This window comes from Peromyscus californicus, unplaced genomic scaffold (genome assembly GCF_007827085.1).
Source record: "Peromyscus californicus insignis strain IS unplaced genomic scaffold, ASM782708v3 Scaffold_4__1_contigs__length_199733344, whole genome shotgun sequence".
Classification (NCBI taxonomy): domain Eukaryota; kingdom Metazoa; phylum Chordata; class Mammalia; order Rodentia; family Cricetidae; genus Peromyscus; species Peromyscus californicus.
Genome location: NW_026294562.1, coordinates 27,845,387 through 27,906,334, shown reverse-complemented (window position 1 = coordinate 27,906,334; position 60,948 = coordinate 27,845,387). Strand labels below are relative to the sequence as shown.

At 43.6% G+C, this 60,948-nt stretch overlaps 4 protein-coding genes across 4 annotated transcripts in view; 3 read left to right on the top strand and 1 right to left on the bottom strand.

The window, feature by feature from the left end:
* Nucleotides 1-642: 642 nt before the first annotated feature.
* On the bottom strand, nucleotides 643-14,517 carry LOC128095160 (interferon-induced protein with tetratricopeptide repeats 1-like). Its single transcript, XM_052713927.1, is given in 3 exon segments — nucleotides 643-2,096; nucleotides 2,099-3,126; nucleotides 14,191-14,517. Coding segments are annotated over 3 exon segments (1,446 nt in total). The 5' UTR covers nucleotides 14,247-14,517; the 3' UTR covers nucleotides 643-1,734.
* Nucleotides 14,518-14,609: 92 nt separating this feature from the next.
* Nucleotides 14,610-23,497, top strand: LOC128125468 (interferon-induced protein with tetratricopeptide repeats 1-like). Its single transcript, XM_052762903.1, has 2 exons — nucleotides 14,610-14,784; nucleotides 21,475-23,497. Exons 1-2 carry the CDS (start codon nucleotides 14,780-14,782, stop codon nucleotides 22,859-22,861), a joined length of 1,392 nt encoding a protein of 463 aa, XP_052618863.1. The 5' UTR covers nucleotides 14,610-14,779; the 3' UTR covers nucleotides 22,862-23,497.
* A 12,434-nt stretch (nucleotides 23,498-35,931) lies between these two features.
* Nucleotides 35,932-38,282, top strand: LOC128095316 (interferon-induced protein with tetratricopeptide repeats 1-like). Its single transcript, XM_052714180.1, is given in 3 exon segments — nucleotides 35,932-36,095; nucleotides 36,900-37,474; nucleotides 37,477-38,282. Coding segments are annotated over 3 exon segments (1,545 nt in total).
* Nucleotides 38,283-46,194: 7,912 nt separating this feature from the next.
* LOC128095115 (interferon-induced protein with tetratricopeptide repeats 1-like) overlaps nucleotides 46,195-60,948 on the top strand; it is a 23,242-nt gene continuing 8,488 nt past the window's right edge. The window contains exon 1 of the mRNA XM_052713830.1: nucleotides 46,195-46,378. Within this exon, the coding sequence (XP_052569790.1) occupies nucleotides 46,374-46,378 (5 nt within the window). The 5' untranslated portion in view covers nucleotides 46,195-46,373. The remainder of the gene's footprint in view (nucleotides 46,379-60,948) is intronic.

The window sequence follows — 60,948 nt, the reverse complement described above, 5'->3', positions numbered from 1 at the left end:
GAGGTATAAATACTCATCATGGGTATTTAGGTGGGTATAGGACAATGTTTTAGGGATTATGCTGGTTTAGTAAAGTGGCAGTTGTAGGCTCTCTTCTAAGATCCACGACTTTACCAGTCCTAGGCAGTTGGCTAGGTTTCCAGAACCAAGCATGATTTCCCTCTTGTTGAGCAAGTCTTCAGTCTAATTAGAGATCTATTGGTTACCACCAAGGTATATGTGTCACTATTACATTCTTAGGACTATCCTAGTGTCGTTCTGATTGTTATTGTGGTTTATAAGTATCATAGCTTGGTAGTACTATTGCTTGCTTCCCTCCTTTGGAAGCTTGCATGGCACCTTCTGATACTACGACAGCCCGTCCGCAGATAGGAGGCTTTAAGGGCAGATCTACCTGGGGTCTGCTGGGCCCTAAGTCCAAAGTGCATAGTGTCTTCAGCAATATAGATTTACCTTTCACCTTCAGGGGGCAACCAAGAGCAACTCTGACCAGCAACTCAAAAGGGGGCTTCTCATGTCTGGTATTGGGATTTTTGTTAGTCTATGGCTCTTGCAGGGGGCTGGGGGGAAGGAACGGGACATCAGCCCAAATGGGAAATTTTCATTTAAACTCTACAGGTTACATTGATTTACATGTACTATAGGCATTGTAGGTAGATAGTTAATAGCATGATTCTTTATGAGTTTTTAAGACATTCTCCTGATATTTTGCCCTGCTTCTCCCAGGTATTCTTTAAGATTCCATAGTATCTATATTCTCAAGGCCTGTTTGCTTTGTCCCTTTTAACCCTGTGTAGATTGGTTCTGCTGTGTTCTGATTCCATACAAACATAGAATGTGGATTTCACAAACAAAATACACTCAAAATTCTGTGATATTCATAGATTTTTATTGAATACTATAGGGTTAAAAAATAGCAAGATAATATCACACAACTCTCAATAATCTAAGCAGTGTCATGAAATCACTTATGTCATTTTTAGTTTGCACATTGCAAAGAGGCCACCCCTTTACTCTGTCTTCCCAGAATACTTTGAAAGTCTTCTTAGCTGTCATTAAATGTCAGTGTATTTGGAACACATACATCCAACACAATTGTCTGAGGTCAGAAACTTGCTATAAAAAGTTGCATTGATTATAAAGTTGAGCTCATTGACCAGCAGGCTATGGCTATAGTAGGGCCTGTGGGAATGGAACTGTGGACTGGAATACTGTAGGGGAATCCTGAATGCCTCTCCTTTCTAGTGCTCATCCTTGCTCATTTAATTTGCTCTCACATATTGCTGAAGGTCAGAGACTCCTGAAGCATGGAAAAAAATAAGCCTTCTTTGGTGAAGTGTCCTTTGAACAGGGTCCTAGAAGACTGAGGGAGTGGGTCATGCACTCCAAAGGCACTCATAAGGAAAATGGTTCTTGTGGGTTCTGCACCCCACAGGTGTCCAGAAGAGCAGGAAGCAACCATGGTCAATGAACACAGCAAAGCGTGAAAGGAGAATGAATGCTCCTGTCACAGACACACATATTCAAGAAACAAAAAACAACAACCAAAAAACCCTACCAAACAAACAAACAAACTACAAAACAAAAAAAACAGGGCTGCAGAAAGCCGGAAAACAGAGGGAATCATCTCCAACTTGCTTCATCAGGTTCCACATAATTAAAGTAACAACTCCAAAAGAAGAGTAGAATAATGAGCCATGAGAATGCTTTATATGCCACTTGGTGAGCCGTGCTTCAAAACTCGGGGTTCAATGCTTCGGTGAGTCTCAGGGCCCTCTCATAGCATCGCAGAGCCTCACTCATGTCCCCTCTCAGTCTGTAGACAAACCCAAGGAGGCTGATGCTTTCCACAACACGAACATTCTGGCGAATGCGTCTTTCAGCCAGCTTCCGCAAAGCCTCCAGAAGCTTGTCTCTGACGTAGGAAGAAGTTACTCCTATTTTCAGACCCTTTATATAATGGGTGATCGCTTTGTCTTCTGATCGCCTATGAAATTGTTGGAAACGGCCATAGCGGAGATGAATGTCTTGCTGTATAGCAGCATCAAGGTTCCTCATGCTCAACACTTTCTGAAAATTGTCTTCAGCTTCTCCAAATTGCCAGTTTCTATGTACATTTCAGCCAGATTCACGTAAGCTATCTCAAATGTGGGTTTCAGTTCTAAAGTCTTTTGAAAATGCAACATAGCCAAACGGGTGGATTGGTCTGCTCTTTCTCTGTCCTGACCTCTAGGTTGCATGTGTGTAGCTTCCTTTATTTTGAACAGTTGTCTCTTGTAGCATAGTCCAATCTGATGATGCAAGAAGGCAGAGGAAGGTTTTGCCTGCAAGGCTATAGCAAGGAAGTGGAGCGCTTTCTCCAGAAAACCTTCCTTTCGGTAAAATTTGGCCATATATCCGAAGACATAAGTCTGGGAGGAGATGTTAGCCTGAGCTTCTTCAATGTACGTTCTTGCTTCAGCATGTTTTCCCAAGTTCTGAAGCTTTAGGGCAAGGAGAACCTTAATGTATGGATCTTCTGGATTTAACCTGACAGCCTTCCTTAGGGGTTCCAGAGAAAAAACATTGTCACTGAAATCCTGGCGATAGGCTACAATAGCATAGCCAATGTTGTATTCAGGGTTTTCAGGCTCCACTTCCAGAGCCTTTGCAAAGCAGGCCATGGCTCGTTTATAATTCTGTCTTCCACACTTCAGCAAGGCCCAGCCTTGCTCACAGTCTATCTCAGGACACTCCATACTATAGCGGAAGGGACTGCCCAATTCCTTGCAAGTGTTCTCCACCTTGTCCAGGTAGGTCTGGGCTTCTGCTAAGCTGCCCATGTGGTAATGCACCCAGGCACAGTTGCCCCAGGTCACCAGGCTTCTCTTGCCCAACTGCTCTCCCTGGATCAAAGATTCTGCTTCTTTCAGGCTGTGCAGGGCTTCCTTATGCTGGCCTTTCAGGTGTCTCACATACGCCAGGAGGTTGAGCATCCCCATGCTGTGGTTGGTGTCAGGGAACTCAGTATCAAAGATTCTCTTTTCCAAGTCAGGCATGTCCACATCTTCTATAACCAGCTCCCAGGTAAAGTGACATCTCAGCTGAACCAGGCTATCTTGTATGAGATTTCTATGAGATTCTTCACTGTAAAAACAGACCCCAGTTAATGACACCTTTTACACACTCTATGTACTGGAAATCAAACCAGTATTTTAAGTCACTAAACACCCCCCTTCCCAATATCCTTGCTGCCAGTATTTATTCCTTCTCTGTATTTATCTCTCTTACATAACAATTTGAAAAATTCAGCTCACTTAATGATTCTAGTACTTGGTTACAAAAGATCTACAATTCAATCAAAATAATAATTTCATTAATATCAATAGAATTTAACTCCTGTGTTGGTTAGTTTTATGCCATCTTGACCCAAAAACTAGAGTCATTAAGAAAGGGGGGTCCTCCACTGAGAAAATGCTTCTGTTAAGACTGGCCAAGTAGGCAAGCCTGTGAGGCACTTTATTAGTTGGTGATTGATGTGGGAGGGACCAGCCTATTATGGGTAGTGCCATCCCTGGGCAGACAGTCCCGAGTTATATATAAGCAATCAGACTGAGCAAGTCATGAAGGGCAAGCCTGTAAGCAGCACTCCTCCATGGCTTCTGCTTCAGTTCCTGACTCCAAGTTCCTACCTTGATTTCTCCCTCTGACTTACCCTCATGATGGACTACAACTGTAAAATGAAATAAACTCTTTCCCCACTACCAAGTTGGCTTTTTCTTTGTCATAGTCTTTATCACAGCAATAGAAACCCTAACTAAGACACCTATGATACCTAAGGCTTAGAGACTATCAAGAAAGAGTGATCTGAAAGATTATAAGAGCCAGAGGACCAGGAGGTCCGCTGTGAGAGGGGATCTTCTAGTTTTGACAAGGATGCTATGCCCATGAAATCTTGCACAAACAATATGCTTGCATAAACATGACTTGCATAATGACTGCATCCGTTGACATGACTACAGAAATGGGGAAAAAATTTCACAAGGCCCCAGTCCTAGATGAAGAAATACAGGTAGTCAATGGCTGCTGAGGGAGAAAGAAACAGTTTTCTCCAGAAACAAGCCTCTTAATAGGTTATCCAATCCAAAGTGGTCACCAACGCTAAATGGATTCAGTAGTGTGTGCGTATGCGTGTGTGTGTGTGTGTGTGTGTGTGTGTGTGTGTGTGTGTGTGTGTATGTGTGTGTGTGTATGTGTGTGTGTGTATGTGTGTGTGTGAGAGAGAGACAGAGAGAGACAGAGAGAGACAGAGACAGAGAATGTGTGTTTATTGAATTCACCCTACACAAGTTGCCGTAAATTGCCAAATAAAAGGCTATGTGGCAGGAGGGAGACACTGCCCTTCATGCTGTTGGTCAGAGGTGTTTTAGAGGCCCCCAAGATAATACAGGATACTGCCATCATTCTTGATTGTCCACCTTTACTTGATGACAGGACCCTATTGCTGAAGACACCCCACACATCAGTCACAAGACATGGGGAAATCAGGTCAGTACTGACCCGGAGGTTTCTCCCCTGCTGACTAGTTCTCACACTACTGGAAGGTACTGTGCAGGTTACTGGGTGTGAAGGAGTTATCAATAGTCTTACCCAGTTGTGAGGCCTGTGAACTGCAATGCAATAATGACCAGTGTGGCAAGATATGACCATTGATACCACAGTGGCATGAATGCTATGGAAGAAATAACCACTCTCTGACTGGATCTGAGGTCCAGGTCAAGAGGGGAAACACATGTCTGGTACTGCAAGCCTGCCCAGGAATCCATGGTTGGGGAGCTTACAGTTCCCAGGGGTGGCCCTACTACAAGTATTTTGCCAAATGGACATAACATCAAACTGCCCTCTGAGAATTTATTTTATTTTATGCATGTTAGTTTTGCCTGCATGTATCTATGTGTACCACATGCTTGCCTGGTGTTGTGAAGAAGGGGTCAAATTCTTTGGAACTGGAATTACAGACAGTTCTTAGCTGCCATATGGCTGCTCCAACTGCCCTCTGAATTCATATCTCTCTGCCCATAGATTTGTGCAACTCTCAGACCTCATCAGAGTAGTTCCTTTGTGCGGTGGACAGTTACTGACACAGAAATTCACAACTGGTCAAAGTGCAAAGAATGAGTATCAGTGGAATGTTCAGTCATGACTGTGAGATCTATATCACGACCCTCCCCAAAGACTCAGGGGCTATCTCAGAAGAGGGGGTAAAAAGATATGAGCCAATGGATGGGAAGGATTGGAGCAAAGCAGTGTCTGAATATGGCAGGACCACTGCTCTCAAGAACTCAGCTCCAATTGCCCAAACAAGATCTCTACCACATCAAGGCAGTCAACAGTCTAACCTGGAGTGGGAGTGAGGTTCATGAGCTCTCACTCTTGAAGACTGTTGAAGAAGTCAACGGCTTCTGGAGAGCAGTCAATATTTTTACTTCTTTAAGGGTGTGGCTCCTGATAAGCTGACCATGCTCCAGTGGGCGGCCCCATACCCAGAAGTATATGGACAGCACATATTAGAGTTCATGGGTTATTAAATTAAAAAAAAAAATAGGACACAGAGCTGAAGGGTAAGGAAGTGTGGGAGGGATCTGGGAGGAGACAGAAGAGTTGGGTGAATTTGATCAACAACAATCTCAAGTAATTAATAAAATTATAATTTAACTAATATAATTTTAGTTTAACACTATAGACACTCACCCTTTCTGCTTCCTTCAAACTTCATGGTTTAAGCACTGACTCTTTTAGGAAAAAGAAGTTGGGAGGGGGACTCACAGAAGTGGTCTCTTACTCCTTTCTGTATTTATTTCCAACATGTAAGTTCACTTTTATCTCCCACCTCCCAAGAAGGCTTCTGAGTTAACTCTGAGAACCAGAAATGGCTTCAGTGGATGACTTTCCTAAATGCCTAAGCTGGAGTGGAGAAAGTAGTGGGGCGTCCTCCCTCCTGCGTCTGTACGAATAGACCCAACCCCAGAGTAACGTTAACATGGTATAAGGTCAAATGTAGCCCTCACTTTTATAATCCATTTGATTCTGAAGTCAGGTGATTCTGTAGCTAAGTGAAGGATGGGTAATCAAAGTCTCAACAACTATAGTAATTATTTCCCACCACCCAGGGGGAAGCACAATAATTAGGCATCTGTGTGACCTAGAGTTTCTGTTCTAATATTTTTTCTTTCTATGATGTTCTCTCTTTAATTATTATTTCTTTGACAGTTGAAAAAGTTGCCCCTACATCCTAAAGCAGATATCATTAGGGAAACCTTTTGACACAAATGCCTCACTTCTGCTCACCATAGCCCATGATGATGAGAGCAGACACTAACTACCCAGGGAAGACATCTACATAGATGTCTGTTACTCTAGAGCTGCTACAATGTTTGCGGCTGAATCTTCCATGCTCTCTAAATATGTGGCCCAATCTCAGGCACTTGAGCTCTGACCCAGTTAGTACATTAATGAGAAATAGAGACTCCATTCAAGTGATCTTATCAGGGCAGTTTGTAACATGAAAGCTTAGCAGATTTTTGCCCTACTCCAGACTGTGAAACTTGAAGAGCACCATGTGAAGAACCTCTTGGGCTCCTCTGTCTCCTGCTAGAAGGAAATTGCTTTCCTTTCTTACTTTGGTGCTTATCACTGTGGTACCTCTTGCTTTTCTCTTGCCTTTGGCGCTGGGATGACTATGGAGCAGAATGTCATCACAGGGGTCCATACTCTATAGAACAGAAATGCTAAGGAGCCAAGTCCTCTGTTAGCTGGGAGCACACTGTGAGGATTATACCTACTGCTTTGCATGTGGTAGCTGGGGCTTGGCACAATTGTCCGCCTGGCTTCTTTCCCTCAGCTGTTTTGATCAGTGGAAAATGCATGAACAGAGAGCTAGCTCTGCCTCTGTCCCTGCACCATTGGGACCGGGGGGTGGGGGGTGGGTATTTTTTATGTGGCCAATAGTCTTAGACTAAAACTAGTTCCTTTTCTTTGCAGTCACTAATGTTATTTCTTCTCAAGCCAGGTACATACATTTACTGGAGGAGGAATCCTGGTGAGGGGCCCATTTTACTGTTAGTTCTTTCTCCCACCAACTACAACATCAGATAGGTTCAGAAAACTAGCCAGATTGGTTTGGAGTGAAACTATGTCTTGTGGTTTACTCATTCTAACCAAACCAGGAAAGAAAGGGGTGGGTATTTCCTAGACTTGGGGCATCCCAAGCCAAAGGTACTGAATTTTCAGGACTTAGAGTCTGTCAGTTGTAGCACTGAACGTTGCAGACATCCAGATTGCCAAGCGTACTCCAGAGTTTCTGAGTAACCAGTTCTGGGGTGGAATCTGGGAATTTGTGTTTCCAGTAAGTATCCAACTGATACTGACACCGGTAGCCACATAAACTTAATCTGAGCATAGCCGATGTAGTGAGACATAAATTTCAGAGTAATGAGATTTTCATAGTTTTATTGTAATCATGAAACCCTGACGTAGGGGACTAGAAAGATGGTTCAGTAATTAGTAACACTTATTGTTCTTTCTAAGGACCTGGTTCAGTTCCCAGCACCTACATCAGGTGGCTCACAACTGCCTGTAACTCAGTTCCAGGGCTCTGATGCCCTCTGCAGGCCTCCATGGGCACCTGCAGGCATGTGATACATAAACTTATGCAGGCAAACACACATAAATTAAAATAAATAAATATACATTTTAAAAACCTCTGACTGGGCTATCAATAAAAACAACAACAACAAAATGTCCACCTTTAAAATTAGCTTTTTCTTTCCACCAGGAAGGATTCAAATTATCCAACCAAAACCTGCTTCCTCTCCTTTCCCCTCTGCTCCGAAGTCACCACTCTCATATGTCCACTCAGTCTTTGCTCAGGCTCAGACCTCTGTCCTTTCATGGGCAGGCTGTAAGTGCCCCCTTGGGAAATTGTCACCGTGGTAGAAAGTCCTACCAAGCGGTATCTCCTTTGGAATAAAAAAGGCTTTCTTATTTATTTCTGGAAGAGTGATGCCACCTTTACCAGGCAGGCTGCTACAGGAGGGAAACTCATCTCTACAGTTATTCTCGCCTCACCTTTCTGGACCACTTCTTCCCTCCATTCTTATCTCCCACACATGGGAAAGCTGACCGACGGACTTCTTTATCTAGATCTCTTCGATGTTTTCACTGTCTTTTGGTTTCAGTCACTTGATTGCCCCACTCGGATACTATGGTGCCGGGAAAGGAGAAGCTCTTTTGTGAGCTTCCAGCAAGCTGGCCTTTAAATTGATGGCAGCTGAGTTCTCCGCCAAGGCTCCGAGAAAGCTGCTCCTGAGCACTACAGCTAAAGGACCATTCCAGATCTACTGAATCTCCCTCCCACTGCCTCCAAAGACCTATGGTTACCATGCTAACACTGTTGTTAGCCTCCTACCCAAAACTTTCCCCAATGGCCAGACTGAGACCTATCAGCATCAGAACCCTGAGCAGGATGGCTCCATCAGGAGGAAGCATACCTGGGAACCAGTCATTTAAGGCTCCAAGTTTTACAATGTTGACATCTACAGAAATAAGGTGAGCAAAGCAGAGAAAGCCTTTACCTCATTTTGCTGGGAGACAGCTCCTTAGTACTTCGATTCAGGCCAAGAGGCTCTTCCAACTTCAGTGAGGTTCTAGGGATTCTCAGATAAGCAAGGTATTTATACACATGAGGATTACTAGGCAGTTTCCTACACCCCTCGTGGCCTAAGTGAAACTGGCCAGGTTCCAGCTTAGTGAAAACGAAACTTAAGGAGGGTTGTCTCTGCTTTGATAATAAAAACATGCTTGATTTAGGAAGCTAACAAGATTTTTGTAAGAAGCCACGTTCATGTTGGGCTCCATGTAGACTTTGTGTCAGGACATAACTGATGTTTTACACCCAGTGTTGGAGCAAAAAGAGCAGAGGTAAGGCTGAATATTTTTATGGAACATGCCAGACTGTTTGTTACTACCACATACACCCAAAGAGGCATTTCAGAGTCCATGGTTTATGAATGATGGAATGCTGGAGATTGCAGATGGTTGATTTTTCTGTGTGTGTGTGTATGTGTGTGTGTGTGTATTTAAGATATTGGTCTGAAAACAACAAAGCCCATGTCATTTATACCCATGGAATTCCTACCCCTGTCCTCTTAGACTACAGACATGACCTTATCAGGGGTCCAAACAACCTTATTTGAATTGGTCAGTAGAACATGCGCTTAGTAAGTAGTAAGGTGTATAGTAACCAGACTGTGATGGGCAGCTGGAGTCCAGATTATCCAGGGAAGGTGGATGTTAGCAACTAATTCTAAATCCACACAGTTCTTTTGAGTTATCCTCATGGTTTTTAAACTGTTCCACTGTGTCCTGTGAGAGCCAAAGTTACATTTTGAGTTTTAATTACTATGCCTTAGAGATCCATGTAACAAAAGTGTCTGTGATCTACAAGTCCCTTGCCCAAGGACAGATAGTTCCTGAAATATGGAGACTATTTTTTATGGGAGATAACAAGGCACATGTTTTCACTCCCCTAAAAAAGTTTGCTTGACCTATCTGCACCAGATGTGCTTGATGACATGCTAGAAATATGTCAGAATGTATGCTTGCTCCTGATTGGATGTTGCTGGGGATATGCCAGGATATATGCTTGCTTCTGATTGGACCTGATGGGAAATGCAATGAATTTCTGATGGGAAATGTAATGAGTTATGAGTTTTCCTTCTTAAGCCGCTGCAAACTGTGACTTGGGGCCATTTCCTGGGAACCTGGGTCTGGACCAGGCTAGAACCCATCCACCTGATCAGTATTTAATTAAAGCTTAGTTCAAATTTGGCTTTAAACTGTGGTAGTGGTCTTATTCTCAATCAGTGGGATTAACAGTCCCCTGCTATGGAGTCACAACCCCCCACACACACACACACACAGAGTGTCCATCAAACACAACTTACTTGTTTAATCAAAATTTCCTGAGACCAAGGCTGGTGTAATTATCCACCCAACTAATAGAGGAAGAGGAAATGTTGAAAAGCTGTGGTTCTGAAGCTCTCTTGTGCGGTGTTCCTGAGCCGTCTGGTTACTTTCTGTATCTTGCTTTAGTAGGCAACAGCACAGTCAGATAAGCAAAGGGGCAAGGACCAAGAGCAGTTTACAGCTGTGTGTTTCAAGATAAGGTTATTGACTTCCATGTGGTCTACAGTAAACTGCTGTGCACCAATGTGCAGATGCTTCATTGGCCTGGACCTTTAGCTAGACTGTGTTCTCCAGGCTCTCTAGTAGTAAGGTATGGTCATGAACCCGAGTTTGGATCAGTTGGAGACATCTTTTCCTAAGGACTTCCTCTTTACTCCCCAGCTGACACATTTTCCTGTATGCACACCTGACTGAGCAGAGGCAAAGGACCACCTGGAGACACTGGACCCAGGGTCATTACTGAACTTTGCTGCTAATTTAATATGTCATTTTGGCTTCTTTGGTTGACATTTCTAAGCCAGATTTACTCTCCTGTTAATCCGAATAGTAATAGGACTTTCCTTATGAGGTTATGATGAGATCCAGAGGGATTCAGTGCCAGCTGATTAAGAATGTTCAGTAACTGTGAGAATTGTTTTCACCTTAGGACCAGTCTCCCCATCAGTTCAATCTGTGCTGAGCATCAGGTAAAAGCCTTCCTAACTGCAATTGCAGCCCTCTCCCCGCCTCATCAGACATTGAGAAGAGTACCTCAGGTGACATCCCTGCAGATGCTAAACTTCGGTTCTGAGCTTGAAGCTGAGGCAGTGTAGACATTTCCACTTTCTGGCTCATTTAAAAGTCCTAGACACAAGCGACCCTGCATAAGCCCCAGGTTTCAAACAGCCAACTCATGCAATGAGCACAGGACCCGGTCCCACTGCCTGGATGCCTCCCAAACAGATCAAGCCAATCGACTATCTCACCCATTCAGAGGGCCTGATCCAGTTGAGGGCCTCTCAGCCATTGGTTCATAGTTCATATGTTTCCATTTGTTTGGCTATTTGTCCCTGTGCTTTATTCAACCTTGGTCTCAACAATTCTCGCTCATATAAACCCTCCTCTTTCTCGCTAATTGGACTCCCAGAGCTCCACCCGGGGCCTGGCCATGGTCTCTGCATCCAGATCCCTCAGTAGTTGGATGGGGTTTCTAGCACGACAATTAGGGTGTTTGGCCATCCCATCACCAGAGTAGGTCAGTTCGGGCTGTATCTCGACCATTGCCAACAGTCTGTTGTGGGGATATCTTTGTGGATTTCTGTGGGCCTCTCTAGCACTTTGCTTCTTCCTATTCTCATGTGGTCTTCATTTACCATGGTCTCCTATTCCATGTTCTCCCTCTCTGTTGTTGATCCAGCTGGGATCTCCCGCTCCCCCAAGCTCTCTTTCCCTCGACCCTTGCCCTTCACTACCCCCACTCATGTACAGGCTGTTCATGTAGATCTCTTCCATTTCTCCGTCACTGGGCAATCCCCGTGTCTTTCTTGGGGTCCTGTTTTCCAGGTAGCCTCCCTGGTGATGTGAGTAGCAGTCCAGTCATCCTTGTTCCACATCTAGTGTCCTCCTATGAGTGAGTACATACCATGTTTGTCTTTCTTAGTCTGGGTTACCTCACTTAGGATGATTTTTTCTAGATCCATCCATTTGCCTGCAAACCTCATGATGTCATTGTTTTTCTCTGCTGAGTAGTATTCCATTGTGTATATGTACCACATTTTGTTTATCCATTCTTCAGTTGAAGGGCATCTAGATGGTTTCCATGTTCTGGCTATTACAAACAATGCTCACAGCCACCTTTTTAACATGTCTCCATCTGGACAGGCCAGATCTACCTCAGATAAATGTCAACTCCAAAAAATAAAATAATTATGATTCTTTTCTCTCTAAGCTTTTTCTATGTCACCAGTATCTTGTCAGACAAAAGGTTCCCAGCCACACCACGAAGGATGGACAGCTGCAGAACAAGGGATATCAGAACTTCATCCCAGGACTCCCACCATCAACCCAGGACTTCAGAAGCTACCCTTCCCATTTCCCCAAGAGCCAACCGACGCCCACCATTCAGCTGGAAGCAGTCTTTGAGAGAAACGACACCCCATATCCACTCATCTGCCATTTTTTTTCTTTTTTAAAAAAAACAAGAGTCCAGGATGATACGAATTCACAACACACCCCCATGGTTGGGCATAGTTGCCCATGCCCGGCGGACCTAGTCATTTCCATTTAGCCATTTCTGGGTCAAAATGTCTCGCATGACCAGGACCCTGTGGCTTTGTGTGGTTGCGTAAAGCGCACAGCGCAACCATGTGATCTACATGCATGCGTGGAATAGCCACATGGGCCTGTGTGCGCAGGCACAGCCCAGCCTTCATAAGCCTGCGCCATGATTCCCAGCTCCATCTTTACTCATGTATCTTTACACAGGCCTGTGCACCTCTGTCTCTTTACCTTATCTTAATAAAACTCTTGTTAGTGGATTCTGTTGTTTTGTGACATTTCCTCGCAGGGTAAGAGCGCTGCAAATAACCAACACATGATTGAAACTACAGCAAGTTGAGGTGTGCCCTCCATAGCTGTGCAAGGAACAAGCATGGGTGACTCAATACACACACATACACACACACACACACACACACACACACACACACACACACACACACCCCTCTGCTGCGCCACAGCCAAATCTGGACAATTTTAAGTTACATTTTCAGGGCCCTACCCATTCTCAAAACACAAGATAAGTCACATAGCTTCTCTTAGGATAGTAATATCACATTGACCCATACACGCAGCTCTAAGTTTGTGAGGGGTCTCAGACATTAAACCATTGGCTGAAGTCTGTGTGGTCAGGTGACATGAAGAAAGGGAGCCACTACAAGACTATGTCTTGATGTAAACAGCCTGGCCTTGTTTAGCAGTTAACAACACTGGGGATTAATCTTTGTGTATTTTCTGTAGGGGTAGATTAATCTGTTTTGGACGTAGATTAATCTGTTTTGGACTTGTTCTAAGGTCTTCACAAAATGAGTTAAAGGCTGTCATGGATACAGAACACTGTTACTTTCCTGTGTCAGTAAAGAAGAATACTGTGGTAATATTTCTGTTCATCAGAAGTATACAGCTTAAACAGATCCACAGCTAAATGTGTGCCCATAGATGTAAAATACACTACCAAAAGGCTGTAGAAAGCACCCTACAGCTGTTATTATTAGAGGGGACTCCCCATCAGGGAGTTAAACGTCTGGTGGGTCGACTTGTCAAACACTAGTTGTCACCTGTCATATACTGCCATGGACCTGAGCAAATGTGTCATGACATATTGTGAAGGTCACAGTATAACTCTCTGGATTTAATTCTCTCCTCCACCAAGGATTCTGGTGACTGATCCCAGGAGGCAGGCTTTATAAAAAGCATTTAAACTCTGTGACACAAACTTAGCCACCTCACAGACACATACCTCCGGGTTCTTCATAATTAAACTTCATTGGGAAAGTAGCCAAGGAGCCTCCAACTCCTGTTGGTGACAGCTGATTGAGGTTTAGGGATAAAACTCTCTGGTCAAGGAAACTTTCATGAGAGTTTATCATTATATCAAGGAGATGGAGTTAGATATTTAAGTCCTTTTCAATGATTTTTATATTTGGAGGAGTGAAGAAAGAGCTATATTTGGGGACACAGCAATGAATGGCCAGGCTAAGCAACCATTCAATAGGGCTGTGAAAGTAGGTTACCAAGGAACCAAGACAATAGACCAAGGGACTTGACCTCGGCCTGGACCAATCTGAGCCCCACCTTCTGCACTTTCCTACACTGGTCTCACCTTTAGGATAGGATAGCATCAAGGCTGTGAATACAGCATACTCTAGAGATTCTATGCTTGACTCTTGCTTATGTGGCTGTGACTGCTAGCAAGAGCCCTTTAAAAAGAGACACCTCAGGAGCAGGTAACAGAAAGCAAGACTCCATGACTGTAGGCTCTGGGAAATTGGCCTAGCTAATGAAGGCTTAACTCCTAAAGCCTCAGGGAGACTGAGAAGCTCTACAGAGGGAAGGGGACTTGAATAATCACACCTGCAGTAGTTCCTAAGGACAGCCACACAGCAAACCAGCTGGGATGTACCCCTTCCAGACTGCATAAGAACTCACCTGCAGATGGACTTCTCCATCCCCAAACTTCCTCTTTGCCATGCCATCAAATCCATGAGTGTGGTTCAGTTCCAAGGAGACAGTGCAGAACTGCAGTTCTTTTGACTGAGGAACAATGGTGCTTGTGGAGATGCCAGGCTGGGTCTATACGTCCACATCACCTCCATCAACCCCTGCCTAACATCATGTCCTGGTGCCAGGGATCTCTCTCTGGACAGCTGGATGGAACTGACATGTCAGTCTGTTCCAGAGCCTTCTCTCCATTGGTTCAGAGGAGAGAGCAGAAAGAAGGCCAATCCCTGTTTGCTCTCAGTTTCCCCAAGGAGAAATCTGCAGACTCTAGTTTCACTTTCCAGTTTCAGTTTCCCTGAGGAGAACCTGCAGGCATTAGTTTCACTTTCTGTTTCAGGTTCCTACTGTGACTATAAAAGCACACACACACACACCACAGCTCACAGAGCTGTCTCCCAGCCCTTCCCTGAGAGTCCAGTTGGTGTGCAAGTCCACAAGACAGCAGAGAGCAAGGCAGGATTCTGAGGAGCCTGTCCTGGTGAGAACCCAGAGAACTGCTGCCACCTTCACAGCAACCATGGGGTAAGGATTTCCCTGCTCTGCAGTTTGAGTGAACCCAGGACACAGACATTTGCTTGTGACCAGGTGTGACTGAGTCTGCTTCTGTTCCTTTGTTCTGTCTTCTGCCTTCTCTTTCTACTACTGGAAAGGGAAGAAGGATGCTGATTGTCCTGAGTGTCCAGGGACTTTGTGTAATGGGAGTGCTGTTGGCATGGGGCTGAATGGGGGACAGCAAGCTGGCTTTAGTTTTGAAGGCTGTCTCACACATCTAGTTGGAAACACCTGGGAAGATGTTAGCATGCTGATCTCACAGAGACAGTTACCAAGGAGAACTTCCGGAATGGACAAGGTAACCACTTTACACACCACTCAAACTCTAAAAGAGAAGAGACTGCTCCGAGTGTCCTCCTTCCCATCCCCTGACCCCACTCCCTCATTGTCCTTGGGATGTACCCAGCAGACCTCCAAAGGACCTCTTGAGATGAAGTTCAAAGTTTCTGGGCCAGGTGGTTTGTTACCCATCCCCAGCTGATTTAACCAATGGACATCACACTTTTATTTCAACCACCCATGATTAAGAAACAAAAATACAGACATACATGTCCTTCTGACAAGTGGTATTTAAGTTTCCCGCCCTCCCGCAATAAACTCAATATACATGGTCACATATTTATTTGCAACTATGTTACTTATAACATATATATGCAATGCATATGCAATATATATATATATATATATATATTCAAGAAATACTAGACGTCCAGTGAAGTCTTATTTATGTAAATGGCCCCGGTTTTTTATATTTGAAATTGCTGTTCATATTGAAAGTGCCAGTCAGTGGAGGTGTTTGCGCTGACTCTTTTCTACAGTGAGCATCTCTTGACTTGGGGGATTATTCTTCTGTCTTCTACATAGGACCATCTATCGTACGTGAATATGGAGGAGGCTGAGAGCTGTTGGGGAATGATGAAATAGAATACAGAGTTCACACTGGTAGAAAAATATGGAGCCAGAGTAAGTAAAGGGAGAAGGCTGTAGGACCTGTCAGGTGACAGTCATGGTCATAGGGTAAGTGACCAAGCTCTGCCTGGGTCTATAGTTCCTATCATTCTAGCAGGTGCCTAGGGCTATGGTTTGCAAATGACTGCCTACAGTGTGAGAAAGGCTGAAGACTTCTGACTGCACTGGGCATCCTGAGCATCAACAGGGCTTTGGGATCCTGGCTGCTCTCTCTCCAGGTTGCCAACACAAATGACTGTTGCCTCTGTGCTGCTCAGCTTTCCTGCTTCAAGGACTTATGCACAAGTTCATGTGCCTCACCCTCAGGGCACAGGTCCCCAGCAGGATCCTTGTGAGCCTCCCAACTAGGCAGATCTTCCTGGACAGCTGGTGTTCAGATTTTAGGTGATTTTAGCTGCCCTGCCTTTATTTCCCATAAGGTGTGGGCACAATCTCTAATTCAATCTGCACTGCTGTAGTCAGGGAAAGCAAAGCAGGATTGAATCTGATACCCCAGGTCATGATTTATCTGCCTACAGAAATCTGTCCATCATTTGTAAGTGCTCTGTAAAAGAAGAAATAACCATGCATTTGGTTATTTTGGAGATAGACAGAGAGAAACAGGCAGAGACAGAGACTGAGAGGACAGAAACTTCTTCTGCCTTTGTCTCTTTCTAGCCTGGCTCATCAAATATTACAGGTAAAGATATGAGTTCAGGCACAATTACTAAACATTCCCTGGGGCACTTTTGAAATATCCAAATATTTGAATCCAACATCAATGAACTGGACCGGGGCACATGATTAGCAACAGAGAAAGAGACATTTCATTACAAAACAGCACTCTGGAAAATTAGAATTGAGAGCAGAGGGATAAGCCCAAAGAGCACTGGGTCATGAGACTCATGACCATTTACATGGCATGAACAAAGAGCCCTGTCTCTTCTCCAGGTTGGTACATCGAGGGCATTTTGAGCATCCTCTGTCCATTACTTGAAGCCTATGGAAGGAAGGGCTGCAGGAGTTTCTCTGCAAACTGGCTTCCTTCCTGGTCATGCTGCTGCTCTGTCTGTGGTCCCCAATCTCAAGTCACTCTCCACAAGATCTGAAATACCATAAGAAAGGAGGGATTCAGCGTCACAATTGCTTCCCTAGGGTGCTTAAAATGGTGCTGGACAAGTAGCTGAGTGGGTCCAGGGCTTGCCAAGCAAGCATGAGGATTGCAATCTCAGTGTTGCTGCTGAGAGAAGGGAGGGAACCACTTGGCTTTCCTCTCTCAAAACACAAGCAAGTGGAGACCAGTGCCTGACTCTGTCCTCTGACCTTCATAAGCCTGCCTCCATATGACATTAGCACCCCTCCCCCGCACCCCACAATTTAAATACCATGTGAAAAGGAGGAGTGTGCAGACAAGAAGCTTAGAAAAAGTCCCTAGAAGAAATTATTTCCTGATCATGATGACTGCTTTGAAAATTTGGTTTTGCTCCTCCTTAATTTTCGTTAAAGTGTCCTTCCACATGATTTTTAATTTTTGAGATTAGAATCTAATTTACATTTCTCCCTACTCTTCCCTTTCCTTTCCTCTTTCAAACCCCTTTCTGCTCTGCTTCAAATCCATTGTTATTGAATGCGCATATATACACATATATGTGTGTGTGTGTCTGTGTTGGTACGTACACATATATTTCTAAATATAACCTGTCCAGTCCTTATAATGTTTCTCGTATGCATGCTATCAGGGTTGTACACCTGGCACTGGACAACCAATGGCTGTGTTCTTTCCCTGGGGAACACCACCTCCCTACCTCCCTACTAACCAATGAATTGGTTGTTCATTGTTCTTGTATAGTTGAGGTTTCGTGGTCTTTTCCCTATCTGGTTTGGCATGTTTCCTCCTCTGGATATCATCCTTGGTCAGCTCACATTTGGTCACTCATATTGGTGAAGTTGTCAAAAGAGTTGGAGATGAATTCTGTCTCTGGTCTTCCATAGAGAAATGGCATTTAAAACTAATCAAAGGATTGTAAGATTCCCCCAATGGAAGGAACAACTATCCCTCTATCCCCTTAACAAGATATGTACTTCTTTAACCCAAAGCCCCTGTTTCAAAGTAGTCATCTCCATTTTCTCACATCTAAGGCTCCCTACTTTTGCTGAGAAATTGTCACTTTTTCTTTTTTTTTTTTCTACCTCTCTTTTTCAGAAGAAGCCCATGAGAATGCCTTGACGCACGGCTAATATTTTTTTCTGAAAATACTCTAACGTCCAAAGAGACAGAACTTTTGCCAGGCTTGAAACCGAGGCAATAATCTGCCCTGAGAGCATTTAAGGCTATGTATCCATCAGACAAATGACAGGGACAGACTGCTCAAGCACACACCACAGAGAGAACACAGACCAAAACCTCTGGGAAGACTGTAACACAGGGAGATAAGTGGGGAATTCAAAGCAGGGCTTGGTCTTGTCTGAAGGACTCCAGGGAGTAGGCTCTGTTTTCATCCCTTGATGTGACATCAGTGCACTGACACTCTGGGCAGTCTCTCTGTCTCTCTGTCTCTGTCTCTCTCTCTCTCTCTGTGTCTCCCCCCCCCACCCCGCCCACACACACTCTGATTCTCAGAATCCTTCCGCAGCTGATTACAGGATTATCTCTAACTTAGAAAGCATAGCTTTCTGTCTGTTTTGTGCCAAACCGCGGTCTCCTAAACAGATCCTAAGATTTAAACCTTGTGTGCTACATTTTCTTGTGGTTACTTTTTCCAACTTAAAATGTAACTGCACTATCCTAGTGATTTCCTCCTACTCTATTCTTACATCCAGTCATATAAAAGACTTAAAATCTGCCCCAAACCACCTGCTTTCCTCAGATGCCCAACTCAGAGATGCTAAATCACTAAGTCAAGATCATTTGGCTATACTCATGTCCAAACTGTTTCCCTTTCCTAATTAGCCTCAAGAATAGTACTTATACACCCATAAAGGTAGAGGAATGTGATTAAAGTTAGCTGCAGACACAAGGGCAGGCTCTTCTGCTACAGAAGAGGAAGAAAACCAGAGTTCTCAGAGTCCTTGGCACGGACAGGAAAGACTGCATGAAGGTGGAGTGGGAAAGTGGCCCTCTGCAAGTCAGGAAGAAACCACTGCTCAGTGAGATGTTATACAGGCAGGCTATAAGATCTGACATTTGTAAATTGCTAAGTTACAGATAAACAGAGATGTGTTGTGCCAGGGTCTGGGTCCATAGGATGTTCCTATGGCAGCCTAGGCAGAAGGGCTCAGCCATGTGTTCAGTGTTTTGTCTGTGGGGTCTTTTAGTGCCTCTCTCTTCCATGGTTTGGATGTCCTTTCTCTCTTTCAGGGCTATTCATTCTAGCACCACAGTGTATTGATTATTTTAGGTTATAGTTTTTGTGCCCAGATCTCGACCCCCAGAGAGACCACCAAAGACGAGTTTACCAGAATGCAAAAGAAAGGCTTTATTGGGAAGCAATACAGGCCTAGTCAGGGACCCCATCAAGCCTTCCAACACAGTGGAGGCTGGAGAGCTGCCCACCCCTCTGCAAGCTCAGTTTTTAAAGGACAAGATTCAAAGCTGCTTGCTCTGGAGTACCTACCCAAAACCTGTGTGATTACACGTAACATCTTGTTCTCCAAAGTAACAGAAAAGTAGGAAATTCTTATGGAATTTATGCTATATCCATGGATTTTATATTGATAGCCTCACTAATCTCCCGAAAGATGAGGAGTGGGAAATACTAATTTCATTCCCATTTCAGAGATGGGTACAGTGTGATAGTGAGGCATGAAGTGATAGACACTTGCAAGTGCTACTACTTTCTGCAGAGATGAGAAAATGCATTGAGGTTGTATAGGAATCTTTAAAATGCACGGATTCCTTGTAACTGTTGGAGAGGAGTTTAAATGGAGGCTTTTCTACCGCCTCCCTTTTCTCAAATTGTTATGCCCAGGTCTCGAGGACACCCAAAAGACCATCATGGAGACTGAATCAGAATTGTAAAAGCAAAGAGCCTTTATTATCTTCAAGCTGTGAGCTTGATCTCTCTGTCTGTCTGATGCATCAGTGAGTGCAGAGAGCCCAGGTCCCAGGCAGGGTGGGGATTTTATCATGGCAGAGGTTGGTGTGAGGCAATTTCAAGGTTCAGGACCCTGATGGGCTGACATTTGTCTGGGTTATAGGGGATGTTTGGAATGTCAGGTATTTCCTCTTAGATGCAGGCCCCACTGGGTGGCTTCAGCTCATGGCTCTTCCTTTGGTCTAGGTGTTTTCTGCCAGAAGCTGTGTCTGGGCCTCGAAGCCTGTCATGGCAGCTGTGTGGTCAAGCTGTTTTGTGGCACCCCACAAAGTACCCAGCAGCTGCTTCCCAAATTAGTACACAGAGGCTTATATTAATTATAAATGCTTGGCTGAGAGACCAGGCTTATTATAAATTAGTGCTTATATTTAAATTAACCCATTTCTTTTTAATCAATACATTGCCATGAGGCCCATGGCTTACCATTCCTTTAGCATTTTGCTTCTTGGGCAGCTGGCTCACAGATCTCCTGACCCTGCCCTCTTCTTTTCCTTATTTTGGTTTTTCTGCCTAACTTTGCCTGCCTTGCCATACGACAAAACTGCTTTATTATAAGCCAATGAGAGCAACACACATTCACAGTGTACAGAAGGATCATCTCATAGCAGAAGAGAGCTATGTTGAGTCTCTCTCTAGAAGTCCCCACCTGAATCACCCTAAGATATAAGGCCCAGAGAAGAGTCATGTCCCCAGTGTCCCAAGGTTGAGAGCATGTTCTTTGTTCTGAATCAGTCTATTGGAGAACATCATACCAGTTCCTTATCTGTGTCAGATGAGAGGGGCAGACCCTGCAATGACTTTTCCTCAGCAGTTAGTGTTGTGCCCATGGACAAGTCCTATTTGTAGCTAGAGTTTTTCTGCCTGGCCCACAGTCAGGACAAATCTCTCTCACCTGCCAGTCCCACAGCCATTCAGACCCGACCAAATAAACACAGAGACTTATACTGGTTACAAACTGTATGGCCGTGGCAGGCTTCTTGCTAACTGTTCTTACAGCTTAAATTAATCCATTTCTATTAATCTATACCTTGCCACGTGACTTGTGGCTTACCGGTACTTTACATCTTCCTTGTCCTGATGGCGGCTGGCAGTGTCTCCCTCACTCAGCTTCCTGTTCTCTCAATTCTCCTCTCTGTTAGTCCCGCCTATACTTCCTGCCTGGCCACTGCCAATCAGCGATTTATTCATTGACCAATCAGCAACACATTTGACATACAGACCATCCCACAGCACCTATTTATGTCAGCTCATGTGGCATGTACTTCTACACATAGTCCTCGAAGACATAAAAAAAGGGGGAATAGAATTTTAGAGTTCCAAACCTCAGATAAGGACACTGACATGTATGTTTATGTGCCTGTACCTGTGTGGCAATATTCAGTCTTAACTGAAAAGATTAGCTTACAACCTAAGATTGTAAGTACAAGTACAAAGAGTCTCTGGCAGTTCCAATAAATGGAGTTGAGGAGTTGATGTAAAAAACATCAAGAAATTCTAAAGGAACAAGAAGTCAGACTTAAAAGAAATAAGCAAGAATGTTGTAAAAGTGCTTTGAATGGAGTCAATGTCACTTGCTGGCCATTTCTCACTTAACAAATCACCTGCTTCCTTCACACAGAGAGAATGCTGGCAGTGATCAGGTCAAGGAGAATCTGATTGACCTGAGATGTCACTTCACATGGGAGCTGCTGTTGGAAGACATTGACATACCTGATTTGGAAATGAGGATCTCTGAGGACCTTGAGTTCCTAGACGTCAAGGATACAGTGGGAATCCTCAACCTCCAGGCCTATGTGAGACACCTGAAAGGCCAGCATGAGGAAGCCATGCACAGCTTGAAAGAAGCAGAAGCCTTCATCCAGGGAGAACAGTTGGGCAAGAGAAGCCTGGTTACGTGGGGCAACTGTGCCTGGGTGCATTACCACATGGGCAGCTTGGCAGAAGCCCAGACCTACCTGGACAAGGTGGAGAACACATGCAAGGAATTGGGCAGTCCCTACCGCTATAGTATGGAGTGTCCTGAGATGGACTGTGAACAAGGCTGGGCCTTGCTGAAGTGTGGAGGACAGAATTATAAACGAGCCATGGCCTGCTTTGCAAAGGCTCTGGAAGTGGAGCCTGAAAACCCTGAATATAACACTGGCTATGCTATTGTAGCCTATCGTCTAGAATGTGATCACAATAATACTTCTCTAGAACCCCTAAGGAAGGCTGTCAGGTTAAATCCAGAAGATCCATATATTAAAGTTTATCTCGCACTGAAACTTCAGGATGTCGGAGAAGCAGCTGAAGCAGAAACACACATTGAAGAAGCACTCAGTAGCACATCCTGCCAACACTATGTCTTTCGCTATACAGCCAAGTATTACCGAAGGAAAGGCTGCCTAGACAAGGCTCTCCATCTGCTACACAGGGCCTTGCAGGCGTCACCTGCCTCTGGCTACCTGCATTACCAACTAGGGCTCTGCTACAAGCAACAGATGATCCAACTGAAGACATCCAGAAATGACCAGGCCAGAAGGCAGGACAGTGTACAGAAATTGGCACAACAGGCCATTTGTGAATTTCAAGAGGCTGTGAAACTCAGGCCCAGGGTTGGGATGGCTTATGTTTGCATGGCTGAAGTACAGGCAGAAATTGGCCAATATGAAGAAGCAGAGGCAAATTTCCAGAAGGCGCTGAACATGAAGAATCTTGAGTGTCACATAGAGCAGGATATTCATTTCCGCTATGGTCGTTACCAACAATTTCATCAGAAATCAGTTGATAAGGCGATCACCCAGTACTTAAAAGGTTTGAAAATAGAAGAAAAGACCTTTGTCTGGAGGAAACTACTCACAGCTTTGGAGGAAGTGGCCACAAGACATGCTCGCCAGCATGTTCGACTTGTGGAGAGCACCAGCTTGCTTGGGTTAGTCCACAAACTGAACGGGGACAAGGAGGGTGCCCTGCAGTTCTATGAGAGGGCTCTGAGGCTCACTGGGGGAGTGAACCCTGAGTTTTGAATGCAGCTCACCTCTGAGAAGTGAATGTACTCATTACTGAGGGTTCCCGGCCTCCTTCCCAGTTTCTTTCTTCAACTTCATGGCTTGCTGGAATGCCAAGTAGCTCAGTGCATGTGCTGCTGCCACCATTTCTCACCCCTCATTGTCCTGTCCAGAAGAAACTTGCATCCCACTACATCTTCTCACTTACTGACCAGGACTGACCCCTGCTGATCTGCACTCCCTTGAGCCCTGGGAATCTAGGACATCTTTTCCTTATGTCTGTGTCTTGGGAATGAAAGTCTTCTATCCTCTGCCTGCCAGTGTCCTGGACAAAGAGGTCTTCTCCAGGAAGCTTTTACTTTAGGTCAGCAGATACTCTTAATAGAGTGCAATGTCAGAGAAAACCAAGTGAGCAAAGGGGAGAGTTTGTACCTGAGAGGTCTCCCCTTACTGCAGAATCATTCACGGCTAATAAGAGTCTTAAGTTTGGGGAAAGCCAAGCAGAGGAAACCTGCCGGAAACCTTGCAGACAGGACGATATAAGGAGATAGGTCCACTTTTTCGATGCTATTGATAGTGTGTTATATGTGATGTTTTCCCCTCAAATAAAATATATTCAGTAAAATTCCTTGAATCACAAAGTCTTCCCGAGTAATTTGTTGATAGAATGGAAAGGATATTCCCTTCAGTGTCCTTAAGAAGGCTTGGGATAGCAGAATCAACTAACAGAAGTCTAGAGACAGGCAGGAAAGAAAATTCTGCTTATAAACCCTGCAAGGGGTGTGTGAAAGGATGAGGCTATATTTCATTCTCCACATAGTGGTATAGTAAGGGTGACTGATGCTGCCTTGTTACCTGACAGCTGCGGTTTATCATTGTGAATTATGTTGCTAGAGATGGGTTTAGGGTTCATTCACCTGACACTTAGGAACATACAGCTGGTATTTTTAATAGATGTTTCTATTTTTGATAAGCCAAAAACATGTTTATTACATTCAGACAAAGTTAAAGTGTAGTGAAAACTCTCAGGAATCATAATACTGCTCCCTCATAGTCTCAGTCAATGCAGAGGAAGAGTAACTGATTGGAAAGGTAAGCACAGGGGAGAGAGAAAGATTGGGAGACAGCAAGAGGGCATGCAGTTTGATTCACAAGCCAGGGTCTGGGAACTTGGCAGACTCTTTTCTTCCAGGAGAGCATTTTCACACTTGCCCAAGGTAAGACATCTTTATAAGGTTTTTCAAGGGATGATATGTGGGTCAGACACTGGATGTTTCACTGTTGTCACTAAGTTTGGTCCCCTTCCCTTACCTCCATGAGAGTTGTAGTCTGGAGGGTCTAAACTAGAGAACATAAATGCTTAAAATTCTCCCCTTGATTAAAGTACCCTGTGGTTCCTAGGTCCCGGTCTCAGCAAGCCCTGCAAGCACCCATGTGCCCTGTGTCTGCTGACCCACACTCCCATGCTCAGGAGCACTTCCCCATCCTCTGCATCTCCTCTCTCCTTGCTCCTGCTGTTTAGCTGTCCTGTCAGCTCTTTGGGGTTTTCTTTGCTCTTCCTCAGCCCCTCTGAGTATAGTCTCCTGTTGTTATCCTAGTCTTCCCATTCACTCAGCTGCATGGACGAAACCACAGCAAGTGGAGGTGTGCCCTCCACAGCTGTGCAAGGAACAAGCATGGGTGACACAATACACACACACACACACACACACACACACACACACACACACACACACACACACACAGAGAGACAGAGAGAGACAGAGAGAGAGAGAGATACAGAGAGAGAGAGAGAGAGAGAGAGAGAGAGAGAGAGAGAGAGAGAGGAGAGCCCACAAAATAATTACATGTGAAAAACACTAAAAATAAAATTAAGGAAAATCACTGTGCATTATGTTTTTGAGCATCAAGCTACAACTAATAACGTCCCTATTATCAATTAAATGTAGATTGTGTGTACTTAGTTACCACTACTGCTCCAAATGTTCTATGGTGAACTGTAGGTCAAATGTAGGACAAATGTCTACAAACCTGACTTTCCGTGGACTGAAAATGAGAACTCCATAGCAAAGACGGAGAAGCAGGTAAGTGAATGTGGATCAGTGGCCAATTTTGTGCCCACACTTGTTGTGGCCTTAGCAGAAAAGCATCCTGGGATAATCCAAAGTCACTGCCATGCTTTCCTTCAACTATAATTACACCAAAGGCACAGCAATTTCTCCAGTGTGTGCTAATGTGACGGAAGTACCAGAACACTGATATCAAGCTGAGAGTGGAGTGGGCAGTGACCTCCAGCTATTGGATTTGTTCCTAAAGTGACAGGCAGACAGGTCACTAAGACCTACTCTGTGTAGGCTTAAGATAACAGATTTTTAAAGAACAGTGATGGCTTTGAACAAGTCATAGGTATTTTTTATGGAACACCTTCCCTAATGCTGCATATATGTACCATGTCAGGAGACATGTGTTAACATCTGTCTACACCCTACAGTCAATAGAGCATACATAATCACATTCTTTTCCCATGTTTTCTTGTGCATTAGGAAGACACTGGCCATCTTCTTCTCTAGAGAGTCACCAAGAACAATAGGTAAAATGTAAGAAGGATACTGCACCTGGGGCCCCTCACCATACCCCTGAAAGATGAACTGGAATCTCAGCTGATTCCCAGATCAATAGTCAAGCAATTTCAAATTGATAGAGGATGCCTAGGACCATTTTGACCCGTGTTCAAACACAGGTACACATCATAATCACCTGAGAATTCTGAATTGTTTCATTGTTTTTTTTCTCAGACAGCATATCTCTGTGAAGCAGTCCTGGCTGCAACTTACTCTATAGACCTGGCTGGACTCAAACTCACAGAGATCTGCCTGCCTCTGCCTTTTGAGTGCAGTGATCAAAGGCATGTGCCACCATCATCTACCTGATTGATTGTTTTAAACCTGATTTTAAATCTGATTCTGGGGTGTGTTCAGTTGGGCTATCCAAGAGCATGAGCAAAATTCATTTAGATGTTCTCTAATGATTCTAACATGCAGTGAAGATTTAAATCTGCTATCCTATTCCAATCACTCACTAATGAGCCAGGATTATTGCAGCTAGCAGAGGTGACATGGTCTTTCACAAAAGGTGAGTCTCATGCAGTTGCTTTGGATAACTGATAGCCTATACAGACATATCATTTTCTGAAGGTTTCTTTATATTTCTGTTGCCATTTGTCTCTTCTCTGTGCATTCGACAAACACACACACACACACACACACACACACACACACACACACACACACGTAATAAAAATACATAGTTGAAGGCTCATGCACCCACATACAGTTAGCTATTTCTTTCTTCTCTTTTTAACACTGTTTGGCAAGCATCATAAATGGTCCATTTATTACAGAGACAACGGGGGAAAAGTTGAAATATCGGCCTGAGCCTGAACCACACAGAACCAGCACCAATGTCACCTTATAGGAGTAGGGGAAGAATCCCTTTTGGTCCTCTGCTTGCCATGGACTGTATTGACTTGGAAAATGAAACACTCCAATATGTTTTCATGGAAGTATTGTGCTCAATCATGATTGGCTTTCACATACATGTGCACGGAGTGTTGTCTTTTACCCCAAACATGAGTCAATGATGTTTTAGAAGCTGACCTAGTTATTAGGAATGTTTCCCGACAAGCAGCATTCTACCCACTGTGGGATAATTCTGTGGAGCTGAAATGATAACAAGGATAATTAGTAGGAGAGTGTGAGCAGACAACACTCACTCTATGCAGTGAAGGATGGAAAAATGAAAACCTTCCTGTTCTTCTCTGTTTCACCTTTTTGAAGATACAGCACATAAACGCAAAAAATATTAGGTCCAGCCTATATTGTTTGCTCCAGGGTCTGCGGGCGAGTCTACCAACCAGCTGAGGATTGTAATCTGAGGAATAGTCAATGAATCTAAGCACACTGAGTTCTTTTGTCCATTCACTTTATTCTCCTATGGTGATTCTATCTACTCAGTTTCTTTTCTGCTCTCTTATCTCCTCTCGGTCCCTCCTGCTCTCGGTCCCTCCTGCTCTCAGTCCCTTCTGCTCTCGGTCCCTCCTGCTCTCAGTCCCTCCTGCTCTCGGTCCCTCCTGCTCTCAGTCCCTCCTGCTCTCAGTCCCTCCTGCTCTCAGTCCCTTCTGCTCTCAGTCCCTCCTGCTCTCAGTCCCTCCTGCTCTCGGTCCCTCCTGCCCTCAGTCCCTTCTGCTCTCAGTCCCTCCTGCTCTCAGTCCCTCCTGCTCTCAGTCCCTCCTGCTCTCAGTCCCTCCTGCTCTCAGTCCCTCCTGCTCTCAGTCCCTCCTGCTCTCAGTCCCTCCTGCTGTTCTCTCATCATTCTACCTAGTTCTTTCCATCTCCATCCTCATCTTTGTTCTTCTCCATCAATCCTCCTCTCCCAGTGCTCAATTAGGGAACTTGTGTGCTCAAACTATAATCTAGAAATGGCTAGATAAAATGTTAGGGGTCAATATGTCACAAGAAAGTCAACTGTCTTTGGCGCTGCTGTTCCCACTCGTCCTGGCTGCAGCTGCTTTCTGATAGGGAGGGGGACATATGTTAGGTGACTAAGGAACCTATGTCAGAGCTTGTAGTATTTGGTTAGTAAAAGCACTTGCACTCAGAGTAATTGCTGAGGAGAAAATCTAGGAATAGCACCTGGCTGAGGAGGAATACAAACCTAATTTGCACAAGAAAGAAGCTTGGCACCTATTGCCTGCCTGGCCTTGTAGGCAACTCCTTGGGTCAGTGGGAAGTAACTGCTTTAACTCAGTATCTAGCAAGTGGCTAAATCTTCATCCCAGGAATATGAGCAGTAAATCTCTTAAATTAGAGTCTTGTGTAAATAACCTAGGGTGAATGTAAGGGTTTGAGGATTTAATTGTTAGTGGTTCTTTTCTCTATCTGTGAGTGAGATGAGCTAATATTCCTTGCCTCCACACAGTTACAAACCTCCATACAGCCACAGCTGAACATCTCATTTACACAGCTCCCTAACCAGACAGCCCTTTACACAGTTCCTAGGCACAGCTCCTCTACATAGCAGCACCTCTCTCACACAGCTCTCTCTCACACTCACTCACACCCGTACTTCTGCTAGATTATACACTCACTCTTTACTCACTCTTTCGCCCCCTCACTCCGTCACACTTTCCTCATGAGTCTTCTTCACTCTCACTCAGCACACACACACACACACACACACACACACACACACACACACACACACACACTTCACTCACATTCTGCAGCAGCTGTCACATAGCCCTACATGGCCATCTCTCGCCACACGGCCACTGCTGCCCCACAACCAAAATCTGGACAAGTATATGTTACATTTTCAGGGCCCCACCCATTCTCACAACACAGATAAGTCACATAGCTTCTCTTAGGATAGTGTTGTCACATTGACCCATGCACGCAGCTCTAACTTGGTGAGGGGTCTCAGACATTAAAACCTTGGCTGAAGCCTGTGTGGTCAGGGGACATGAACAGAGGGAGCCAATACAAGACTCTGTCTTGATGTAAACAGCCTGGCCTTCATGTAGCAAAAACAACACTGGGAATTAGTCTTTGTTTATTCTCTGTAGGAGCAGATTAATCTGTGTTGGACTTGTTCTAAGGTCTTTGCAAAATGAGTTAAAGGCTGTCATGGGTACAGAACACTTAGTTTCCTGTGTCAGTAAAGAAGAATACTCTGGTAATATTTCTGTTCATCAGAAGTACATAGCTTAAACAGAAATCCACAGCTAAATGTGTGTCTAGAAATGGAAAACATACTACCAAAGCACCATGGAAAGCACTCCACAGCTCTTTTTATTAGGGAGGCATCCAAGCGGTACCTGAGAAAGTTATAGACAGAAAACAACCTGTTTCCACAGCCAGTGACCAATGGCTTTGCCAGGTGAGACTCCCCATTAGGGACATACACATCTGGTGGGTTGACTTGTCAAACACTAGTTGTCACCTGTCATATACTGCCATGGCCATCAGCAAATTTATAAACCTCTATATTTAATTCTCTCTACACTAAGGATTCTGGTGGCGGATCCCAGGAGGCAGACTTTATAAAAAGCATTTAAACTCTGTATCACACACCTAGCCACGACACAGACACATACCTCCATCTTCTTCATAATTAAACTTCATTGGGAAAGTGGTCAAGAAACCTCCATTTCCTGCCGGTGTAAGCTGATTGAGGTTTAGGGATAAAACTCTCTGGTTAGGGAAACTTCATGAGAGTTTATCATTCTATCAGGAGATTGAGTTAGTTATTTAAGTCCCTTTCAATGATTTTTTTTTATATTTGGAGGAGTGAGGGATGAGCTATATTTGGGGACACAGCAATGAATGGCCAGGCTAAAGAAACAGACATCAATATGGCTGAGAAAGTAGGTTACCAAGAAAACAAGACAACAGACCAAGGGGCCAGACATTGGCCTGAACCAATCTGAGCCCCACCTTCTGCAATTCCCTCCACTGGTCTCACCTTTAGGATAGGATAGCATCAAGGCTGTGAATACAGCATTCTCTAGAGATTCTATGCTTGGCTCTTGTTCATGTGTCTGTGACTGCTAGCAAGAGGCTTTACAAACAGAAACCTCAGGAGAAGGTAATAGAAAGCAAGACTCCATGATTGTAGGCTCTGGGAAACTGGCCTAATTAATGAAGGGTAAACTCCTAAAGCCTCAGGTAGACTGAGAAGCTCTGCAGACAGAAAAGGATTTGAATGACCACAGCTGCAGTAGTTCCTTTAGGACAGCCACACACCACACCAGCTGGGATGTACCCCTTCCAGACTGCAGGGGAATCTCACCTGCAGATGGACTCCTCCATCCCCAAATTTCCTCTTTGCCATGCCATCAAATCCATGAGTGTGGTTCAGTTCCAAGGAGACAGTGCAGAACTGCAGTTCTTTTGACTGAGGAACAATGGTGCATGTGGAGATGCCAGTCTGTATCTTCATGTCCACATCACCTCCATTAATATCCTAACAACATGTCCTGGTGCCAGATATGTCTCTCTGGACATGTCACTCTGTTTCAGATTCCCTCTTCCCATACGTTCAGAGGAGAGAGCAGAAGGCCCACACCTGTTTGCCCTCAGTTTCCCTGAGGAAAACCTGCAGGCATTAGTTTCACTTTCTGTTTCAGGTTCCTACTGTGACTATAAAAGCACAAACACACACCACAGCTCACAGAGCTGTCTCCCAGCCCTTCCCTGAGAGTCCAGTTGGTGTGCAAGTCCACAAGACAGCAGAGAGTCAAGGCAGGATTCTGAGGAGCCTGTCCTGGTGAGAACCCAGAGAACTGCTGCCACCTTCACAGCACCCATGGGGTAAGGATTTCCCTGCTCTGCAGTTTGAGTGACCCAGGACACAGACATTTGCTTCAAGCCAGGTCTGACTGAGTCTGCTTCTGTTCCTTTGTTCTGTCTTCTGCCTTCTCTTTCTACTACTGGAAAGGGAAGAAGGATGCTGATTGTCCTGAGTGTCCAGGGACTCTGTGTAATGGGTGTGCTGTTGGTAGGGGCTGGATGGGTGACAGCAAGCTGGCTTTAGTTTTAAAGGCTGTCTCACACATGTAGTTGGAAACACCTGGGGAGACTTTAGCATGGTCATCTCACAGAGAGAGACAGTTACCAATGAGAACTTCAGGAATGGACAAGTTACCACTCTACCTACTTAGAGCCCCCAAAGAAAGCAGCTGCTTAGAGTATCCTCCTTCCAATGCCCAGACCCCACTCTTTTATTGTCCTTGAGATGTACCCAGCAGAGGTACCCCTTGAGATGCTGTTCAAGGTTTCTGTGTGAATACATATAACATATATATTCACTGCACATGCAATATGTACTATGTATATTCAAGAAATACCAGGTACCCAGTCAAATCTTATTTATGGGAACAGCCCTGGGTTTTTATGTTTGAAATTGCCATTCAGATTAAAAGTGCCAGTCAGTGGAGGTGTTTGCACTGACTCTTTGCTACAGTGAGCCTCTCTTGACTTGGAGCATTATTCTTCTGTCTTTATACATAGGACGATCTATCGTACATGATTATGGAGGAGGCTGAGGGCTGATGGGGAATGATGAAATAGAATACAGAGTTCACAGTGGTAGAAAAATATGGAGCCGAAGTAAGTAGAGTGCAAAAGGCTGTAGGACCTGTCAGGTGATGGTTATTATCACAGAGTCAGTGACCCAGGTGCTTAAGACTTTGGTTTGCAAAGGCATTCCTGCAGAATGAGAAAGGCTGGAGATTTCCAAATTCACAGGGGACCCTGAGCCACCACAGGGCTGTGGGATTGGGGCTACTCTCTGTCCAGGTTGCCCACACAAATGGCTGCTGCCTCTGTGCTGCTCAGCTTCTGCTGCATGGACTTATGCACAAGTGCATGTGCCTCCTCCTTGGGGCACAGGTCCCCAGCAGGATCCTTGTGAGCCTCCCAACTAGGCAGATCTTCCTGGACATCTGGTGCTCAGATTTCAGGTGATTTTAGCTGCCCTGCCAATGCCTTTATTTCCCATAAGGTTTGGGCACAATTTCTAATTCAATCTGCACTGCTGTAGTCAGGAAAAGCAAAGAAAAGCAGGACTGAATCTGATACCCCAGGTCATGTTTACTCTGCCTACAGAAATCTCTCCATCTTTACTAAATGCTCTGTAAAAGAAGAAATAACCATGCATTTGATTATTTCGGAGAGACAGAGACAGAGAGAAACAGGCAGAAACAGAGACTAAGAGGACAGAAACTTCTTATGCTTTTGTCTCTTTCTAGCCTGGCTCATCAAACATTACATGTAAAGGCCTGAGTCTAGTCACAATTGGGAAACCTTCCCTGGGATATTTTGAAATATACAATTATTTGTTTCCAACATCAATGAACTGGACCATGGCCACATGATTACTAACAGAGATAGAGACATTTCATTACAAAACAGCACTCTGGAAAATGAGAAGTTACTAGTGATCAGAGGGATAAGCTCAAAGAGCACTGGGCTGTGGTGATATATTGTGACCCCCAATATATTGTACATCCTAATAAACTTTTCTGGAGTCAGAGGACAGAACAGGCACTAAACAGACATAAAGGCCAAAAAATGGTGGCACACATGCCTTTAATCCTATCACTTGGGAGGCAGAGATTCATCTGCATCTCTGTGAGTTCAAAGTCACACTGGAAACAGCCAGGCATGGTGACTCATGACTTTAATCCCAGGAAGTGATGGCAGAAAGAAGAAAGGTATATAAGGCATGAAAACCAGGAACTAGAGCTGATTAAGCTTTTAGGTTTTTTGGCAGCAGTTCAGCTGACATCTATTTGGATGAGTTCTCAGAGGCTTCCAGTCTGAGGAAAAATGATCAGCTGAGGAATTGGCAAGGTGAGGTGGCTGTGGCTTGTTCTGTTTCTCTGATCATTCAGGGTTCACCCCAATACCTGGCTCTGGGTTTATTTTTATTAATAAGAACTTTTAAGATTTGTGGTACACTGGGCCATGAGGCTCAATGCAGTCAGAAGTTTCCTGTGTCCTGCCTGACCCACAGTCGGGACAATTCCCTCACCCACTTTCCTCCAGCCTTTTATGAAACAATCACACAGAGGATTAATATTATTTATAACTAACTGCTTGGCCATTAGCTCAGGCTTATTACTGACCAGCTCTTACATTCAAATTAACCCATAATTCTTATCTATATTTAGCCACTGGGCTTGGTACCTTTTCTAAGTGTGGCCTTGTCAAGGTGCTTCCTCTGTGTCTGGCTGGTGACTCCTGACTCAGCCTTCCTCTTCCCAGCATTCTCCTTGTCTGCTTATCCTGCCTATACTTCCTGCCTGGCTACTGGCCAATCAGCATTTTATTTATCAACCAATCAGAGCAACACATATTCACAGCATACAAAATGACATTCCACATGACCATTTACATGGCATGAACAAAGAGCCCTGTCTCTTCTTCAGGTTGGTACATCAAGGGCATTTTGACTATCCTCTGTCCATTTCTTGAAGCCTAGGAAAGGAAGGGCTACAGGTTTTCTCTGCAAACTGGCTTCCTTCATGGTCACTGATGCTGCTGTCTTTGTGGTCCCCAATCTCAAGCCACTATCCTTAAGATCTGAAATGTCATAAGAAAGGAAGGAATGAGCATCACACTTGCTTCCCTTGGAGACATCAAATGGTGCAGCTCAGAGGGTTGAGTGGGTCAAGGGCTTGGCAAGCAAGCATGAGGATTACAATCTCAGTGTTTCTACTGAGAGAAGAGAGGGAAGCCTTGGCTTTCCTTCTGCCAACACAAGCTTGTAAAGATGAGTGCCTAATGCTGTCCTCTGACCTTCATATGCATGCCTTGACATTGGTGCCGCTTATAAATACATGCCCCCCACCCCACACATACACACCTGCACACATGAACACGCACACATGTCATGTACATACACACAGGAACACACACAGGCGTGTGCACACAAGTGCACACAGACCCGCACACACACAGGCGCAAACATGCACACACACAAACACGCACACACACTCACACACACACACACAAACACGCACAGATGCATGTAAGCATATGCACACACACATGCAAGCACAGGCATGCAGAAACGCACACACACGCACACATACGTGCATGCACACGCATACACATGCACACACACAAACACACAAGTGCACGCACACATACACACACACACACACACACACACACACACACACACACACACACACTCAAAGTCATGGCTCAGACAGGAAAGACCTCCTGATCATGGAAAAGGCTATGGCCCCCTGCAAGTCAAGAAGAAACACCTAGTAGGTGAGGTAATATATAGGCAGGCAATTTAATCTGAGATTTATAATTTGCTAAGTTACAAGTAGCAAAGTTCTGTTGTGTAAGCCTCTGTGTCCATAGTTTTTTTCCTGTGGCAGCCTAGACAGAAGGGCTCAGCCATGCATTCAGTGGCTGCCCTTGCGTCTCTATGTAATTAAATCTCCATGTCATATATGTCCTTTTTCTCTTACTGGAGTACTCATGGTAGCACAAAAATATGTTGATGGTTTTAGACTATAGTGAGTCTAATTCTATGTTTTCAAAAATCACTTTTATTATTGTAGCATGTTGGGACATTTCAGACAATTTGAGATTTATAGCTTCATTTCAAAACTGTCATGTGCCTCGGAATAGGGATTGCATTGAATCTGTGGTTCTTTGGGTAATTGTATTATCTTAGTGATAAGGTGAAGACTGGGTGTCCTCTTAGGGTGCTTAGTTGCTCAGAATAGGAGAATAGAGAAGAACAGGGGTATGGGATCCGCAGGCATATTGTGTTGAGGCTTTCCTGAAGGACAGCAACAGGTTGTACAAGCAGCCACATGGCTGGGAGGGCAACTTTAGAGGAGAAAGAAAGGACAAGTATGGGGGAATGGGCAGAATAGTCCTACCTTCCAGGTCAGGGCTCAGAAGGCAGGCAGGCTCAGCCCAAACTCATGGCAGCTGCTAGGCATTGCACTACAGGGAGAAGACACTCTGGGAAAGAAAATCCATTACCTCATTGAAGGGACAAGTATTCCTCCTATCTCTTCAGTGTGGATGAAGGTAAACTTGCCTTTCCTGGGCACATTATTAGCCAGATCAAGGACCTCCCCAACAAGAATAGCTCTTAATGGAGGAGACATGGGCAGCTCTCCATGAGTTGCAGATCTTCTCCCAAAGTCTAGGAGGTAACAGCTTTCCCTTCAAGGGCCTTTGGTGAACAATATGAATGCTATTCTGCCTCATTAATACAAATTATCATTCCATGATTTTCTATTTTAATTTCTTTTAGATGATTTTATACTTTTCTGTGATCATTGTTTATGTACAAATTTTATGCATCCCTTGGGCAAAATGGACCCTTCTTCAACTTTCTCTTACCTTCTTTGTTGTAGTGACTGATTTCTACAAATTCAACAACCTTTTGTGTGTCATTTCACACTTACATTACCATTCTTTAATGAATAATTAAAGTGATAGAGACAAAGTTGACAATTGACAAAGGCTAAAAAATGTGTGAGGACGAAGGCTAGAGGTGTGCCTGTCCAGGGTAGCAGGAACTGGAGGCAGTGGTGATGAAGGAGCCTACATCAGCTGATGAATGTCAGTTCCAGTGCTTAGATCATTAAGGGGAAGAATGACAGTTGTCCATGTGTTGTTGCAACCACCTCAGTTTCCTCACTTGTTCTCCTACTGTACTTGTATAAGATGTACATATTGAAAAACCCGTGAAGGAGAAAGCTGACTTTTGCACTGACTGGGAAGCTTTCCATGAAACTATACTCTTTAGAGGTAAAGGAGGAAAATGCAATCCTGACCAAACATCACATCATTTCAGTCATGGTCCTTTACCTGTTGCATGCACTACATGGTCCTCAAGACAATAATGTTTAGGGAAGTTCTGCACTGAAAACTAGTCAAAGGAAAAGGAAGAGGATTTGAGTTGGACAGAAGGTTTCTAGACTAAGGTGAATTTTAATTCAGGACTCAGTGTGCCAAAGCTCACAGTCACACAAACGTCCATTGAGTAAATGGTGGTTTTATGTTCCATTTTTACAGTATAGAAAATGGATGTTAATGTTCCACAGAAGGTGGTTTCCTAAAGATTTACTGTGGGATTATGAGTGGGAATTTCACTGAAAGAAAGAAGACAAAGTTCCTTTTGTACAACAGTTTTCAAATATGTGCCACGATCCTTCTGGGAGACAAATATCAGATGTTTATATTATGATTCATTACAGTAGCAAAATTACAATTATGAAGTGGTAATGAAATAACTTCAAGGTTGGCAATCACCACAAGATGCTTTCCTGTATTAAATGGCTACAGGATTAGGAAGGCTGAAAACCACTATGGTCTAGTAAAATTGGGACCTGGAAGAGAGGGGCCATCATTGGTCGCTAGTGCATTGTTCATAACATTCATGGAGGGAGGCATGAGGTATGGGTGAGCAAACCTGACCAATTGACTGATCCATGAGATGTCTAGATGGCTGTCTGTTTCCATTAGCCTACCCTTATGGGCACAATGCTAGTGTGCTCTGATATGGGTAAGAACACACCTGTATTCTACTACTCTTGGCACGGCCAGGTGAAAAGTGAAGACAGCTGGTTTAAGCACTATGGCATCTCTGGTCTCTGGCAGAGACTGCTACCAACAGGACCAAAGGCCTTTTTGCCTTCTGAGCACAGGTTTGTCTCCAAGCTGCTTGCTTTTGGGTTACTACCCTGAAGCTAACTGACTAGATTCTATAGGTGGTTCTCTGAGACAGGAGTGATACATAGTTTGGAACTACTTGTACTGCTCTATAGGGAAACAAGAAAAGGCATGAAGTTGTATAAGCATCTTTAAAATAAAGGGATTCTTTGTAACCATAGGAGGGGAGAGCTAAGTTGACTTACTCTTCGGAAGCTCCCCAGCTACATCATCCAAAGATAAAGTTCTAGAGAAGAGTCATATCCCCAGAGTCACAAGGCAGAGAGCATGTCCATTAGTTCTGCATCACCTATGGAGAACAGCTCCTTGTTTGTGTCTGAGATGAAATAGGCAGACCCCCAGAGACTTCTCCTCCACATTCAGTGTTTACCACACAGACAGGTCCTGTCTATGTCAGCTCAGGTGGAATAAATTTATACACATAGTCCTCAAAGACATAAGGAAAGGGGGAATAGAATTTTAGAGTTCCAAACCTCAGATAAGGACTCTGACATGTATGTTTGTGTGCCTATATCTGCGTGGCAATGTCCAGTCTTGACTGAAAGGATTAACTTACAACCTAAGTTTGTAAGTACAGGTTCATGTACATGCATGTACAAGAGGTCTCTGGCAGTACCAATTAATGGAGATGAGAGATTGATTGAAAATAACCAAGAAATTCTAAAGGAAAATAATGTCAGACTTTCAGGAAGTTAATAAGAATCTTGTGAAATGTGTGTGTCTTGGAGTTAATTGGCAATTTTTGGGCCATTAACAATTCACCTACTTCCTTCTCACAGAGAGAATGCTGGCAGTGATCAGGTCAGGGAGAATCTGATTGAACTGAATTTTCACTTCACATGGAATCTGATGTTGGAAGACCTTGACATACCTGATTTGGAAATGAGGATCTCTGAGGACCTTGAGTTCCTAGACATCAAACACTCAGTGGGGATGCTCAACCTCAGGGCCTATGTGAAACACCTGAAAGGCCAGCATGAGGAAGCCCTGCAGAGCTTGAAAGAAGCAGAAGCCTTGATCCAGGGAGAGCAGTTGGGCAAGAGAAGCCTGGTTACTTGGGGCAACTGTGCCTGGGTGCATTACCACATGGGCAGCCTGGCTGAAACCCAGAACTACCTGGACAAGGTGGAGAACACTCGCAAGGAATTGGGCAGTACCTTCAGCTATAGTATGGAGTATGCCGAGATGGAATATGAGAAAGGCTGGGTCTTTCTGAAGAGTGGACGAAACAATTATATACCAGCCATGGGCTGCTTTAAAAGAGCTTTGAGAGAGGATCCTAAAAACCCTGAATACAACATTGGCTATGCCGTTGCAGCCTATCACACAGACTTTGATGACAATAATATCTCTCTAAACCCCTAAGGAAGGCTGTCAGGTTAAATCCAGAAGATCCGAATATTAAAGTGTATCTTGCGCTGAAGCTTCAGGATTTAGGAGAAGCAGCGGAAGCAGAAACACACATTGAAGAAGCCCTCAGTAGCACATCCTGCCAACATTATACATTTCGCTCTATAGCCAAGTGTTACCAAAGGAAAGGCTGCCTAGACAAGGCTTTCCCTCTGCTACACAGGGCCTTGCAGGCGTCACCTGCCTCTGGCTACCTGCATTACCAACTAGGGCTCTGCTACCATAGACATGTGATGCAACTGAGGACATCCAGCGATAAGCCGGCCCAAAGGCAGGCGGCACAACAGGCCGTTTTTGAATTTCAAGAGACTGTGAAACTCAGGCCCAGATTTGAGATGGCTTATGTTTGCATGGCTGAAGTACAGGCAGAAATTGGCCAACACGAAGAAGCAGAGGCAAATTTCCAGAAGGCGCTGAACATGAAGGAACTGAACAGTAATCTTGAGTGTCACAAAGAACAGGATATTCATTTACGCTATGGCCGTTACCAACACATTCATCGGAAATCAGAGGATGATGTGATCACCCAGTACTTAATAGGTCTTAAACTGGACAAAGAAAACTTTGTCTGGAGGAAACTACTTTCAAGGTTAGAGAGAATGGCCACAAGATGTGCTCGCCAGCATGTTCGAATAGTGGAGAGCTATTGCTTGCTGGGCTTCATCCGCAAACTGAAGGGGGACAAGGAAGCGGCACTACAGTGCTATGAATTGGCTCTGAGGCTCCCTGGGGAAGTGAACAATGAGTTTTGAGTGCAGCTCACCTCTGTGAAGTGAATGTACTCATAACTGAGGGTTCCCAGCCTCCTTCCCAGTTTCTTTCTCCAACCTCTCTGTCACCCCTCATTGTGGTGTTTATAAGGAACTTGCACCCCACTGCACCTGCTCACTTACTGACCAGGACTGACCCCTGCTGATCTGCACTCCCTTGAGCTGTGAGATCCTACGACATCTTTTCCTTATGTCTGTGTCTTGGGAACGAAAGTCTTCCATCCTCTGCCTGCCAGTGTCCTGGACAAAGAGGTCTTCTCCAAGGAAGCTTTCCCTTTAGGTTAGCAGATACTCTTAGTACAGTGCAGTGTCAGAGAAAACCAAGTGAGCAAAGGGGAGAGTTTGAAAGCTGAGAGGTCTCCCCTTACTGCAGAATCATTCACAGCCTATAATAGTCTTCAGTTTGGGAAAAGCCAAGCAGAGGAAACCTGCAGGGAACTTACAGACAGAAGATGATATAAGGAGATTTGTGCACTTTTTCTGTGCTATTGATAGTGTGTTATATTGGATCTTTTCCCCTCAAATAAAATATATTCAGTAAAGTTCCTTGAATCACAAAGTCTTCCAGTGTAGTTTGTTGACAGAATGGAAAGGATATCCCTTCAGTGTCCTCAAGAAGGCTTGGGATAGCAGAATCAACTAACAGAAGTCTAGTGACAGGTAGGAAAGAAAGTTCTGCACATAAACCCTGCAAGGGGTCGGTGTAAAGATGAAGGCTATATTTCATCCTCCACATCATGGGATAGTAAGGGTGACTGATGCTGCCTTGCTACCTGACAGCTGCTGTTTCTCAGTAGGGATTATGTTTCCAGGGAAGGGTTTAGGGTTCATTCACCTGATATTTGGGGAAATACCTCTGATATTTCTAAGAGATGTTTCTTTGATAAGCCAAAAACATGTTTAATACATTCAAGCAAAGGAAAACTCAAGATTCATAATACTGCTCCCTAATATTTTCAGTGGATGTTGAGGAAGAGTAACTGAGGGAACAAACGATGGGTTGGAGAAGGAAAGATTGGGAGAGAGCGGGAGGGCACACAGCTTGATTCACAAGCTGGGTTCTGGGAATTTTGCAGACTCTTCTCTTCCAGGAGAGCATTTTCACACTTGCCCAAGGGGACACACCTTTACTAGTTTTTTCACGGGATGATATGTGGGTCAGAAACTGGATGTTTCAGACACCTGGGGTGTCCTGTTGTCACTAATTTTTTTCCCCTTCACTTACCTCCATGAGAGTTGTAGTCTGGAGGGTCTAAACTAGAGAACATAAATGGTTAAAATTCTCCCCTTGATTAAAGTACCCTGTGGTTCCTAGGTCCTGGTCTCAGCAAGCCCAGCATGCACCCATGTGCTCTGTGTCTGCTGACCCACACTGCCCATGGTCAGGAGCACTTCCCCATCCTCTGCATCTCCTCTGTCCTTGCTCCTGCTGTTTAGCTGTCCTGTCAGCTCTTTGGGGTTTTCTTTGCTCTTCCTCATCCCCTCTGAGTATAGTCTCCTGTTGTTATCCTAGTCTTCCCATTCACTCAGCTGCATGGACGAAACTACAGCAAGTGGAGGTGTGCCCTCCACAGCTGTGCAAGGACAAGCATGGGTGACACAATATTGAGAGAGAGAGAGAGAGAGAGAGAGAGAGAGAGAGAGAGAGAGAAAGAGAGAGAGAGAGAGAGAGAGAGAGAGGAAAAGGAGAGATTGAATGAGAAAGCCCACAAAGTAAATACATGTGAAATACTGTCAGAGACCAAACATGGACCATGGAAAAGTACTAGCTAAGCCAGAGAACAAGCCCCTACCCTAAACCAGATGCCCCCAAAGATAAAGAACAGGTCAGGCAGGTCAGGTAGCATAGCAACAGAACAATGTGCCCTGACCAGTGACCTTACCACCTAGCAGCCTCATGACTTGCATGTCTTGCACATAGTCCTTCACCTGCAAGTCCCCCTTCACCTGCACGTATGGCATGTCATGCACCCCTTCCCTCCTTCCCTCCCCCTCCCATGCTATATAAGCCTTGCTGCGGAGAATAAAATTTGCAGCTTGATCAGAACACACTGTCTTGCTGTAGTCCTTTTGTGTCTCCCCCGTCCCTCTCATTCTCTCCCGCAGGTGGGTCACCCCCGTTGACACCCCGCTGGCCGGGGAAAATACATTAAATTAATAAAGTTAAGTAAAATCACTGTGTATTGTTTTTGAGTATCAAGGTATAACTAATAATGTCCTTATTAATTATATGTAGATTTTGTGTAGGTAGTTACCACTACTGTTCCAAATGTTCTACGGTGACCTCTAGGTCAAATGTAGGACAAATGTCTACAAACCGGACTTTCCATGGACGGACATTGAAAACTCCATAGCAAAGACGGAGAAGCAGGTAAGTGAATGTGGATCAGTGGCCTATTTTGTGTCCACGATTGTTATGGCCTTAGCAGGAAAGCATCCTGGGATCACCCATAGTCACTGCCATGCTTTCCTTCAACTATAATTTCCCCAAGTGGCACAGCAATTTCTCCAGTGAGTGCTAATGTGACAGAAGGACCAGAACACTGATATCAAGGTGGGGGTGGAGTGGGCAGTGACCTCCAGCTATTGGATTTGTTCCTAAAGTGATAGGCAGACAGGTCACTAAGACCTACTCTGTATAGGCTTAAGATAACAGATTTTAAAAGAACAGTGATGGCTTTGAACAAGTCATAGGTATTTGTATGGAACACCTTCCCTATGCTGCATATTTGTACCATGTCAGGAGACATGTGTTAACATCTGTCTGCACCCTACTGTGAATAGAGCATACATAATCACATTCTTTTCCCATGTCTTCTTTTGCATTAGGAAGACACTGGCCGTCTTCTTCTCTAGAGAGTCAGCAAGAGCAATAAGTACAATGTAAAAAGAATACTGCACCTGGGGTCCCTCACCATACCCCTGAAAGATGAACTGGACCCTTAGCTGATTCCCAGATCAGCTAAGTCAAGCAATTTCAAATTTATAGAGGATGCCTAGGACCATTTTGTCCCTGGTTCAAACCCAGACACACAACACAATCACCTGAGAATTCTGATTTGTTTGTTTGATTGATTGATTTTTCTCACAGCATTTCTCTGTGAAGCAGTCCTGGCTGTCTTACAACTCACTCTGTAGACCAGGCTGATCTCAAACTCACAAACTTCTGCCTGCCTCTCCCTCTTGAGTGCTGTGTTCAAAGGCTTGTGCCACCACCACCTGGCTTGATTGATTGGTTTAAAACTGATTTTAAATCTCAATTCTGGGGTGTGTTCAGTTGGGATATCCAAGAGTCTGAGCACAATTCCTTTAGATGTTCTCTAATGACTGAAACATGTAGTGAGGATTTAAATCTGCCAGCCCATTCCAATTACTCACTAATGAGCCAGAAATAACTCAGCTAGCAGTGTTGACATGACCTTTCACAAAAGGTCAAACTCATACAGTTTCTTTGGATAAGTGGGATGGGTCTGAAAGCCTACGCTGACACATCATTTCCTGAAGGTTTCTTTATTTTCCCATTCCCTTTTATCTCTACTCTGTGCATTAGACACACACACACACACACACACACACACACACACACACACACACACGCACACACACATACACACACACACATAATCACAAATACATGGTTGTAGGCACATGCACCCACATACAGTTAGCTATTTCTTTCTTCTCTTCCTAACACTCTTTGGCCAGCATCATAAATGGTTCCATTTATTACAGAGACAAAGGGGGAAGAGGTGAAATACCGGCCTGTGCCTGAACTGCACAGAACCGGCACCAATGGCACCTTATAGGAGTAGGGGAAGAATCAATTTTGGTCCTCTGCTTGCCATGGACTGTAGTGATTTGGAAAATGAAACACTCCAATATATTTCCATGGAAGCATTGTGCTCAAACATGATTGGCTTTCACATGCATGTACACAGAGCTTTGTCTTTTACCCCAAGCATGAATCAATTTTGTTTTAGAAGCTGACCTAGTTATTAGGAATGTTCCCTGACAAGCAGCATTCTACCCACTGTGGAATAATTCTATGGAACTTAAATGATAAGCAAGGATAATTAGTAGGAGAGTGTGAGCAGACAACACTTACTCTATGCTGTTAAGGATTGAAAAATGAAAACCTTCCTGTTCTTCTCTGTTTCACCTTTTTGAAGATACAGCACAGAACTGTTAAAGAAAGAATCATTTTGGTACACTTATGGGCTCGGTCCAGTGGATCACAGGTTGGTGACATCTCCTCAAAATGGAATCTACACTGGCTTATCAAATGGAGTCTCCTTTAGCAAGGGACAGCCTGAAAAACCTACAACATGGAGTAGCTTAGAGGAAATAGAACATGTCCTGAGCTCAACATGCTTCTGAGAAGCTGCCTGTAGGACAGAGGCCGGAGTGACTCCCATGCACTTGAAGGTCAGTTCAAGGAACTCTATGCAGGGCAGTTACAGGGCTGGTTCAGAGGAGCTGTATGTGGACTCTCTGGATTTCGCTCAGTTGTCCTGTAACTGTATGAGCAGACAGTTGTCACAGTCAATTTCACACTCAGCTAAGTCTCTAAGAGAGACAAACTCAATGCATGGAGGAGACAATTTTGAGTAAAGACCCTTATTTACCTTGGTCCTTTCAATCCTATGTTTTTAAAATGAATTATTCAGTGTGTTTCTGAGGTATGTGACAGGGTTGTGAATGTTTGTGATTGGGGGGGGGGGTACCAATGTGTATCACTGACTGTGAGAGAACAATACTGTGGGGATTTAAAGAGGCAACTCCATGTAGTTAAAAGGAGGTTTATTTTGGGGTAACTTACAGCCAGTAAAGGGGTTGGTTACAGGATCTGGGAGAGGTGAGGTGTAGTCCAACAGGGTTTTCTGCAGAACTCTGACTTCCAGCATCCAGAATCACAAGGAACTAAAAGGGCTGGCCCAAATGGATCTTCAGTCTTAAGGGTTCCCATCTCAGCCCTGACCCAGGGGCAGGTCATAGGTAGGAGTGGTAGTTACCAGAAGCCTCACTAGGGGTATTGCTTCTAGGTCAAAGCTGGAACAGCTACCCACTACAGAGCAGCTTCCCCAATCCTCTCAGCGTAATAAAAGGAATACCTCAGCCAGGTGGTGGTGGTTCATGCCCTTAATCCCAGCACTCGGGAGGCAGGGGCAGGAAGAGGTTTGTGAGTTCAAGTCCAGCCTGGTCTAGAGAGGGAGCTTCAGGAAAGGCACAAAGCTACACAGAGAAACATTATCTCCTGTCTCCAAAAACAAAAACAAAAACAAAAGGAATGCCTCAGAGTAGTGAGGGATGGTAAACTATTTTTAATCTGAGGGTAATTAGGAATAAATTTTAATCTCTCTATGACTGATGAAATAAGGAAACACACATGCCTTCTGATGATAACTTTCTTTTACTTCATCTTAAGAAATGATCTCTGACTCTTTCCGTCTCCACACTGCTACATATCTCCACAATACTGCACACAGCCACATGTCTTTACATACATACATATATCACATGGCTACACATTCTCTTTTCACACATTTCTTTTCTACATCTCTTTTCTACACAGCTTCATCTTCCTTGCTGCCACACAGTTACACATCTCCACACAGCCACAGCTGAACATCTCATCTACACAGCTCTCTCCCCAGACAGCCCTTTACACAGTTCCTAGCACAGCTCCTCTATATAGCAGCAGCTCTTTCACACAGCTCTCTATCACACTCACTCACACCCATACTTCTGCTAGATTATACACTCACTCTTTACTCACTCTTTCATCCACTCCCTCCCTCACATTTTTCTCATGAATCTTCATCACTCTCACTCAGCACACACACACACACACACACACACACACACACACACACACACACACACACACATACACACTTCACTCACATTCTGCAGCAGCTGTCACATAGCTCCACACAGCCATCTATGGCCACACTGCCACTGCTGCTTCTCCACAACCAAACTCTGGACAAGTATTAGTTACATTTTCAGGGCCCCACCCATTCTCACAACACAGATAAGTCATGTAGCTTCTCTTAGGATAGTGTTGTCACATTGACCCATGCACACAGCTCTAACTTGGTGAGGGGTCTCAGACATTAAACCATTGGCTAAAGTCTGTGTGGTCAGGGGACATGAAGAAAGGGAGCCACTATAAGACTATGTTTTGATGTAAACAGCCTGGCCTTGATTTAGCAATAAACAACACTGGGAATTAGTCTTTGTGTATTCTCTGTAGGAGCAGATTAATCTGTTTTGGACTTGTTCTAAGGTCTTGGACAATGAGTTAAAGGCTGTCATGGATCAAGAACACTGTTACTTTCCTGTGTCAGTAAAGAAGAATACTCTGGTAATATTTCTGTTCATCAGAAGTACATAGCTTAAACAGAAATTCACAGCTACATATGTGTCCAAATGTAAGATATACTACCAAAGCACCATGGAAAGCACCCCACAGCTCTTCTTATTAGGGAGGCATCCAAGTGGTACCCGAGAAAGCTCTAGACAGAAAACAACCTGTTTCCATAACCAGTGACCCCACGGCTTTGCCAGGTGAGACTCCCCATTAGGGACATACACATCTGGTGGGTCGACTTGTCAAACACAAGTTGTCACCTGTCATATACTGCCACGGCCCTCAGCAAATGTGTCATGACATATTGTGAAGGTCACAGTATAACCCTCTAGATTTATTTCTCTGCCCCAATAAGGATTCTGATGACTGATCCCAATTGGCAGACTTTATAAAAAGCTTTTATACTCTCTGTCATACACCTAGCACCTCCTGACACATACCTCTGTGTTCTTCATAATTAAACCTCATTGGGAATTTGGCCAAGGAGCCCCCATCTCCTGCTGGTGATAGCTGATTGAGGTTTAGGGATAAAACTTTATGGTCAGGAAAACTTTCACAATAGATTATCATTCTATCAAGGAGATGGAGTTAGATATTTATGTCCTTTTCAATGATTTTTATATTTGGAGGAGTGAAGGATGAGCTAAATTTGGGGACACAGCAATGAATGGCCAGGCTAAGCAATGAGACACCAATAGGGTTGAGAATGTAGGTTACCAAGAAAGCAAGACAACAGCATAAGGGACTTGACATTGGCATGAACCAATCAGAACCCCACCTTCTGCAGTTCCCTCCACTGGTCTCAGCCATTAGCATAGAATAGCATCAAGGCTGTGAATACAGCATTCTCTAGAGATTCTATGCTTGGCTCTTGTTCATGTGTCTGTGACTGCTAGCAAGAGCCCTTTACAAACAGACACCTCAGGAGAAGGTAACAGAAAGCAAGACTCCATGACTGTAGGCTCTGGGAAATTGGTCTAGTTAATGAAGGGTAAACTCCTAAAGCCTCAGATAGACCTAAAAGCTCTGTAGAGGGAAGAGGACTTGAAAGATCACACCTGCAGAAGTTCCTAAGGACAGCTACACACCACACCAGCTGGGATGTACCCCTTCCAGACTGCGGGGGATCTCACCTGCAGATAGACTCCTCCATCCCCAAACTTCCCCTTTGCCATGCCATCAAATCCATGAGTGTGGTTCAGTTCCAAGGAGACAGTGCAGAACTTCAGTTCTTTTGACTGAGAAACAATGGTGCTTGTGGAGATACTAGTCTGTGTCTTCATGTCCACATCACCTCCTTTAACATCCTAACAACATGTCCTGGAGCCAGGGATGTCTCTCTGGAGAGCTGAATGGAACTGACCTGTCAGGCTCTTTCAGAGCCTTCTCCCCATCAGTTCAGAGGAGAGAGCAGAAGGCCAATCCCTGTTTGCTTTCAGTTTCCCTGAGCATAACCCTCAGGCTTTAGTTTCACTTTCCAGTTTCAGTTTCCTGCTTGTGACTGGAAGAGCACACCACAGTTCAGAGATCTGTTTCACCTGGTGACTGGAAGAGCACACCACAGCTCACAGAGCTGTCTCCCAGTCCTTCTTTGAGAGTCCAGTTGGTGTGCAAGTCCACAAGACAGCAGAGAGTCAAGACAGCATTCTGAGGAGCCTGTCCTGGTGAGAACCCAGAGAACTGCCACCTTCACAGCAACCATGGGGTAAGGATTTCCCTGCTCTGCAGTTTGAGTGAACCCAGGACACAGACATTTGCTTGTGACCAGGTGTGACTGAGTCTGCTTCTATTCCTTTGTTCTGTCTTCTGCCTTCTCTTTCTACTACTGGAAAGGGAAGAAGGATGCTGATTGTCCTGAGTGTCCAGGGACTCTGTGTAATGGGGGTGCTGTTGGCAGGGGCTCGATGGGTGACAGCAAGCTGGCTTTAGTTTTAAAGACTGTCTCACACATGTAGTTGGAAATACCTGGGGAGACTTTAGCATGGTCATCTCACAGAGAGAGACAGTTACCAAGGAGAACTTCAGGAATGGACAAGTTACCACTCTATCTACTTAGAGCCCCCAAAGAGAGCAGCTGCTCAGAGTGTCCTTCTACCCATCCCCTGACCCCCCCCTCCCTCATTGTCCCTGGGATGTACCCAGTAGACCCCCAAAGGACCTCTTGAAATGAGATTCAAAGTTTCTGAACCAGGTTTTTTACCCATCCACAGCTGGCTTAACAAATGGACAGCATACATTTTGTTCAACCACTCATGATTAAGAAACAAAAATACAGACATACAAGTCCTTCTGACAAATGGTATTCAAGTATCCTGTCCTCCCACAGTAAACTCAATAGACATGGTCACATATTTATTCCTAACTCTGTATACATATAACATGTGTACTCAATTCATATGATATATATACATATATATGCATATATATGCATGTGTATATACATGCATATATATGCATATATATATATATATATATATATATATATATATATATATATATATATATTCAAGAAATACTAGGCACCCAGTGTAGTCTTATTTATGTGAATGACCCTGGGCTTTTATGTTTGATATTGCCATTCAGTTTAAATGTGCCAGTCAGTGGAGGTGTTTGCACCGACTCTTTGCCAAAGTGAGCATCTCTTTGCTTGGGGGATTATTCTTCTGTCTTTATACATAGGACTATCTGTAGTACATGAATATGGAGGAGGCTGAGAGCTGTTGGGGAATGATGAAATAGAATACAGAGTTCAAAGTGATAGAAAAATATGGAGCCAAAGTAAGTAGAGGGCAGAAGGCTGTAGGACCTGTCAGGTGACAGTCATGGTCCTAGTATCAGTGACCAAGCTCTTCCTGGGTCTAAAGTTCCTATCATTTTAGCAGGTGCCTAGGGCTATGGTTTGCAAATGATTACCTGCAGTATGAGAAAGGCTGAAGAATTCTGACTGCAGCGGGTATCCTGATCATCCACATGAGCAGTGGGATCCTGGCTGCTCTCTGTCCAGGTTGCCCACACAAATGGCTGTTGCCTCTGTGCTGCTCAGCTTCTGCTGCATGGAATTATGCACAAGTGCATGTGCCTTCTCCTTGGGGAACAGGTCCTCAGCAGGATCCTTGTGAGCCTCCCAACTAGGCAGATCTTCCTGGACAGCTGGTGCTCAGATTTCAGGTGATTTTAGCTGCCCAGGCAATGCCTTTATTTCCCATAAGGTGTGGGCACAATCTCTTATTCACTGTGCATTGCTGTAGGCAGGGAGAGTAAAGAAAAGCAGGATTGAATCTGATGCCACGGGTCATGATTAATCTTCCTACAGAAATCTCTCCATTATTTCTAAGTGCTCTGTAAAAGAAGGAATAACAATGCATTTGGTTACTTCAGAGAGACAGAGAGAAACAGGCAGAGACAGAGACTTAGAGGACAGAAACTTCTTCTGCCTTTGTCTCTTTCTAGCCTGGCTCATCAAATGTTACAGGTAAAGACCTGAGTCCAGGCACAATTGCAAAACATTCCCTGGGCACTTTTGAAATATCCAAATATTTGTGTCTAACATCAATGACTGGACCGGGGCACATGATTAGCAACAGAAATAGAGACATTTCATTACAAAACAGCACTCTGGAAAATGAGAAGGGACTAGTGAGCAGAGGAATAATCCCAAAGAGCACTGGGCCATGAGAATCATGACCATTTACATGGCATGAACAAAGAGCCCTGTCTCTTCTCCAGGTTGGTATATCAAGGACATTTTGAGCATCCTCTGTCCAATACTTGAAGCCTATGGAAGGAAGGGCTGCAGGAGTTTCTCTGCAAACTGGCTTCCTTCCTGGTCATGCTGCTGCTCTGTCTGTGGTCCCCAATCTCAAGTCACTCTCCACAAGATCTGAAATACCATAAGAAAGGAGGGATTCAGCATCACAATTGCTTTTCTAGGGTGCTTAAAATGGTGCTGGACAAGTGGCTGAGTGGGTCCAGGGCTTCCCAAGCAAGCATGAGGATTGCAATCTCAGTGTTTCTGCTGAGAGAAGGGAGGGAACCACTTGGCTTTCCTCTCTCAAAACACAAGCAAGTGGAGACCAGTGCCTGATTCTGTCCTCTGACCTTCGTAAGCCTGCCTTCATATGATGTTAGCACCCCCCCACACACACAATTTAAATGCCATGTGAAAAGGAGGAGTGTGCAGACAAGAAGCTTAGAAAAAGTCACTGGAAGAAATTATTTCCTGATCATGATGACTGCTTTGAAAATTTGGTTTTACTCTGAGTTTTCTTTAAAGTGTCCTTCCACATGATTTTTAATTTTTGAGATTAGAATCTAATTTACATTTCTCCCTACTCTTCCCTTTCCTTTCCTCTTTCAAACCCCTCACATATTACCCTTTCAGCTCTGCTTCAAATCCATGGCCTCCTTTTTCCATTAATTGTTATTGAATGCGCATATATACACATATATGTGCATGTGTCTGTGTTTGTACATACACATATATTCCTAAGTATAACCTGTCCAGTCCTTATAATGTTTCTCGTATGCATGCTATCAGGGTTGTACACCTGGCACTGGACAACCAATGGCTGTGTTCTTTCCCTGGGGAACACCACCTCCCTACCTCCCTACTAACCAATGAATTGGTTGTTCATTGTTCTTGTATAGTTGAGGCTTCGTGGCCTTTTCCCTATCTGGTTTGGCATGTTTCCTGCTCATGGATATCATCCTTGGTCAGCTCACATTTGGTCACTCATATTGGTGAAGTTGTCAAAAGGGTTGGAGATGAATTCTGTCTCTGGTCTTCCATAGAGAAATGGCATTCAAAACTAATCAAAGGATTGTAAGATTCCCCAAATGGAAGGAACAACTACCCCTCTATCGCCTTAATAAGATACGTACTTCTCAGACCCAAAGCGTCTGTCTCAAAGTAGTCATCTCCATTTTCTCACATCTAAGGCTCCCTACTTTTGCTGAGAAATTGTCACTTTTTCTTTTCTTTTTTCTATCTCTTTTCCAGATGCCCACCAGAATGCCTTGACGCATGGCTAAAATCTTTTTCTGAAAATACTCTAACGTCCAAAGAGACAGAACTTTTGCCAGGCTTGAAACCAAGAAAATAATCTGCCCTGAGAGCATTTAAGACTATGTATCCATCAGACAAATGACAGGGACAGACAGCTCAAGCACACACCACAGAGAGAACACAGACCAAAACCTCTGGGAAGACTGTGACACAGGGAGATAAGTGGGGAGTTCAAAGCAGGGCTTAGTCTTGTCTGAAGGACTCCAGGGAGTAGGCTCTGTTTTCATCCCTTGATGTGACATCAGTGCACTGACACTCTGGGCAGTCTCTCTATCTCTGTCTCTCTGTCTCTCTGTCTCTGTCTCTCTGTCTCTCTCTCTCTCTCTCTCTCTCTCTCTCTCTCTGTCTCTCTCTCTCTCTCTCTCTCTCTCTCTCTCTCTCTCTCTCTCTCTCTCCCTGTCACCCCCCCCCACACACACACACACTCTGATTCTCAGAATCCTTCCACAGCTGATTACAGGATTATCTCTAACTCAGAAAACATAGCTTTCTGTCTGTTTTGTGCCAAACCGCGGTCTCCTAAACAAATCCTAAGATTTAAACCTTGCGTGCTACATTTTCTTGTGGTTACTTTTTCCAACTTAAATTGTAACTGCACTATCCTAGAGTTTTCCTCCTACTCTATTCTTACATCCAGTCATATAATAGACTTAAAATCTGCCCAAAACCACCTGCTTTCCTCAGATGCACAACTTAGAGATGCTAAATCACTAAGTCAAGATCATTTGGCTATACTCATGTCCAAACTGTTTCCCTTTCCTAATTAGCCTCAAGAATAGTACTTATACACAGATAAAGGTAGAGGAATGTGATTAAAGTTAGCTGCAGACACAAGGGCAAGCCCTTATGCTACAGGACTGGGAGGTTTTCCTACAAGAAGAGGAAGAAAACCAGAGTTCTCAGAGTCCCTGGCACAGACGGGAAAGACTGCATGAAGGTGGAGTGGGAATGTGGCCCTCTGCAAGTCAGGAAGAAACCACTGCTCAGTGAGATGTTATACAGGCAGGCTATAAGATCTGACATTTGTAAATTGCTAAGTTACAGATAAACAGAGATGTGTTGTGCCAGGGTCTGGGTCCATAGGATGTTCCTATGGCAGCCTAGGCAGAAGGGCTCAGCCATGTGTTCAGTGTTTTGTCTGTGGGGTCTTTTAGTGCCTCTCTCCTCCATGGTTTGGATGTCCCTTTTCCCTTTCAGGGCTATTCATGCTAGCACCATAATATATTGATTATTTTAGGTTATAGTGAGTCCAATTCTATGTTTTCAAAATCATTTTTATTACTGGAGCATTTTTGTATAATATTTAAGGGTCCAACCTTAAATTTATACAATTCCAGGGGCTCATGAGAGATGCTACCATCAGCATGGGAATGAATCCAGTTGCTCAGAGCTCTTTTGTACAATTCGTTTATTGGCCCGCCACCCTCGCTCAGTCATCAGTTCAACTGTCTCCAATCTCTTCCATTTCCTTAGTTCCTTTCATGCTAAACCCCTTCTCCTAGGACAGGTCTATGTCCTGTCCCAAGCAGTAACACCTTATGTTTTGAATTCAGCACAAGATTGTAGGGGTCCCCGCTAAAGGCTTCCTGGCAGTTTTACTTGCAACCCAGAAGGGCAGAGATAAGAGTGGAGTCAGTTAGCAGTTGGGATAAATCAGAAAAGGGATGTATGTGCTAGAAATATATCCTTATTGTGGTTAGGTGAAGGCATTACAAGTCTATCATAAATGTGTTCAACTATGAACTTACAGGTGATAGGGTAGGGAAAGTCTGTCGGTCATTACAAGTTAAGACTGTCAATTTTTTCCTCTGCTGCCAGTTTCCTGACAGGGCAGGGGGAAGTGTACTCATAGCTAGTCAATCTGCATCACAGCTTGAAAGGCCTGGTTAGAGGAAAGCCCTTTTGGATCTAAGGGGTTCTTTGGGGCAAGAGAGAGAGAGAGAGAGAGAGAGAGAGAGAGAGAGAGAGAGAGAGAGAGAGAGAGAGAGAGCGCGAGCGAGCTGGGAGGCCTTGATTGCACAAGAAACAAAGCTTGTTCTTCTAGTGGGCAGGCACTTGGCTTGTGAGACAGGATGTCTCAGAAAGGACATTTTGTCTTAGTTTGGAGGTGGGGGTGGTGTTCAGGCATCCAACAGATGGTCTAGTAGCTGTCTGTTCCTTGCTTGTCTCTTAAGACTTTGTTTGGGGTTGACTCTATCTTAGGAAGTAGTTCAAGGAAGGTATTTCCAAAAGGCAGATACCCAAAACAAATGATAAACAGAGGGCCTGGAGCTCAGAGGCAGAATGTTCTGTCTACTTGACTATCCAGGTACCTTGAAATGGGGATTCACACTCACATACACATTTTAGGAGAATTATGAGCACAAGGAATTCATAGCAAGGCACAACTGAATATTAAGTTGCATAACACCAATAGTCCCTGCTGATTGGCTTCCCATTCGACTGACCCTTGGTCTTGTAAAGGTATAGCTTAAAATATACAGCTGGACTTCTATTTCATATTCCTGTGGCTTGCCATAGAGCATCTTGGAGATTTTGTAGAATCTTAGTCAGTCCCACAATGCTCCCTTTGAGTTAGTGGTGTTGCATTCTGGTCTTGCAATATCCAAAACTGGTGTTTATGCACCACAGCAGGGGGTTTCCAGAAAGAAGACTTGCTGTGTGGTCATAAGTGGGAACTTAACTGAAAGGATGAATACAAAGTTCCTGCAGTAGAAGAGGGACCCAGAAGTGGGGGAGCGGGGAGCTATCAATGTTCCCTACCATTTTGGTTATAGCCTTATCTAGGTAGAGTCATGGGGGAATGGGTGAACTAGTAAGTCAGACTGCCTGATTCATGTGGGTTCCAGATGGCTGTCATTTTTTATTGGTCTACCCTTAAGGGCTCCCAGTCAGAGTGCTCCTTTCTGGGAAAGACCTAAAAGATATCACACCTCCTGCTATTTCCTTGGCATCTGACCAGATCAAAGTAAAGACAGCTGGTTTAAGCACCATGGCATCTCTGGCCTCTGGCAGAGACAACGACTAGTAGGACCAAAGCCCTTTCTGTCTTCTAGCCATGGACAAGATTCAAAGCTGCTTGCTTTGGGGTACCTACCCAAAACCTGTGTGACTACACGTAACGTCTTGTTCTCCAAAGTAACAGAAAAGTAGGAAATTCTTATGGAGTTTATGCTATATCCATGGATTTTATATTGATAGCCTCACTAATCTCCCGAAAGATGAGGAATGGTGTAGCTAGAGTTTTCCTGCCTGGCCCACAGTCAGGACAAATCTCTCTCACCTGCCAGTCCCACAGCCCCTCAGACCTGACCAGGTAAACACAGGGACTTATATTGCTTACAAACTGTATGGCCGTGGCAGGCTTCTTGCTAACTGTTATTACAGTTTAAATTAATCCATTTCTATAAATCTATACCTTGCCACGTGGCTCGTGGCTTGCCGGCATCTTCACATGCTGTTTCTCATCATGGCGGCTGGCAGTGTCCCTCTGACTCAGCCTTCCATTTCCCAGCTTTATTCTCTCTTGTCCCGCCTATACTTCCTGCCTAGCCACTGGCCAATCAGTGATTTATTTATTGACCAATCAGAGCAAAACATTTGCCATACAGAACATCCCACAGCAGAATGGGAAATACTAATTTCATTCCCATTTCAGAGATGGGCACAGTGTGATAGTGAGGCATGCAGTGATAGACACTTGCAAGTGCTACTACTTTCTGCAGAGATGAGAAAATGCATTGAGGTTGTATAGGCATCTTTAAAATGCACGGATACCTTGTAACTGTTGGAGAGGAGTTTAAGTGGAGGCTTTTCTACCGCCTCCCTTTTCTCAAATTGTTATGCCCAGGTCTCGAGGACACCCAAAAGACCATCATGGAGACCGAATCAGGCACGTAAAAGCAAAGAGCCTTTATTATCTTCAAGCTGTGAGCCTGATCTCTCTGTCTGTCTGATGCATCAGTGAGAGCAGAGAGCCCAGGGCCCAGGCAGGGTGGGGATCTTATCATGGCAGAGGTTGGTGTGAGGCAATTTCAAGGTTCAGGACCCTGATGGGCTGACATTTGTCTGGGTTATAGGGGATGTTTGGAATGTCAGGTATTTTTTCTTAGATGCAGGCCCCACTGGGTGGTGTCAGTTTATGGCTCTTCCTGGATCCAGGTGTTTTCTTTCAAAAGCTGTGTCTGGGCCTCAGGTATTTCCCCTTAGATGCAGGCTTCACTGGGTGGGGCCTGCCAGAAGTTGTGTCTGAGCCTCTAAGCCTGTCATGGCAGCTGTGTGGTCAAGCTGTTTTGTGACCCCCCCCCAAAATACCCAGCAGCTGCTTTCTAAATTAGTACACAGGGGCTTATATTAATTATAAATGCTTGGCTGATAGCCTAGGCTTATAACAAATTAGATCTTATATTTAAATTAACCCATTTGCTTTTTAAATCAGTACATTGCCATGAGGCCCATGACTTACAAGTACTTTAGCATTTTGCTTTCTTGGGCAGCTGGCTCACAGATCTCCTGACCCTGCCCTCTCTTCTCCTTATTTTGGTTTTTCTGCCTAACTGCATTATTACAAGCCAATGAGAGCAACACACATTCACAGTACACAGAAGGATCATCTCACAGCAGAAGAGAGTTATGTTGAGTCTCTCTCTAGAAGTCCCCACCTGAATCACCCTAAGATATAAGGCCCAGAGAAGAGTCATGTCCCCAGTGTCCCAAGGCAGAGAGCATGTTCTTTGTTCTGAATCAGTCTATTGGAGAACATCATTCCAGTTCCTTATCTGTGTCAGATGAGAGGGGCAGACCCTGCAATGACTTTTCCTCAACAGTTAGTGTTGTGCCTATGGACAAGTCCTATTTATGTCAGCTCAGGTGGCATGTACTTCTACACATAGTCCTCGAAGACATAAGAAAAGGTGGAATAGAATTTTACAGGTTCAAACTTCATATAAGGACTCTGACATGTATGTTTGTGTGCCTGTACCTGTGTGGCAATGTCTAGTCTTGACTGAAAGATAAACTCACAACATAAGATTGTACATGTACATGCATATACAAAGAGTTTCTGGCAGTTCAAATAAATGGAGTTGAGGGGTTGATGTAAAAAAAAGTCAAGAAATTGTAAAGGAACAAGATGTCAGACTTAAAAGAAATAAACAAGAATGTTGTAAAAGTATTGGTGAAATTATTAAGGCCACTCCACGTAGTTAAAAGGGAGATTTATTTAATGGTGTAACTTACAAATGAAGGGATAGGTAGGTTGTGAGTTCTGGAAAGGATGCAGTGCAGTCCATTGGTGTTCTCTGGAGAATTCTCCTGGGTCTACCTCTAGCATCCAGGGTCCATGCAGGAAGAGAGCGCAGCGCATCCTGATCTCAGATCTTCAGGGCCCTCCCTTGGCCGCTCCTTGTAGACGTGATAGTTACCGAAGCCTCAATGGGGGTTGGAACTTCCGGACCAAAGCTGGAATGGCTACCCACTACATTTTCCCCTTTTTGTCTAAATAAGAAGGTTCTAACTTAATACAAGACTATATACACAGGAAAGGTTATCAAATATTGTCTAGGAGTAATGAGGGATAATGACCTAGATAAGATGGAACTACAATCAATGCAAACAATATCAAGCAAGAAACACATACTATAATCCAGAGAAGTATAGAGCATAGGTAAATGGCATGTTACAAAAATCATTCCAAAAGGTGTCCTATCCTAAAGAACCTGAATCTAATACTTAATATGTTCTATCTATTAAGTTGTAACTATAACTGATAGTCTTCAATCCCATCAAAGACCTGAGAAGGAATATAATGGTACCTGAGAAATGGTAGATGGATGCAAGCAACTTTCGGGAATCTTGCAAGAGTAGACTGAGACAGATGGCAGCCTGGACAGTCACCTAATGTTTCTCAGCATTGTTGGTGCATTCAAATTGGCTACAGGCCTAGAATATCTGACAGACCATTTTCAGAAGCAGGAATTCTGAAAGACCATCTTACCCTGTCTTGGCAGAGTACCGTGGTCGCTTTCCTTGTGTCCCGCTTGTCCAGAAAGGACAGCATTGCATTTGTACTGTCAGCCATCGAGGAAAGGGCAGTTCTTTGCCCAGTAGGAAAGGGCAGTTCTTTGCCCAGTAGGCCATTTTGTGCCAAGAAGACAAACTTCCAAATGGAAATGTCTTAGAAGCCCAACATTCTCTCGGGATCAAATTGGTGCAGCCAGGAGCAATTGTGTCTCACATCAACAGAATTCTAAGTTATTGAAATGCCACATTCTCTAGGTCTATTAAGTGTTTGAAGATTACCTGTCCATCTGACCTTTGTATCTGTAAATCTGGATAACCTAACTAACGTAACTATAGAGATGACAAGCATAGGTGACTATAAATCTATAAGTCTTATCTACTGAAATAACCTAAGGACTAAAGCTTCATGTAAACAAGGTAAACAGTCTATAAGCAAATGTATGGTAAAGAACGATGACTTCAAAATTGTGACAATACACAAGATATTTCTAACAGAGGTAGAAATATATAGTGTAATATACAATGACAATAATCTTAAATATATATCAATATACCAAATATCCTAAACAGAAGTAGAACATACATAAAGTATGACAGATATAAATTTACATTTGCATCAATATACAAATATTTCAAACAAGAGTAGAAATATATGTACATTATAACAAATATATTTCTGTATTTGTATCAATATACAAATTATCTTAAACAGGAATATAAAAATAGTTTACATTTGTATCAACATATAAGAATCCATAACAGTGCAAATTACAGTGCAAATTATCTAAGGCTGCTATTTTACTAAATTTGTTTACAAGTATATACAATAATCTACCATAATATCTTATACCTATCCATTCCATTTCTTCTTTTCACTTTTTTTAGGAGAATACTGAGTCAAATATTTTCTTCCACCCCCAACCCTATAACCATCATCCATAACCCTGAGAAATATGAAACCTTAGGGAGAAGGGGTGTCATTTTCTTAGAATTGCTTCCTGCTGTTTAGAGGGTGATGGTATCTCTGTTGGGTACTGTGAGAAAGCTCAGATAGTTAAATCTCAGTTAGACTAACTGTAGGTTCCACAGCAAGTCTTAGAGTAATGGGTAAGATTGTCTGAAATTCTGGCAAGAAGTGTAGCATGATGATGATTACCATGGCATCATTCTGGATTGGTAGAGTTGTTTTTGGGGCCCCATCTTCCTTCTGGAGACTTCAGAGATTGCTATTGGAAAAACTTATTTTTTATGAAAATGGAAAGTTTGGATTTAAAGAGGACATAATATGTAAGAAAGGATTCTGAGAAATCAAGAGTAAGCATGGAGAGAATTAGAATCTTGAAGACAATGGTCCCTTTTTATTGGTTTCCTTCTGTCCCACACCAGAGGGCTCCTCTGATATGGGACTGAAGAATCTCTCAACCTTTTCTTTTAGCAATATGCTTGGGTTTAGAGAAGGAGTGAGCCAATTCCATCTCCAAAGTCAGCTTGGCTTATAATTGAATTGGAACCACAACTTTTCTAGATTGATAGATATATAGATGTTAGACAGTGAGATTTTACCCTGTGTAGATTGGTACCAATAGATTCTTTCTTTCTGCTGTAAACATCCGGATATCCAAGGCCTTATGATTTCTGGAAGATGGGTATTTCCATTATCCTGGAAATACAAAAACAGAACCCTACCCCAACCTTTGATTGTTAAATTTTTCTTACAACTTGTAGAGATGTGACATTGGTGGATGATCTTTTACTTCTCCTCATCAAGGGGTTTCTCCTGTTCGAATCGAATTTTTATTCATTTTGTTGGTATCCATAACTTTTCTTCTCCTGCAGAAACAAAAGCAAAACCCTTTCCCCAATGTAGACCATATCCAGGTTTCCATTCTGAGGTCAGCACATCCTTGAAATAAACCAGTTGGTTTAGCTCAGGAGTTTTGTCTGTCGACCAATGTCTCTCCGCAGCTGTTGTTCCTTTCGCATCAGCATTGAGAAAATTCAAGGTTAATAAAGCACTATGCAATCTATTTCTAGGAGTCATTGTTACCTGTTGCTGTTTATTTAGCATATCCTTTTTTTTTTTTTTTTTTTTTTTGGTTTTTCGAGACAGGGTTTCTCTGTGTAGCTTTGCGCCTTTCCTGGAACTCACTTGGTAGTCCAGGCTGGCCTCGAACTCACAGAGATCCGCCTGGCTCTGCCTCCCGAGTGCTGGGATTAAAGGCGTGCGCCACCACCGCCCGGCTATTTAGCATATCCTTTAAAGTTCGATTGGATCTTTCTATGACTGCTTGGCCTGTGGGATTGTGTGGTATACCTGTAACATGCTTTATATTGTAATAAGCAAAGAATTGTCTCATTTTATTGGAGACATATGCTGGGGCATTGTCTGTCTTAATTTGTACAGGTATTCCCATGATGGCCATAACTTCTAATAGGTGTGTAATTATAGAATCAGCCTTTTCAGAACTCATAGGAGTTGCCCATTGAAATCCTGAATAAGTGTCAATGTTATGATGTACAAACTTTAATCTTCCAAATTCTGCAAAATGAAACACATCCATCTCCTAAATTTCATTTCTTTGTATACCTTTTGGATTGCTTGCTGCAGGTAATGGAGTTTGGTTATAGATGGAACAAGTAGGACATTTTTTCACAATATCCTTAGCCTGTTGCCAAGTGATGAAGAAATCCTTCTTCAAACCTTTGCTATTTACATGGTATTTCTTATGAAATTCTGAGGCTTCTAGCACATTACCTATTAGTAACTGATCAATCTCATCATTACCTTGTTCTAGAGGTCCTGGCAGACCTGTATGGGATCTGATATGTGATATATATATATATATATATATATATATATATATATATATACACACACACACACACATATATATGTATATATATGTATATATATGTATATATATATATATATATATATATATATATATATGATGTTCCCTTTTTCTGATGATTTCCTGCAATTGTATGAATAATGAAATTCATTCTGTATTATCAGGAATAAATTCAGCAGTTTCAATATGTAAAACAACTCTCTCTGCATATTGAGAGTCAGTGACTATATTGAGGGGTTCTGTGAAGTCCATCAGTACCATAAGAATAGCATACAGTTCTTCCTTTTGTACAGAGCTGTATGGACTTTGTACCACTTTACTTAAGTCTCCTGATTTATATCCTGCTTTCCCTGATTTATTTGCATCAGTATAGAATGTGAGGACTCCAGAAATTGGCTTTTGCATACAATGTGAGGAAGGACCCATTCAGTCTTCTTTATGAATTCTATTCTCTTGCTTTTGGGATAGTGGTTGTTAATCTCTCCCAAAAAGTTACTGCATGCTCTCTGCCCTTACTCATTATCTTTCTATAGTGATGAAATTTCCTCATTAGTTAAAGGTACTACAATTTCTGCTGGGTCCATTCCTGTCAACTGGCAAAGTCTTAATTTACCTTTTTGAATCAAATCTGAGATCTTTTCTATATAAGTCTTAAATTTCTTATTTGGTTTATGTGGTAGGAATATCCATTCCAATATAATATCTTCCCTCTGCATCAAAATACCTGTTGGGGAATGTCTGGAGGGGAATATGACAAGAATGCATTTAAGTTCTGGATCCACACGATGCACATGTGCTTCTCGAATTGTCTTTTCTACTAGAGCCAATTTCTTCTCAGCTTCAGCTGATAATTCTTTTGGACTATTTAATTCTTTGTCCCCTTCTAGAGTACTAGCCAAATTTTGCAGTCCATCTTTGGGTATTCCCATGATACCCAGTAAGTTGGAAATGCTTCCTAATAACTTCTGAAAATCATTAAGAGTCTTCAATCAATCTCTCCTTAGTTGTACCTTTTGGGGTCTAATTTTTTGTAGCTCTATCTTATATCCTAAGTAATTGATAGAATCTCCTCTTTGTATTTTTTCAGGAGCAATTTGCAGTCCCCCGCTAGGCAAAACTTTTTTTACTTCTTCAAACATGCTTTCTAATGTATCTAACTTTGGATCAGCTAATAGGATATCATCCATATAGTGATAAATTATGGATTGTGAAAATTTTACACGAATTATCTCCAATGGTTTTTGCACAAAGTATTGGCACAAGGTAGGCCTGTTTAACATTCCCTGTGGGAGGACCTTCCATTGATATCTCTTGACGGGCTGAGAATTATTATAATTAGGTACTGTAAAGGCAAATTTTTCTCTTTCATTTTCTTGTAAGGGTATGGTAAAGAAACAGCCTTTTAAGTCAATAAATATTATAGGCCATTCTTTGGGTAGCAGAGAGGGCAAGGGCATCCCAGTCTGTAGGGAGCCCATTGGCTGAATTACTTTATTAATAGCTCTCAGATCTGTCAGCATTCTCCAATTACCAGACTTTTTTAAAATAAGAAATACAGGATAATTCCAAGGGCTGGTAGATTCTTCAATGTGTTGAGCATTTAACTGCTCTTGAACAAGCTGTTCTAAAGCTTGTAGCTTCTCTTTTGTCAATGGCCATTGTCCAATCCAGACAGATTTATTAGTTAGCCATTTTAAAGGTAAGGCAGTTGGTACTTCTGAGAGTTCAACAGCAGTTGTGCTCTGTTTGTGTACAGCCTGAATGGTTGGTGACTGTTTTTCATAGCATGTCATGATATTATTCCTAGAGACATGCATTGGTCTGTATTCCTTTCCTGAGAGTGGTGGCGCACGCCTTTAATCCCAGCACTTGGGAGGCAGAGCCAGGCGGATCTCTGTGAGTTCGAGGCCAGCCTGGTCTCCAAAGCGAGTTCCAGGAAAGGCGCAAAGCTACACAGAGAAACCCTGTCTCGAAAAACCAAAAAAAAAAAAAAAAAAAAAAAAAAAAAAAAAGGAATTTTAATCTGGGTATTCCAATGTTGTAACAGATCTCGGCCCCAATGATTTACTGCTACATTTGCTACATATGGCTTCAGCCTTCCTCTCTGTCCTTCTGGCCCTATGCATTCAACCCATCTCAAACGCTGTTTTATCTGAGATAGGGTGCCAATCCCTAAAAGTTGGACATCTGCCTCTTGAAGAGGCAAATTTGGATGCCATGATTTTGGTGTAATTATAGTTACATCTGCACCTGTGTCTACCAGGCCCTCCAGAACCAGGCCATTAATTCGAATTCTAAGCTTTGGTCTTTGTTCATTTATGGAAGTCTGCCAAAATA